Genomic DNA, 72,089 nt, shown 5'->3' on the forward strand with positions numbered 1-72,089 from the left:
TTGGAATCTTGCATCTTGAATCTTTTTAGAATCTTTTCAATATATGCACTTTGGCTCAAGCCGATTAGCCTCTTTGATCTATCTCTATGAATTTTTATTCCTAGAATATAAGCAGCATCGCCAAGGTCTTTCATTTGAAAACACTTCCCAAGCCAAGACTTTACCTTTTGTAAAGTTGGGATGTCATTTCCAATAAGTAGTATATCATCTACATATAAGATTAAAAATACTACTATGCTCCCACTAGCCCTTTTGTAAACACATGGCTCATCTTCATTTTTGATAAAATCAAACTCTTTTATTTTCTCATCAAAATGAAGATTCCAGCTTCTAGATGCTTGCTTTAATCTGTAAATGGATCTTTTAAGCTTACACACTTTATTAGGATACTTAGGATTTACAAAACCTTCTGGTTGTTCCATATAGACATCTTTACTTAAGTGTCTATTAAGGAATGCAGTTTTAACATCCATTTGCCATATCTCATAGTCATAATATGCGGCTATGGCAATGAGTATTCTAATTGATTTTAGCATGGCTACTGGAGAGAAAGTTTCATCATAGTCAATACCATGAGTTTGAGTGAAACCTTTCGCCACTAATCTTGCCTTAAATGTATGTACATTTCCATCCATATCAGTTTTCTTCTTGAAAACCCATTTGTTCCCTACGGCCTTGCTGTCAGGAGGTAAATCAACTAAGTCCCATACTTGGTTGTCATCCATGGACTGCATATCTTCATTCATGGCTTCATGCCATTTTTTTAGATTCAGGATCTAATGTAGCATCTGTAACATCCCGCATTTTCCGTTAAATTTATTTTTTAACACTGTCTTTTTTTTAATAATATCTTTCGTTATTTTTTAACACATTTGGCTTCTGACCTACTTTGTCAAATTTCAAAAAATATTTGCTATGCTACGCACCTCCGATTCACATGTAACTTGTTCTAACATGCTTATATATGATTAAAAACCTCAGAAAAATAGTTCGGGACCCGACCCAAATGTGTTGACTTTTTCGTTGACTTTGACTTGACCGAGTTTGACTTTTAGTCAAACTTAACCAAACACTTATGCAATCGTTCAAATCTTATTTTATACTTGATTCTTGCATGAAACTTGACAATGTGATTCACATGCTATATTTAATCGAGTCGTAACGAGCCATAGGACTAATTGAGCACATTTCGCCCGACCTTGTGTCGTAACCGGTTAATTGATACAACTTACTTGTTTAGGTCAAGGCTAAGTAACTTTCATGCACACGTTTACTTTGTGAAGTACATTTATACTCGTGCACTCGAGGTGAGATCATAGTCCCACTTTTTCAACAACTTTTTATACTTTAAATTGTGGGCTGAGAAACATATACTTTGTTACATTTTATACTACTTACTTTTATACTTTGAACACAAGTACAAGGAAACAAACATTCCACATCGAGTTAGAACAAAAATCCTCAATTCGATTATCATTAGTTACACTTGCAGGGTGTAAGCGAGAACTTATATTGTGTGGCCATGCGGGTTTGACAAACCCTCATTTCGGACGGTTCGCTACCGTCTACGGATAAAATATATTTTCGAGAAACAGTGTATGTTCTAACACTATTGTGATGGAGTTCTATGGAAGGAAACGTTAAGTCTTGATAATTGGGTGCTCGCGAACAATACTTTTGGAATGCAAATGATTTGGATAATCAACTATACAAAATCATGTGGTTCAAAAACAACGTTTACAAACACCTATGATTTCACCAACGTTTTTCGTTGACAGTTTTCTATATGTTTTCTTAGGTTCATACTTGGATATTTGATACACGCTTCCGCGTTCACTTATACTTGCTTGGATTCAAGCATACATGCATACACTCTGATTTCTTGCTTGGGGTCAAGCATACATACATACATACGCTAGGGATAGCATCTTTGGATTCAAATTTAAAGTATACATACTTACACTATTTATAGCAACTGTGATTTTCAACTAATTATGTCGCAAGTTATTTCATTTATACATTACTACTTTTGTAAACTTAAAATTGTTGTCGATCCATTTGGTAAACTAAATTTTGCAAGTCTTGTACTTTACAAATGAATGCGACATAATTTTGGTCAAACGCGTCTCATATGGGGACTATGACCATGTAACAGGACCTAAGTTAGCGGCGCCGTCAATGACAATTTTGGTCGGGTCGCTACAGATGGTATCAGAGCATTAGTTGTAGGGAACTAGGATATGCATTAGTGTGTCTGACAGAGTCGTTAGGACGCATTAGTGAATCCAGACTACAACCGGATAGTTAGCCATTGCATTCTGACATACATTTGCTATAGATAGCACTTACTTGACTACTTGTGAATTATACTTGAATCATTCTTAGGCAAACTTTTTAATGGTACCAAGTTTTCATCATACGAATCTGTAATCTACCACTTTCAGGTAACACTCGTAAACTTAAGATTCATACACGTAAGGACGACGACGACTTCATTAGTCATACTTGTTCGGGAACTATGTTTCCCAGATTGTTATTCGCCACCATTTCAACTTACTATCGGTGTCACACCGGTATTCCTTACTATCTACCACTTCTTGTTACTACCATCACTACTCTAGGTGAGTATCGTCATCGCTAATTATCACTACTGTTACGTACTATTCGTTATCATGATTCGTTACACTTCTCGTACCGGAATACATTATTGTTTGACTTGAACTGCATTGACGTGAACAATCATTTATACACTTCCCTCGGGGAACGCTTCTTTAGAGTTGCACTAATTCTTTCGATTCAATACGAGTCACGTTAGAGACGTCGTTACACTTTGTTCATTTTAAAACTTCACGATTACACGAACTTGAATCTATGGAGTGATGTGGGAATGGAGGTATGAGTTAGCGTAATATAACGACACTCGATCAACGTGATTATATTACGGTAAGTCATACCAAAGTTCTAATGACTCATGATGGTGATTGGACTCGATCAACCTAATCACCACCATGTGCCATGTACATGACTTCATTTTTCTTGTTTGAATATCCGAAAACTCCGAGAATATTGATAACAACCATACCTGGGACACATCGTCGATTATTGTCGAACCATATTTATACTTCCAAATAAATGACAAATTCTTTCAACTTCAACCATGTGTTATACGCGTATACTATCTCGTTTTCGCACAGTTTTATCGACGAACTACAATATGCTTGTTATGCTCACATCGAGGCGGAAACTTCTCTCGCATCACACTCGTACTTCCGTTTAAGGAAATCTTTATTCTAAATTCTCAATGGAGAGAGAGACTCTTCACATTATACTAGTATTCGCCACGAGGGTGAATAGTCCTAACGAACATTTTCGGAACCCGATAAGAAACTTGCTCTAACGAACATTTTCGGAAACCGATAAATCTTCCGCGGCGCGAAATTCTTGAGAAACAAAAACTTGTTCAAAATATATCTTAAGGAGACATACTTCGTTTCGGATCGAGATCCTCGTTTCACTTCTAAATTTCGGGGTGCCTTACAAAAAGCCTCAGGACCGCATTTAAACATGAGTACAACACATCAACCACAACCCGATCGACCGAGCAAACATACGATTCAAACCTTGGAAACCGTAATACGAATTCGTGTTATCGACTTCAAAATTTCTTGAGAAAAGTCTTTGCCTTTAACCAAATTCTCTTACAACGATGGTTATCACTCAAGTCTTAACGTCACACCTTTTGAAATCTTATATGACCGAAAACGTCATTCTCCTTTTGTAGAACCAAGTAAATGATAATCAAATCACCGGACCCGCACTCATTCATGAAATAACCGTTAAGATTATTCAAATCTAAGAAAGGCTCAAGACGGCCGTAGTTGCCAAAGGAGCTATACCGATGTTAGACGTAAACCTCTCGAATTCCTAGTGGGTAACCGCGTAACGTTAAAAGTCGCACCTTGAAAAGGTGTAGTCCATTTCGGGAAATGTAGAAAGCTAAATCCGCAATATTTTGATCCTTTTAAAAATCTTGGGGCGTTTTGGACCCGTTGCTAGCCATTTAGATTTTCCGATTCATCTGAGCTCCGTTCATCCTACATTCTATGTATCAAACTTAAAGAAGTGTCTTGCCGAACAAGAACTTGTTATTCCTTTTGATGAACATGCTATCGATGACAAACTTCACTTCTTAGGAGAACCGGTTGAAATTGTGAATCGTGAAAATCAAACCTTAAAACAACGTAAAATCCCGACCACCAAAGTTCGTTGAAATGCCCAAGGAAGTACCTTCACCTATTCGAGGAATTGGCAACGCAAGATTTCGAGGGAGAAACAACAACTACTACTTCCAACTAAATTTCGGGACGAAATTTCTTTTAAGGTGTGGGTAATGTAACATCCCGCATTTTTCCGTTAAATTTATTTTTTAACACTGTCTTTTTTTTAATAATATCTTTCGTTATTTAAATTCGTAGTTTCCGTTGACTAACGTTCATAATATTCCTGTTAATTAATCATAACATCACTCGTTTACTCTAGCGCTTTTGAAAATATTCGTTCGGTTAATTCACGCACCCGCTTTGAAACTTGAGGGACCGAAGTTGTCAAGTGGGCAAACTAGTTGACTAGGTCAACTAGTCAACCCACCTTTCTCATCCATTCATTTCATTCATCTCCCACCTCCTCTTTCTCTCTTCTCTACTTCCATTTTTGAAACTTAAACACCCAACTCACAAAATCATCATCTAAATCCGGATCAAGAGGCAAACATCAAAACAAATTATATTTTCGTGATCCTCTCTTCATCCTCTACATTTTGGTACCAATTTCATCAAGTTTGGGTAACTTTCTAAAAACACTAAATTTCTCTAAATTCGTTTTATATACTTGAAATGATGTTAGTTAGTGTCTATGGCTCGTGTATAACATGAATATATGTTTTGTTTGCTCGATTTGTTGTTTTGGAGTAACTAGCATGAACTTGAAAATGGGTGTGCTTAATCTTTGATTTTGGATGAGTTAATGTTGTTAAATTGTTAAAGTTCATGTTTTAATTGTGTTACTAGTATCACTAGCTTCGTTTTGATGCGTTGGTTGATTAAGAAAACTTCAAACACATGATTATTGATTTTTTTTGTGAATTTTGGTTAGGGTTTGATAGACCTAAAACGAACTTTCGATGTTTTGAATGCCATGAAATGTTATTAGTAAGTGTTTAGTTGTAATGTATGTTTCATTACCTTCAAAACAGCATATCAAGTGTGTGAATTGGTTTCCCGAATCTTAAAATGCATTTTGTGAACTTGAAACTTTAAAAATAAACCTTTAATGATCACTTGACGAGATTTCGGTTATTGTAATTGATGTTTTTGCTTGATGAAAAGTGGTTAGTTGTATTCCTTGTCAAAAGAGCTTTCCAACGATATAATATATGTATTCTAAGTGTTTACGGTTTGCGTTTTCTGCTAAATTGAATTTTGGATCAAGACTTGAACTTTTGAAACAGACCAGGCACCAGGCCACGCCTATTGGCGCGGCGCGGCACCAGGGGCAACGACGCGGCATTTGCCGTGTTTGGCTTCTGACCTACTTTGTCAAATTTCGAAAAATGTTTGCTATGCTACGCACCTCCGATTCACATGTAACTTGTTCTAACATGCCTATATATGATTAAAAACCTCAGAAAAATAGTTCGGGACCCGACCCGAATGTGTTGACTTTTTCGTTGACTTTGACTTGACCGAGTTTGACTTTTAGTCAAACTTAACCAAACACTTATGCAATCGTTCAAATCTTATTTTATACTTGATTCTTGCATGAAACTTGACAATGTGATTCACATGCTATATTTAATCGAGTCGTAACGAGCCATAGGACTAATTGAGCACATTTCGCCCGACCTTGTGTCGTAACCGGTTAATTGATACAACTTACTTGTTTAGGTCAAGGCTAAGCAACTTTCATGCATACGTTTACTTTGTGAAGTACATTTATACTCGTGCACTCGAGGTGAGATCATAGTCCCACCTTTTCAACAACTTTTTATACTTTAAATTGTGGGCTGAGAAACATATACTTTGTTACATTTTATACTACTTACTTTTATACTTTAAACACAAGTACAAGGAAACAAACATTCCACAGCGAGTTAGAACAAAAATCCTCAATTCGATTATCATTAGTTACACTTGCAGGGTGTAAGCGAGAACTTATATTGTGTGGCCATGCGGGTTTGACAAACCCTTATTTCGGACGGTTCGCTACCGTCTACGGATGAAATATATTTTTGAGAAACTGTGTATGTTCTAACACTATTGTGATGGGGTTCTATGGAAGGAAACGTTAAGTCTTGATAATTGGGTGCTCGCGAACAATACTTTTGGAATGCAAACGATTTGGATAATCAACTATACAAAATCTTGTGGTTCAAAAACAATGTTTACAAACACCTATGATTTCACCAACATTTTTCGTTGACAGTTTTCTATATGTTTTCTCAGGTTCATACTTGGCTATTTGATACATGCTTCCGCGTTCACTTATACTTGCTTGGAGTCAAGCATACATGCATACACTCTGATTTCTTGCTTGGGGTCAAGCATACATACATACGCAAGGGATAGCATCTTTGGATTCAAATTTAAAGCATACGTACTTACGCTATTTATAGCAACTGTGATTTTCAACTAATTATGTCGCAAGTTATTTCATTTATACATTACTACTTTTGTAAACTTAAACTTGTTGTCGATCCGTTTGTTAAACTAAATTTTGCAAGTCTTGTACTTTACAAATGAATGCGACATAATTTTCGTCAAACGCGTCTCATATGGGGACTATGACCAAGTAACGGGACCTAAGTTAGCGGCGCAGTCAATGACGATTTTGGTTGGGTCGCTACAGATGGTATCAGAGCGTTGGTTGTAGGGAACTAGGATATGCATTAGTGTGTCTGATAGAGTCATTAGGACGCATTAGTGAATCCAGACTACAACCGGATAGTTAGCCATTGCATTCTAACATACGTTACGTGTTATAATAATTTCTATTATTTAAACGATTTTAAAATAAACTTTAAAATATAATTGATTTTGAAAAAAAAAACTAAATATTAAATAAATATTTCAAATATATATTTCAAAATGAATATATATATATATATATATATATATATATATATATATATATATATATATATATATATATATATATATCAATGTAATGAATTAGTAAAAAGAAAATAATACTTATCATGTAGTAAATGTAATAATAATAATAATAATAATAATAATAATAATAATAATAATAATGAGACTAAAAAGAATTCTAAACAAATACATCCTTATGTTGACTAAAAATAAATAAAAATTAAAAAGAAAAAGAAAATATAAACTAGTACATCCTTATGTTGATTAAAAATAAAATTATAAACTAGTATACATATAGTCAATTTTGGTACATAAAGTATGTATTTTTATATTGAAATTTTAGGCTATAAATACTCATGAATGCAAACATTAAACTTGTACCATTTCTCACAATTACAAAGTGTTTCTTTCTTTCTCTCCATTATCATATTTGTTCTTACACTTCATTATTAGTATTCTTAATCAAGAATCAAACCACTAAAGGTAGTTATAAGCCTACTGAATTATAACATAATCAAAACACTAAAGGTAGTTATAAGCCTACTGAATTATAACATAATCAAACCACTAAAGGTAGTTATAAGCCTACTGAATTATAACATATTATTATTTATACATAAAATACTACTACGAAGTCATGAGCGGGTCATTTCAAAACGGGTTTTATGAGCGGGATAGAGCTAAGGAAAGTATGGGTTATAGCTATGGAGGTTATGGGTATTGTTCGTGAGGTCAACCTAGCATTTGTAATGTCCGTTACATCTGCATACTTTTTCCTGCAATATTGAGTCACAATATTGATACGTGAGTGATGTTTCCATTTTCAATTATTATTATTATTACTATCGTTATTATCACCAAGGTTATAATCAAGATAACGTGCACTATATATGAACCTCAACGCTACTTAAGGCCTAGGGTGATCGTTGGTACCACTATGGGACGCTTGTGGATTTCAAATGCCAAACTTAGATTTTGGTCGAGAAATCCTAGGCTAACCGGTAAAAATAGATCATTCAAGTGACTCGGCGGTGGCATAGATGTTTGGGTATGGTGCACAATATCAAACCCGACTATAGTAATCATACACTCACTAAGTAAACAACACTTAGTCACTTACACACTTAATAAGTAGTGGACTTATTAAGAACAACTCACTAGTATTCAACACTAACTTACTAAACATGGAAACTTACTAAAAGTGGAAACTTTCCATAGATAGTAACCTTTCCGAAAATGGAATTTCTTTCAGAAAACCATTATCATTGGTATAGTTACCATACTTATGTCTATTAGACAACATCTGATCATACATTCTATCTCTAGGTTGAGATCCCGGTCACTTATTTCCATTCATTTCATTCCTTTCAAGGAATACTTCAACTGCTATTTAACGTGAGTTTTCATAGTTCCCTTTTTATCTATATTTTGGGCTGAGAATCATGCGCTAATTTTATAACTGTTTTTATGAAATGAATACAAATACTAAAACTGCTTTTTCCTGAGTTTATTTGATTCCCTTTTACTCTTTACATTTTTGAGCTGAGAATACATGCACAACTTTTATAACTGTTTTACACGCTAGACACAAGTACCAACTTTAAACTATGCTATACCCGGCTATGTCCGACTAAATCCCTAACCGACAAGTATAAACACAACTTGTCTTTGGGGCAAACTTTGAACAACTTTTGGATCTGCGTGATCTACTAATTGGTCCCTGTGAGACCAAGCTTATGAACAACTTTTGGATCTACGTGATCTACTAATTGGTCCCTGCGAGACCAAGCTTATGAATAACTTTTGGATCTGCGTGATCTACTAATTGGTCCATGTGAGACCAAGCTTATGAATAACTTTTAGATCTGCGTGATCTACTAATTGGTCCATGTGATACCAAGCTTATGAATAACTTTTGGATCTGCGTGATCTACTTTTTGGTCCCTGCGAGACCAACTTTATGAACATCTTTTGGATCTGCGAGATCTACTAATTGGTCCCTGCGAGACCAACTTTATGAACAACTTTTGGATATACGAGATCTACTAATTGGTCCCTGCGAGGCCAAGCTTATGAACAAAAATCTTGTGGTCTAACACTATTACTGAAATCATTATTTATGACAAACATATGAACTCACTCAACCTCGTGTTGACACTTTAAAGCATGTTTATTCTCAGGTACTTAAGTATGGCTTCTGCTGTATATCTGCTGCTTTTATGATGATTGCTTGCTATGCTTGGAGTCTTCATTACATATCATATCAATTAAAGACATTTAATGTTCTAAATAAAATGTAATATATTTATCTTCTGCTGCAAAACTCAATATAACGTCTCATATAGAGTCGTTCTCGTTTATACAACTGTGATTTGATATATTTAGTGACGTTATTCTTCCAGGCCCTAATTGAGGGACGTCACAGATTGGTATCAGAGCAGTTTGTTGCAGAGAACCAGGATTGTATTTTATGTGTGCCTTATACAATTAGGTACCTTAGCAATGTAGGACTACAATTTTCCTTGACCATAGTGCCTTTACTTGTTGCCTTTAACTGATAAATGCTACACTATACTTTAGAAACTTTACTTATCTTAGAATGTCGAGCCAATCTAAGAACTTTCCTAAGTATTATCCAATTCCGCCACCGCATTTAAATACGATACCAAGATTTCAGAAATTCTTGACATTCCTATGTCATTTATCATGGTTTTGTGTATTACATATGTATTACATGAAATATTATCCATGATTTTTGAAACTCCTATAATTGTTACTATTCATACTCAAACGTATATAACTCCTTATTATATCACGTACCTATATGCCTTATGCCCTTATGCATCGGTTTGCGAACCAGAAAATGTCATTGGGTTATCACAGTATACGAATTGAAAGTCTTTAATCGAAAGATTATTAGATTACATACTTATCATTTTATGATCTCGACACGTCATGCTGCCATTATTGGAGTATAGACAAATCATATCTTATCATATCTATCTCAATAGACTCTGTCTAACACTTTTCCTAAATATCCTCCGTAAATTACGGAAATATTTTTGCTATATATACTATTCAAGGAGACGAATATATCATTCAATATTCAACACTGATTTCATATCAAACCCTAATTCTAAACACATAATATGGATTCTTCGAACTCCTCGAGCTCCAATGGCAGCGTAACCGGAACAAACGAACCAATCAACCATCATCTATTCTGGATGAATTGGGGATGGGTTCGTAGTCGACTTAATCAATGGAGAAGTGAAGAAGGAGATCCTTTTCACCCACTACATTGCCCTATTGGCGAAGAACCAGAAGCACTTACCGGCGAACCAATTCGGAACACTATTTTCACCCTCATTTCCAGGATATCCCGTCATGAGTATATAATATCTAGAATTCTAGATCTTATTCATCCCCTTGTCTGAACCGCCAATCATCCCGGAATAATAGAAGAAGTCAACGAGCTTCGCGCTCGAGTAGTGGCTCTGGAGAATATGGTGTGAAATCTAAGAGCATCAGCAGCACCAGCAGCATAACCAGCACTAACAGTACCATCATCATCACCACCAACATCACCAGCTTCATCAACAACAACATCCGCATCCCACGCCTCAACATCACATTCGGTACCTCAGATATCAACATCATACGCCCCATAGATACCAATGAATATTAGTAATAATGAGTTAAGATGTATTGACTCATTCTTACTGAAAAATTATATATGTATACTTTATATATATATATGGTTTGGAACAATAATAAATCTTTTCGTACTAAGCTATTACGTGTGAATCTTAACTAGTATGTACTACTTGGTTAATTCATATCACTAATATGCTATAATGTACATCCTTCGTTAATGACTTAACAATCGTTAATCACTGCTTCAGCAAAATAAACTCCATTTCATAATAAACCAAGTGTATTATTCAAATACATGTTTGATCTTACACTCCTATTTTCGATGTACTCGAAACTTTCTAGAAAACATTATTCGTGCCTTGTGAATTTCACAAGAATTTCATGAGCACCAACATCATATACCGAGGTATATCAATAACAATGAACGATGAATACATATGAGTCTAATATTATATTAACTCATTAAATCCAATATTATATCTGAAGAATACATATATGAATGTATATCTTCATAAAGATTGTAATTAAAAATTCTTTTGTACAAACTATTAATTGTGAAAATATTTTAATGGGTAGGTAAAACCCGAGAAATATTTATATCTCACATTAATATCTTACATTGTACATTCTTCAAATTCTGATTCAAATAAGCAGTAGCTATCCTACTTATATCCACATGATATATGTATACACTCACTAAGGAACAACCATTTACATACAAATTCAATTACATATTCTAATTTTGACATATCAGAATTCAAGTAAAGCTTTAGCAAGTGTTATCATCCTAAAGATCACTACATTCATGAATTATATTCATTCGTATTCTATGATGAATTATCACATCAAACCACCGAAATTATCATTCATTACTTTTGAAATCAACAACGCTTATTCGTCAACCATTAGATCCGTTGACGATTACAATCAGCGTTTAATCATCTAAAAATAAAATTTCTTGAAACCACCTCGGATTAATAATCAATGATTCAGATTCGTTAACCTTGAGAATGTTGACGAAGCAGCAAAAGCTATAGATGGTCTTAATGGCCAGAAGTTTGATGATAAAGAATGACGTATTGGAAAAGCTCAGATTTGGAACTGAAAAATGGAAAAAGCTAATTTATAGCGAAATTTCAGACACAGCAATCGAGACAATTTACCGCATTTAATCAAAGAAAATCTCAATTTCCTTAATTACCGGAAAATCAAATCTTATAAAGATTTTGAAGATTTCTTTAAATCTCTTAAATTCCAGAAATCAACTTTAGCTATGTCAAAAGTTAAGGCGAACATTTAATTTTCTCATTCACTCTTTTACGATAGCTTCGTTTATACTCTTCCAATAATCGAATCGTTTTATCCTTATTATTCGAAGGTGATAAAACTCTATTTTTCAACTCATATTCATCATTAAAATATTCTTGTTGTAAACAATGACAATCTCATGACTGTGATTTTCACGTACATCTCTTTGTTTTGTCTGCCTTAATATTGTGGCATAAACACTCAAGGTTTTAAATGAGCTCAATTCTATTCATAACACATTTCATGTATCTAATTTACTGAAATGACTTGTATAACATCATCATTTTGAATGATCTCCGCATTAATAATAAAATGCACTTCGTAGAAGAACCTGTAGAAATTATGGTTCGTATGATTTAAACTCTTGAAACAAAACAATATTCTATCGGTTGGAATTCACGCAAGGCCCCGAACATACCTGGGAACGTGAAGTCCAAATAAAACGTAAATATCCTCGTCTATGTACGAACAACGCCGATTGATGGCAATAACTAAATTTCGGGACGAAATTTCTTTTAACGGGTAGGTACTATGACAACCCGGAAATTTCTGACTAAATTTAAACCTAACTTTTATATGATTCCGATGATTCACGAACAATTTTATGTAATATATATATATATATATATATATATATATATATATATATATATATATATATATATATTAATTAAAAACGTTACGTGTTATAATAATTTCTATTATTTAAACAATTTTAAAATAAACTTTAAAATATAACTGATTTTGAAAAAAACTAAATATTAAATAAATATTTCAAATATATATTTCGAAATGAATATATATATATATATATATATATATATATATATATATATATATATATATATATATATATTTCAATGTAATGAATTAGTAAAAAGAAAATAATACTTATCATGTAGTAAATGTAATAATAATAATAATAATGAGACTAAAAAGAATCCTAAACAAATACATCATTATGTTGACTAAAAATAAATAAAAATTAAAAAGAAAAAGAAAATATAAACTAGTTCATCCTTATGTTGACTAAAAATAAAATTATAAACTAGTATACATATAGTCAATTTTGGTACATAAAGTATGTATTTTTATATTAAAATTTTAGGCTATAAATACTCATGAATGCAAGCATTAAACTTGCACCATTTCTCACACTTACAAAGTGTTTCTTTCTTTCTCTCCATTATCATTTTTGTTCTTACACTTCATTATTAGTATTCTTAATCAAGAATCAAACCACTAAAGGTAGTTATAAGCCTACCGAATTATAACATAATTAAACCACTAAAGGTAGTTATAAGCCTACTGAATTATAACATAATCAAACCACTAAAGGTAGTTTTAAGCCTACTGAATTATAACATATTATTATTTATACATAAAATACTACGACGAAGTCATGAGCGGGTCATTTCAAAACGGGTTTTATGAGCAGGATAGAGCTAAGGAAAGTATGGGTTATAGCTATGGAGGTTATGGGTATTGTTCATGAGGTCAACCTAGCATTTGTAATGTCTGGTACATCTGCGTACTTTTTCCTGCAATATTGAGTCACAATATTGATACGTGAGTGATGTTTCCATTTTCAATTATTATTATTATTACTATCGTTATTATCACTAAGGTTATAATCAAGATAACGTGCACTATATATGAACCTCAACGCTACTTAAGGCCTAGGGTGATCGTTGATACCACTATGGGACGCTTATGGATTCCGAATGCCAAACTTAGATTTTTGTCGAGAAATCCTGGGCCAACCGGTAAAAATAGATCATTCAAGTGACTCGGCGGTGGCATAGATGTTTGGGTATGGTGCACAATATCAAACCCGACTATAGTAATCATACACTCACTAAGTGAACAACACTTAGTCACTTACACACTTAATAAGTAGTGGACTTATTAAGAACAACTCACTAGTATTCAACACTAACTTACTAAACATGGAAACTTACTAAAAGTGAAAACTTTCCATAGATTGTAACCTTTCTGAAAATGGAATTTCTTTCAGAAAACCATTATCATTGGTATAGTTACCATACTTATGTCTATTAGACAACATCTGATCGTACATTCTATCTCTAGGTTGAGATCCCGGTTACTTATTTCCATTCATTTCATTCCTTTCAAGGAATACTTCAACTGCTATTTAACGTGAGTTTTCATAGTTCCCTTTTTATCTATATTTTGGGTTGAGAATACATGCGCTACTTTTATAACTGTTTTTATGAAATGAATACAAATACTAAAACTGATTTTTCGTGAGTTTATTTGATTTCCTTTTACTCTTTACATTTTTGGGCTGAGAATACATTCACAACTTTTATAACTGTTTTACACGCTAGACACAAGTACCAACTTTAAACTATGCTATACCCGGCTATGTCTGACTAAATCCCTAACCGACAAGTATAAACACAACTTGTCTTTAGGGCAAACTTTGAACAACTTTTGGATCTGCGTGATCTACTAATTGGTCCCTGTGGGACCAAGCTTATGAACAACTTTTGGATCTACGTGATCTACTAATTGGTCCCTGCGAGACCAAGCTTATGAATAACTTTTGGATCTGCGTGATCTACTAATTGGTCCATGTGAGATCAAGCTTATGAATAACTTTTGGATCTGCGTGATCTACTAATTGGTCCATGTGAGACCAAGCTTATGAATAACTTTTGGATCTGCGTGATCTACTTTTTGGTCCCTGCGAGACCAACTTTATGAACAACTTTTGGATCTGTGAGATCTACTAATTGGTCCCTGCGAGACCAACTTTATGAACAACTTTTGGATCTGCGAGATCTACTAATTGGTCCCTGCGAGGCCAAGCTTATGAACAAAAATCTTGTGGTCTAACACTATTACTGAAATCATTATTTATGACAAACCTATGAACTCACTCAACCTCGTGTTGACACTTTAAAGCATGTTTATTCTCAGGTACTTAAGTATTGCTTCCGCTGTATATCTGCTACTTTGATGATGATTGCTTTCTATGCTTGGAGTCTTCATTACATATCATATCAATTAAAGACATTTAATGTTCTAAATACAATATAATCTATTTATCTTCCGCTGCAAAACTCAATATAACGTCTCATATAGAGTCGTTCTCGTTTATACAACTGTGATTTGATATATTTAGTGACATTATTCTTCCAGGACCTAATTGGGGGACGTCACATGGTTCCTCGGGAACGAGTCCATCAAGTATATACGACTTCTTTTCGACTTTGAGAACAATTCTCAAATTACGATACCAGTCTAAGAAGTTCGTATCATTGAGTTTTTCCTTCTCTAAGACAGATCTTAGAGAAAGGTGGTGAACGGGTGTAGTTGCATTGGGTGACATCTACAAAATTAATAACGTTCTTTTAGTATTTTAATATTTGATCCTTTAATAATTAATTACCCTAACTTTCTTATGAAAAATTAATCTGTTAAAGGCTAGAATCCAAGTTACATTTAACCTTGAGTGGTTAGCTAATGCTCTCTCCACTAAGTTTAAATCAACAAGGTAGGTAGCGATTACCAATTGTAAATCCAATGCAATTTCTATATCTTAATGGGATCCTTAACAACAATTGTCAATTGGTATGTTTAATCCCATCTATGCCTTGGCCCTCTTGTGTTTGGCTGATGCTCTCTCCAAAAGAAGCACCAATTAAGTTGTCCTATTTAAAAACTATGATGTTCGTTCCAAGACTGTCATGGAAATCGCGAAACACCATCTCGGTAGTCACAAGACGACCGTGGTGGTTGGATGATGCTCTCTCCACAACGACGTACAAATGACAAGCGAGTGTTTTAAAAAAGGATGGCATAAACTTACATTTTAAAAGGGATTTTGTGTTTTGTATTATTTCAATTTGTCAAAACAATTCGTATAATAATTGTTGCATGCATTCAACAATATATTATACATATACTTTAGATAAAATCATATTTTATATGCAGGTCTTGAGTTTATAGAATCTCTATTTTAATCACTCACGGCGTGTCCAATTTTAAACTAATATCCTATATTAATATGTATATATTGAGCGCGCTAACTTAAGACCAAATTTAGTTTCTAACTAGTCCGGACCGGCCCGCGCGTTACGACGGGGGCTTTCGGGCTGCGTATTCATATTTAACGTAGTGTTGTGTATTTACAGAGTGGAATACGACCCATGTGTTAAGCGCCGTTTTAGGTGTCGTTGTGTTAAGCGTTTTTTTAAAAAGTATCCGTTTCAAACGTAGTTAGTTTTGTTTTGTTCAATAAATTTTTTCGAGTGTAACGGTGCTGTCGAAAAAATGTAACTCGCGGCGAGCAGAAAGATACGGGTTGTCGTTGTGGTTAGCGTTTTTTAAAAAGTATCCGTTTCGAACGTGGTTAGTTTCGTTTTGTTCATAAAATTATTTCGAGTCTGACGCTGCCGTCGAAAAAATTTAACTCGTGGCGAACGGGAAGATACGGGTTGTCGTTGTGTTTAACGTTTTTTTTAAAATTGTCCGTTTCGCGTATAGTTAGTCCCGTTGGCTTCATGAGATTTTTCCGAATTGAACGGTTGCCTCGGAAAAATTTAACTCGCACCGAGCGAGAAGATAGGGCCCGTTATAAATTCGGGTGAAATTAATTTCTTTTATTTTAATGAAATTCTATATTTACACTTTTAACCTCTGAAAAATGGAAACTTGAGGGGCTTTTATGTAAATGTAGTCAAAGTTGAAGGACCGATTGTAATGTGAGCACAAACTCAAAACGACAATCGAATTTAACTAAAACTACACTAAATGCCACCATATTTAGTATATAAGGATACACTAAATGCCACCATATTTAGTATATAAGGATTAATAATAATAAAACTCATTTTATTTAAAACTTTATACAAGAGTTTGGTTTAAATTTATTAAATTCATAATTTATTAATATTCATAATTTTAATGTCAATTTTGAGCTTTATATAAAAACTTCTTTTTATTAAAACTCACTTTATACTTTTATGAAAAACCATTTTCAAAATTATATATAAATTTACCAAACTCTTATTTGTGTTTAATTTGTTAAAAAAATATTTTCTAGCATGCAAATATCCTATATTCAAACATGCAACATACAAACATAAACACAACAATTAATAGGTGCATAGCCAAGCATTTTCCTAATCGATTTTCGTGAGCCAAGCGAAGGGACAGGGTCAATCTAAGGACATAACAAATATCCATGCTCCATTGTGATGTCTTGAAGCTCCCACTTACCTAGTCAACATTTGGTGTTGCAAATGGCTCCAAAATTGCTTAGAAACTCTATCTTGAATTTTCTTCATGTCTTGTTACATTTTTATAGATAAAATATACAAGTCTACACTAATACTTTTACATCTCAAAAATAAACAAAACATGAAAAATAAAATTATTACAAACCATTATAAATGAAAGAATAATTACAACCCAATCGATTTTCAACACAATCAAACATCACAAAATGGTCTAAATGCTTTCTATGCACAATGCAACTTAATATATCAACTAGTATATATAGCAACCTCTACAACTATAAATGCATGTAAAAAAATGGTTGTAGCAAATAAAATAACTAAGTTGCATTTTAGAAATCTACAACTTTTTCTTTTTAGAAGAGAAGTTGTTCACTTCTAATAATAAGAATAAGTTCTTATTGTATATAACATGAGTTTCTTAACACATGCAAAAGCGGCTCTTGATACCACTGAAGGGGTTTGTATATGAAATTTCATAAAACTATTTAGCAGCGAAAGCGCGTACAACAATTTTTAAACCTTTCAAAAACTCCCCACCAAGGATCCAATTGCATGGTGTTAAGAAAACTAAATAATAAAGAGGGGGTTTAAAGACTACAACCCTTGAAGACTTTGAACTTGAGAAGAAATAGATGCTTCGAATATAGGAGCCAAAATAGCCTCCCTCTATCGGTAATCCACACGAAAGCAAACTCCAATATCAACCGGATGCTAGTCCTTTATACCCTTGAAAACAAGTATAAGAAACAATCTTTCTTATTTCTTATTTTCTAAAACTATCTTGTTTTAGTAACTCTTTCAACTTGAAAGAAAACTTAGAATCTTTTGTAAGTAACTAAAAGAACATGCTTGATAATACTTGCAAAATATGTTCTCACACGAATTGAACAAGTATACGTATGTTTTTCTTTCATTTTAAAGAAAACCATAACTAAGTCATTATGATTCATCATTTCACTTTTTCTTTTCTTCCACCAATTAGTGTAAGGTCATAATGACTTCCATTATAAATCTATAATGCACATTTATTTATTAAACAAATTGAATAAAACAATGTGTATGGATAGCTTTTAATAATATCTCTTTGATAATGTATACTTAGTACATTTTATTTAAATTACAAGATAGAAACAAGTAACAAAGTTTACTTGCTATCCTACACATAGACATCTCTATACATATGTATGGATATTATTTATATACACTTGTGATATTATTTATCCAATCAAATAACAATGTCACAATATGTATAATAGGGATGAAAATATTCAAATCATATTCAAATATGTAATTGATATTTATTTGCTAATTGTGTGTGACCCTATAGGTTCAAATATTATTAGTAGTGTAGACATAAGTTGTACCTTGGACATTAATAACCAACAAGAATATATAATGCGTTTGTTATTATTATGTTAAATGACGAAAAGGACATCACGTAATTAGCACGTGATGTAACTTAGCGGGACAAACTAACGACAATTATATTCAGGGATGATCTTTGATGAGTTTGCAAACTATAGTCAAAGACGACCAATGATGGAAGAAAAAAAAAAAAAAAAGGAACTAACAGTGGTGTTTGTGACAAATCATATAGACCATCTTTAATGTTATGTCTTAAAGTATTATGGGACAAAAATGAAGAAAATAACCAAAATATATATCATATGAAGAATTAGATTTTAGATATACATATCACAATGATCATCTTATAATTTGAGTGAAGACTTGATCATGGATTCATGGTCAATGTTTAAAAGCTTAAAAACAATTGGTGGAGTTGCCCTCTAAACATTTTGTTTGAAAGGAAATCAAAACCACCTAAAATGGCATGGCTTCTTCATCTTAAGCACGTGTTACTCGACTACTCATGATGCATTCGAAACATACAATTAAGTTCGAGCTCGAGCTACTTGAGACGATCTTTAAGTATCAAAAATTTTGTTCATAAAGCTTGTGCATTTTATTGAATTTGTATTATTTGATAATTTTGCTTTTCTCTATACATATATATATATATATTTTTTTTTTTTTAATAAAATTGTGATAAACGAGTGCCTAAGTGTTGATAAAAATAATTTCCATTCTAATTAATATTTTAAATGTTTGAAAAATAAGTCGAGTCGAGTCAAGTCAAGTTGAAAGACATTTATATATTTTTATACATTACGGAGTATGTATTAAGTTTGAAATGTAAGGATTGTTAAAGCTTGAAAATAAACTTATGGTTCTAAACTTCTAACTCTAAAAATATTTTGAGTTTTTATATAATCATTCAAACAAAACAATCCAAATTACATTGAAAAGCATATCACCCATAACAAAAATGAATTCTACAAAGATCACACACATTCATCAATAATACTCATTTTGAAAACGAATTACCAGAGATAAAAAAGTATACATGGCGTATACAAAAAAAGATCATACTTGCTCTAGCTTTTATTATTCTCTATATATCGGTTAATAGCTTCAATTGTTTTCATATAGAGGTTTAGGTTCAGATGACTACCATATACACTTGCAACTTCTTCACTAGCCTCATACTCTAATGTAAGTCTAGCGATACATGATTCCACCTTCGATTTTTCTATCAACTCTAGTGTAATACGACAAGATGTCAATCCGAAATCAAGATACCCTCCTTCGACAATTTCAATTTCTCTCGTCTTTTTCTCATGATCAGTCTTCGTAAACCTTTCTTTGTATGGTGTTCGCATTGATACACCTAAACATCAAAAAGTATGTTATGAATCACAATTATCTAACACTTGTTGAAACGAAACAAGGGTTACCTGGACAAGGTGCAACTTTTACAATGGTGCCTACGCCCCTATCTCCTTCCATAACTTCGACACTAAAAAGATGAGCGAGTTCTGTTTGTATTATCGTCCCAACCTTTGGTGAACAGTAAACCTCCCATGCGTCACCGATTGACGCCTTCACCTCGCGTTCCTCCGATACCTTTCCTAACATGTTTTTAGCTAAATGTACTGTTATGGTATTCTATTAATTAGCTAGAATTATAGTTTAGATGTAATTGTAGTTAGGTTAGATAGATGAGTAGAATGCTTCTCTGGCTTTCTATTGTAACTAAAGATGCCATCCTTTTTGTTTTGTTCTCTTTGCAAAAGATGCCCAACTTTGTTTTTGTTCTCTTCTGCAAATACTTGAAAAACTTATGAAATTGACCCATAAACAACAGAACTGACCATTTCACCACTGCAGAAATTGAAACATAACAAAATGGCTCTCTCTATCTCCTGGACAAAGCCGTATACATATATTTTTAAAAAAGGATAATAATAATAATAAAATAAGTTATTGAAAACATTAGTGCAGAGACGATACTGCAACGTCGTTGGGCAGTCATTACTGCAGCGTTCTTAGGCAGAAAACGTCAGACATTAAGCAGACTCCATGCGGTCTTAAAATGTTTTTAAGGGTAATGCAGCCGTTGCTACAACTGAATTAACCTATTTGTGATTTCTTAAACAATGTATAAGCATTGTTACCAAATCTTATAAGCTTTGTTCGAGAAGGTAATAACAATGATGTTTGAGCCTAAGCATCACCAATGCATCATTTAAATTAGATATTTCATCCACTCTAAATTGTTTGTAAATTATACTCCTATATATTTACAATATAAAAGTACAGAAGTTATATGTAACTAAGTACTTATCACGTACAATTTACCTTCACATAACTCAAACCCTAAGAGAACTGCGAATGCATCAACATAACATCAACGCTAATACGAATCAGTGACCGTGCATGGTGCGTGGTCAAAAGACATTTGAGCAACTTTGAAATTGCAAAGGCATATCGGTAAACACTTCCGAAATTGGGGGCATTTCAACTAATTTCCCAAACTAAACCCATTGGTCCCTTACCCTTGAACAACGCATTCAGTTTGCATAAAGCAAGAATATATTATATATGCTAAAACTTACAAATTTAATTATAGTCAGAAAGCGACTTTTTTTCTGCTATAATAAGCTTTTTAAATTTAAATTCTCGCAGATGTAAAGGGTACAAAGAAATACTATTACGACATGCTACATTAACGACGACCCAGCAACCTATTATTTATACTCTGTATTACCTTAATTTCCTTCATGTGGCAATCAATGAATATTCTCGCTTCAATGGTAAATCAAAAACCTGCCTCCAGTATTAGTTTGGTGCAATTTCTTAACTTGTTTTGGAATAAACCCAAAACCGATGGTTGCTAATGAGAAGTGAATAAAAATCATCAATTCAAAAAACTAAATATCAATAAACCTATGTAAGATAAAAATGCAAAACCAAAATAAGTACTTACGCTCATATGTCTTATCAAATTCGTAAGCGTCATAAATGTGTCAAGATAGACATGAGTTTTTGAGGTCTATTAACAAGAAATATCAACTCGATTAACCACATCTATCACAACAGTTTTAGATCCATCACTTATTTGGAAAACAAATTGACCAACATAGAAGCAAGAAATCAACATCTCCAACTACAAAATCCGTGAGACAACAATCATTCTGTCAGAACATCATATTTATTAGGATTATGTATCCAATTACTAAATCTCATACTCTGCATATTAGTTTACCTCGTCTTCTGCACCCAAAGGTTCAATAATTCTTTCAGCTCCCGACTCAACAATATAATCAGCATTTTGAGGGTCTGTTTTGATGGTAATCTGAGCTGAACAATTTGTGCACTTGAAATAAAATCTGTATATTTGAATTCCAAGATACGTGTTCACGTCTTCTTTACATGACTTCAAACTGGTACCCTTGTAAATATGATTTCCGCAACTGTTACACCGAATGTTCATCGGAAGTATCATAATCGGTTGCTTTTTGGGCTTACGCCTACGTTGAATTTTAGCCGGATCGTATTCGTGTGGATAGTATTTTTTCAAAACATTCTTTTCTGCCATCTCTTCTTTCTTTCTTACTGATCACACTGTAATTACAAGGGTGAAAATTATAAGTCAAATCTTAGGTCAAACAGAGGCAAATTCACAGTTTCAATCAATCTAGGGTTTCAAATATGAAGGGAAGGGATCCTTGTTTCAGCTATAACAAAATATGATTCAATAGAAACTGATGAAATAGAAACCCTAGCACACATCAATCAATCAATCAATCAATCAATCTGTAATTTGTAATTCGATAAACAGATACTAACACACAATTTCAATCTAGGGTTAGCAATATGAAGAGATCCTTGTTTCAGCTATAGAAAAATACGATTCAATTAAAACTGATGAAATAGAAACCCTAGCACACATTAATCATCAATCAATCAATCTGTAATTCGATAAACAGATACAAACACACAGTTTCAATGTCTAAAAAACTTAAATTATGGGCCGCACGATGATTCTAAAAAACTTAAATTATGGGAATCAATGTCTAAACTAGTGGTAGATGATGATGAGCCGTGGGTGTTGTGTGGAGATTTTAATGAGGTTAGGAATGAGTCGGAGCGTTTTAATAGTATGTTTGTTGAAAGTAGGGCTAGGAGGTTTAACGAGTTCATATTATTCAATAACCTTCTGGATATCCCGATTGGTGGAAGAATCTTTACGCGAGTGAGTGATGATGGTACTAAATTTAGTAAGTTGGATAGGTTCCTCGTATCCGAAAAGTTTTATCAAATATGGGAAAATATCTCAGCGGCCACTTTAGATCGTACAAAATCGGATCATTGTCCAATTGTTTTGAAAGATGAGGAAAAAGATTTCGGGCCAAAACCATTCAAAATATTCGACGTTTGGTTAGAAGATGATGATATTGATAAGATTGTTACAGAAGCCTGGAACGAGCCAAGTTGTAATACGGGTAGAGTAGACTGTGTGTTCATGAATAAGTTAAAGGGTGTAAAATCAGCTCTTAAAATATGGAGCAAGGATAAATATGGACAACTAGAGAAAGAGATTGAGAAACATAAAAGTGAAGCGTTAAGACTGGAGCTCAAAGCTGAAACTGTTAATTTAGATGACATGGAATTGGATGCATGGAAATTAGAAAGGAAACATTGGATGGAAAAAGAAAGAGTTAAAGCGAATATGATGAAACAAAAAGCTCGCGTTCGTTGGGCCCTTGAAGGTGACGAAAATACAAAATTCTTCCATTCAATTATCAGATACCGTTACAATAAGTGCAACATTCGAGGATTAAATATAAACGGGAGTTGGAACGAGAACCCAAATGACATAAAAGAAGCAACCTTCGAACATTACAAAAGCTTGTTTAAAGAGCCTGATGAATCCAGGCCTTCCATGGAAGATCTCACATATCCTTCAATCACTATAGATGAATCAGATGCATTAGAAAAACCATTCTTAGAAGATGAAATACTTGAAGCGATCAACGATTGTGGGAGTACGAAGGCACCCGGACCTGATGGTTTTAATTTGCATTTCTTCAAAAAAATTTGGAATGTTATTAAAGGGGAATTGGTTAAGGCAATTGCATGGTTTTGGGATAAAGGGGAAATATCGAGAGGATGCAATGCCTCATTCGTAACATTAGTTCCAAAACAGTCGGACCCGATTGGTTTGGGTGATTTTAGACCGATAAGTTTAATTGGAAGTTATTATAAGATTGTGTCAAAAATACTTTCGAATCGCCTCCGTAAGATCTTACCCTCTCTTGTGGGCCCGGAACAAAGCGCTTTTCTAAAAGGGGGATATATCCTCGACGGTGCGCTTATAGTAAACGAAATTATCGACTTTCTCAAAGCAAAAAAGAAAAAAGGGATAATATTTAAAGTAGACTTTGAAAAAGCTTTCGATAGTCTCAATTGGCAGTTTTTATTCGAGGTCATGAAACGTATGGGGTTCGGCGCTAAATGGATTAAGTGGATTGAGTCGTGTCTTAAATCAGCCTCTATTTCCATTTTGGTGAATGGCTCACCTACTAAAGAGTTCACTCTTGGTAGAGGAGTCCGACAAGGAGACCCATTATCTCCTTTCCTTTTTTTAATAGCGGCGGAAGGACTTAATATCCTTACAAAAGCGGCAACCGAAAAGGAACTTTTTAAGGGAGTAGAAGTTGGTAACGACAATGTGTTGGTTTCGCATCTTCAATACGCGGACGATACAATTTTTTTCGGGGAATGGGGGAGATCGAATGCACTTGATCTACGAAACCTTCTAAAGTGCTTTGAATTATCTTCGGGATTGAAAGTAAGCTTCAATAAAAGTTGTCTATACGGAATTGGGGTTGAATTCTCGGAAGTGAATCGTATCGCTAGTTATATTGGATGCCAAGTTGCTAAATTGCCTTTTATCTACCTTGGACTTCCCGTAGGTGCTAAAATGAATAAACTTAGCAATTGGAATCTGGTAATTGATAAATTCAAGTCCCGTCTTTCGAGTTGGAAAATGCGTTCGTTGTCATTTGGAGGGAGATTAGTCCTAATCAAATCGGTCCTCAATAGTCTTCCGTTGTATTATTTCTCGCTCTTTCGTGCTCCGCCTAGTGTGATCAAATTACTTGAGAGTGTGAGAAGAGCCTTTTTTTGGGGAGGGTCGGGCTCGGGTCAAAAAATTGCTTAGGTAAAATGGGAAAATGTTATAAATAATTATGGGAACGGGGGTTGAATATCGGGTCTCTTAAAAGCAAAAATCTAGCATTGTTGGGTAAATGGTGGTGGAGGTTTAAAACTGAAACCGAGTCTTTTTGGGTCAAAATTATTCGTAGTATATATGGTTCGTGTGGTGGCTTAATGCGAGAGGGTGTATTTATTCACTCCTCTTCATCAAGCTTGTGGCAAAATATCTTTTTAGCAGGTTCATCCATTGAAGATTTGCAAGTGGGTTTCAAACACTCGTTCGTCAAGTCAATAGGAGATGGCGGATCGACTTCCTTTTGGCACGAACATTGGATCGGGGGTGATAAAATATGCAATCTTTTTCCACGGTTGTATAGATTAGAAACCTTCAAAGATGCTAGTGTCAAGGATCGAATTCAAAAAACAGCTGAAGACGTCGTTTTTAACTGGGCATGGCATCGTGATCCTTCTGGCAGAACCTTGGGCGAATTTGAATCTTTATGCAACTTGATTTCTACAGCTTCTGTCTCAAACTGCAATCGGGATAGTTGGAGATGGGAACTAGCGTCCAATGGACGGTTTACAGTCAAGAAACTAGCATCCATTATCGACGAAAAGATTCTTATGTCAAACAGCCCGAAACCTTCTACATTGCGTAATTGTCTTGTTCCGAAAAAGATTGAAATATTTATTTGGAGAGCTCATAGGAAAAGGTTACCGGTGAAGTTAGAACTCGATAAAAGAGGCATCGACTTGCATAGTGTACGATGTCCTCTATGCGACGACGACCTCGAATCGGTGGATCACGCTCTAACTCTTTGCAATAAAGTCTTGGAAATTTGGATTCGGGTTTACAAATGGTGGGATTTGAGATTTCAATCAACAATGAACCTCATGGATATTATTAATGACACAAGTTCGAATAGCGTTAAAAATGTTTGGCAAGCAACAAAATGGATTAGTTTGTACCTTATCTGAAAAAATCGGAACAAAAAGATATTTCAAGGTAATTCTTGGAATATCCCGATGGTCCTAAATGAGATACAAATAAAATCCTTCGAGTGGATTGCAACAAGGGACAAAAGAAAAAAATTCGATTGGTTATCATGGATAACAAATCCTTCATACTACCTTAATGTTTCGTGAGTCACTGTAGTGTTATTTTCGTGTTTATTTGGTTAATCTCATTTGTTTAGCTAGGTTGCTCTCTTTGCAACAACCATGTAATTTTATTTGTTTAGTAGGTCTCGTGTCTTTGTGGTTTCGAGTTGTACTTCCAGTGTGTTCGCTTCGTGCTTTTATAAAATTTGTTGCCTTTCAAAAAAAAAAAAAAACAAACACACAGTTTCAATCTAGGGTTAGAAAATACGATTCAATAAATGTGTTAGAAACTGATGAAATAGAAACCCTAGCACAAATTAATCGTCAATTAATTCGATAAAACCCTAGGAGTGATAATAAAAATCGAAGTAGATAACATATAAAGAGCGTACCTATCAATTGATTGATTGCAATTGCAGGGATAGAAATCGATAGGAAAATTTAACACTACTAATTTGGGCGGGTGATTTCACTGGTAATCGCAAATTGGAATCGACACAAAATAATCACTCAAGTTTTGGGGTTCTAGACTCCCAATTTATGGATATGAATATTACGTGGTAATCAAGTACTCCGTATAATATTGTGTCTTACATAATTACGAGTATTAATAATATTATTAATAATAATTAAGTAATTTAATATTAACTAGTTGGGCGACCTGACTCTGCGCCGGTTTTTCACCCTTGATTAACATTAATTACATAGCTAATTATTGAGAAAGTAATTATTTATCATTTTTTTCGTTTTGTCGAGGAATGACCAAAAATACTTATGTGATTGATTTGTATTAAGCGTGAAAGTAATTATTCATCATTTTTTGTTTTACTTTTCGTCTTGTCGAGAGAAAAGATCCAAATGCTCAATCAATAAAGTGGGACGTACATCAACGATCGGTATAAACTATTTATGTAATATACATGTGTATATATATAATTACAATAAGACAGTTATTAAAAAATGAGTTGCGTAGTTAATTTATAATAAGAAAAAAAAGTTAAACAATAATAAAGTGAAAATTTATGTGATTGATTTAATAATAATAATAAATAATAATAATAATAATAATAATAATAATAATAATAATAATAATAATAATAATAATAATAACAATAATGAATAGTTATTAGATAGTAAAAATTGTGTGGGCGATTTATAATGAATGAGAAGTTTTATGGTTAAATTATGAAATGTGAAAAGTTTGTGGTAAGTTTATAAAAATTACGAAATTAACTTGTATGAAGAATGTGGTTGAAATATAAAGAATAAAAAGTTTGAGGTAAGTTTGTGAAGTTTATAAACTTCCCTATTCACTTTCACTCTCTCTTTTAGATATATAGATATAATAGTTAATGGGGCCCGCTTCGCTGGGCCGATTTGTTGCGGCCAGTTATCATTGTATAAACTGAATGTTTCTCGTTAAAAATGTGTATTCATATTGTGCTTAACAAAACGTAACAAAATAAGAAGTAAAATCTACTGCTTCTCCGCGGTTAATCGTATAATACACATGAACCTAATATGCACAATATATATTAACATATAGATGCAATTCCTATAATATATAATATATACACATTATCATCCAACTACACACAAATCATATACATGTGACTTCATCTTGAATATTTCATTTTAATCATCGGCGTTGCTGACCCGTTTCTTCCAAATCGAACCTGCTGCAAACCCATCACTTCATGTATGTCAATGAGATCAAACCATTGTAACCATGTTCATCAACATTATCAGCTCACAAGATATTCTTTTGCTCTTAACCATAACCTTGAAGTCTTGTTCATTGTCTTTTAAAATAAATAAAAACCTAATAAGCAATTCAAAATTTAGTAAGCAATATGTAATCTTCATTTTCAGCCACATAAACTACCTTTAACAACAATGTTGGATTCAAACATTTAGAGTAATAACAAACACCAAAACAGTAAACACAAACCTGTTAAAGAACTCTGTAAGACTCAAATATTTATGGTACATTGGGTTAAAATGGTGTATGTATAGTGAGTGAAGCAGGGTATTAAAATGTATAGTGGGTGAAGCAGGGTATTAAATTAAAAGCTGGCAAACTGTTTTGTGCATCATGCGCACCGCGCACTCTTGTGGGAGCGCGTCGTGCACACACCTGACGACAGAATTCTGCTTTTTCTTATTTGAGTTAAATGAGGGGCTTTTTAGTCTTTTCACTTGAGGCCGGATTTGAGGCCTTATCAGCTGGATTGGATCCAACTTTGGATCATATTTCACATCCACAAACACTCTCAACTATCTAGAGAGAGAGAGGGAGAGTTCTAGAGAGAGAATTGGGGTTTTGGAGAAGAAGGAGCTTGAATTGATCAAAAGCTCGAGTGTTAAAGTTGTTCATCTCGTTCCTAGCTACGTTTTAGTTGTTGTGGTAAGTTCTAACTCCGAATTTCATTGTTTGATTTGATGTTCAAAGTTAGGGTTTGAACTTAAATTGTTGAGAAACCCATTTAAACTCATGAAGTGAGTTTAGTGTTGCTAGTAATCGGGTTTATTGTTGTTGTTGGTGGGTTTTGGGTTGGAAACCGACTTGGCCATGATTTAGGACTTGGAATTGGGTTAATCACTAGGTTTGGTGATTATGGAAGTGTTGGAACCCATTTTAGTGTATTTGAAAGACTAATTTTGAATTGAGTCAAAATTAGGGTTTATGGGTGATTTTTGAGAATGATAAGTATTTAACACTTGTGTTTGGGTTTAATTGGCGTATTAGGACCATTTTCAGTGTTAGTGATTATTGGTTAGTTTGGGCGCGTTTTGTGCTTGGAAGTGCAATTGGTCGAAATTGCACTAAGTGTCGTTTTAAGTTGGTTTGTAAATCCACTCTAAGTGTGTTACTTGTATTGTGATATTGGAATAGGTACATTCTGATATTGCTCAAAATGAACATATATTTAGTCGCAATATCGGTCCAAAATAATAAGTTTGTATTTGTATTTGTATCACTTTTCGGTTGTAATTGTACAAATAAATAAAAGTGAATGACGAAGAGCGAAGAATGAAGAATATGTCAAAACACGAGAATGTACAAGCAACAGAACATGAGGTACAAGCCCACGAAGCATAGGTATTTTGTCGACCTACCAAAGATGAATTGCATATGACTCAAACCCATGATGAATAAAAAATAATAATACATTAGGTTTGTGTTGTTGCTTTATGTATTAAATTAAATCTAAGAGAATAAGAGAATTATGAAAGATAGCTTTACATCAAAAAGGAGGAGCAGTTGAGTTCTTTGTTTAATCATCCATCTATCTATAATGCGGAGTACTTGAACAAAAGAAAACGGGACGGTGGCTTTTTGGTTTAATAATGTTACTTTGCAGACCTTTTACAGCAAAAAGAGAAGGGAATATACAGCTCCCAAGTTCCACCTACCACTTGAATATGAGGAGATTAAATACGGAGTACTGTGACAATTGGAAGAGCACACACTAGACTACATGCTAGAGAATATTACACAGAGATATAAACTAAAATTAGTAGTCAACATTCTTCTTCAGTTTGTATTACATATCACTCCGTATTATTTTAGTTTATTTTTGCTTTGTCTCGAATTATTATTTTCAAGATTTAAGAGTTTTCAATATTAAGGGTGTTATTGTTCGTGATTACTGGTATTATTGTTCGAGTACAAGAGTGTTGTTATTGTAATTTTCTACCACTAGAAGTTAATGAAAGTGAAGATTTTCGTAAGTTTGTTCTACTAAAATTATTGTTATCATTTTCTTATCATTATCATTATTGTTATTATTATGTTTGTATATGTATATTTATATTTTTATGTTCGTCCTATTATAATGAGTAGCTAATTTTCCTAGTGTTTGCTTAGATGTAGAGCCCCTAGTGAAATGGATTGTTATCATTTGCAAAATAAAAATGTAACTTAAGTGTTTTTAATATTGAGCCTAATTAAATGAACCATTATTATGTAATTGGATATTTAACCCCTGTCACTTAATTTATGAGATAAAAATAACGAAAGTTATTTTTATTTATATAAATTAAGCTTCAACATTAAAAGTGATTTAGACGAGCTTATGAATAATTTACTAACACTAAATTAAAAATAAAGTTCGGTGGTTTGGGTAATATCACTAGTCATATAATAGTGAAATTGTAAAAAGGGAAACCGTTATGATTTGGGTTTTGGCGAAGGTCAAAACTGGGTTGGGTCTCAATTTAAATACTTAGGGACTAGTAACTAACTAAATAAAATCCGGTGAAAATTAGATTTAATTTAGTTTGTCAAAACTTTATATTTATTCGAAAGAAAAATATAAGTTTATTACTAAACATTTTTATACGAGCTTAACTTAAAACAATCCATGGACCTAGGGGTGACACATTTAAGTAAACACTCTTTTTTTATATATATTGTAAAATCATTATTATCATTATTATTTACGTATTATTATTATTCACTAAAAAAAAAATATCACTCCGTATAATTAAACATATCACTCCGAATAATTAATATAGTTTAGGTTAAAATTTAGGGTTTCATACTTTTTAGGTTAAAATTTAGGGTTTCATACTTTTTAGGTTAAAATTTAGGGTTTCATATAATTTAGGTCAAAATTAGGGTTTTGAATAGAATATTATTATAATTAGGTTATTAATTTATATTAGGTTATAATTAGGTTATAATTAGGTTAGAATGTTTTAATCAACTAATTAGTATTAATATAATTTAAAATTAGTAACTAGTTTATAATTAGTAAATTAATTAAATTCCTATTAATTTATATTAGTTTTATTAAAAATTTCATTTAGTTAATTTAAATAAATTTATATTATAATTGCTCAAAACAAAATTCTAAATATATAGTTTTATTAAAAGTTATTGTTTTAACTAATTATCATCTAGTAATAAAATTGTCGCATCATAATTAGTATAATTTCATTTAGTATCTTTTTAAGTTAATTCTTGTAATATTGTAATTTTATTTTATTTAGTAAATTAGTTTAAGTTATTTTCTTTTACTGTTACTATAAATTCCTAATCCAAAACCCCCCTTTAATTAAGTTTGACATCAAAGACTATTAAAAACCATTAAACACTCCATCTCCCTGTGGAACGAATCGGATTTACCAATAAACTAAACTACACGGATAGGACCAGTTGCCTATATATGTGTGAAATCAACCCGAATTCATTAAAACACCATATATACAAGAAATCAATTCGTGTAACAAAATAACTCAAATCCGTTCAAAATAAAGGTTACGTTTCAACGCATCAACTTTTTGGCGCCGCTGCCGGGGAGTTGGCAGTTAAATAAATAGATAATTTTTCTGATTCGTAGTAGTAGTTGGATTTGTACGTGGACCGGGTTGTTGGATCACCAATTTTATTGGTCTTTGAAGGATCCTGCCCCTCTGCTGCATCTTTTGGCTATTCGAAACGTGGGCAAAATCAGAAGGAAAATCTGTTTGTTTAAGGGTTTTTATCATTGTTTTTATGTTATTCGATCCTCTCGAGGAAATTCATTTCCAAGAAAGTTCAAAGTTTTTGAATAAATCCTTTAGTTCTTTGTACAATTTCCCAAAGAAACAAGTAGGTAACCTTAGGTAAACCTTTAGTGTTGTGATTTCATAAAATAAATTAATGTATGAACTTACGTTCCTCCAACGCTGAATTAACACCTTCACATCCTGAACCCGAAAGAAAACTTCACGAACGCTTAAGAGCTCAAGACGTAGAAACTCTTGCTAAGAATTTAGAATCACTTTCCTTAGAATCCGATTCTAAACCAATAATTCAACCAATCATAGAGCCAATTATTAAAGAAGAAGAAGAAATGGCTGACACAAATTTAACGATGGAAGCATTAATGAAGGCCACAAGAAAAGGTCAAGGCCACGCAATCATCCAACCCGAGATGACTGATGGCTTTGAAATAAAAGGTCAATTTTTACACATGGTAACTAACACATGCCAATTCGGTGGAGCTCCAAACGAGGATGCTAACGAGCATCTTCGTAAGTTTGTAAGCATTTGCAAACTATTCAAAATTAAGGATGTCACCGATGATGTCGCATGTTTAAAAATCTTTCCATGGTCATTAAAGGATGAAGCTAGAGATTGGCTAGACTCATTACCTGAAGGCTATATTGAAGACTGGAATGATATGATGGACAAATTTTTGTCAGAATTCTTTCCTGCTTCAAAAGCAGCAAAATTGCAAAGTGATATAAATCATTTTAAACAAAAACCTAATGAAACTCTTTATGAAGCTTGGACTAGATTCAACAAAATGCTTCGAATATGTCCTCAACACGGGTTGAGTACATTTCAAAAAGTTTGTATATTTTATAAAGGAGTCAATGTAGCAACTAGAAAAGATATAGATGTTGCAGCCGGAGGATCGGTTATGAAGAAAACACCTGAAGACGCTCATACAATCATTGCTGATTTAGCGTCCCATTCTCATAATTGGCATCAAGAGATAGAATTCTCTAGATCATCAACCGTTGCTAATATCGAAAGCAATGATGAAATTGCTTCTTTAAAAGTTCAAATGGCAAATCAAGCCAGACAAATTGAGAAAGTAACCAAGGAAATGCATGCTATCAGAGTAGGATGTGAACTATGCCAAGGTCCCCATCTTACTAAAGATTGTAATCAAGCAACGATGGAAGAGCAAGCAAATTTCTTAGGTTACTTGCGAAAAGGTGAAATGAATTTTAGCGATTTTCCAGCAATAGAAGCAAATAACCGAAGATATCCTCCTATCAACAGCTATCAAATAGGAGGACCTTCAGGTTCAAATAATAATAACTATCAAGGAGGAAATCCAGGTTACCAAAATAACCGAAATTACCCAAATCAAAATCAAAATCAAATTCAAAGAAATCCACCACCAGGTTATAATAACCTAAACAACCGTAATCAACCTCAACGAATTTATCAAAATAATTTCCAACACAATCAACCACAACCACAACAATTAGCACTTACACAACCACAACCCGAGAAGAAATCCGGTTTAGAAGATCTCTTGAGAGATTTTATGGTTAGGAACGAGCAAACCGCGGAACTTCAAAATCAGCAAATTCGAAATCAACAAGCTACGATTCAGAATTTAGAAAGAGATGTTGGAAGGATTTCACAGTTACTAGCAGAGAGACCGCCTGGTACTCTCCCCTCAAATACTCAAGTGAATCCCAACAACAGTCAAACAAGGAATGAGCAAGTAAATTCCATAACTACGAAAAGTGGGTTAACCATTAACCCCGATATTCCAAAACCTCCTGCTCGTGTTTCTATTCCTAACGAAAAAGAGTCTTCCGTGGAAGAGGATAAAGTGCCAACCACAAGTGCACCTAAAACTCAACCGCCATTAAAAGAATACAAACATCCAATTCCATACCCACAACGTTTGAAGAAAGATAAATTACAAGCACAGTACAACAAGTTTTCCGAAATGATTAAGCAAATTTGTATCAATGTACCACTTGTAGATGTTCTTGCGGGTATGCCAAATTATGGAAGGTTTATCAAGGATCTCATAGCCGATAAAGGTAAATATGAAGAAGTTTCAACCACATTCCTCAATGAGGAATGCTCAGCAATTTTGCAAAAGCAAAAGATGCCACCGAAACTTGGAGATCCTGGTAGTTTCATTATTCCGTGTCTGATGGGAGATTCAGTAATGTACGATGCATTAGCTGACTTAGGGGCAAGTATTAATCTTATGCCACACTCCCTATACTTAAAACTAAACCTAGGTGATCTAAAACCAACTAGGATGTGTATACGCCTAGCCGATAGAACTTTTAACTATCCTATTGGTATTGCCGAAAACCTACCGGTTAAAGTTAATCATTTAATTTTTCCTGCCGATTTCGTTGTCCTTGAAATGGAAGAAGATAGCAAGGTTCCCTTAATTCTAGGGCGACCTTTTCTAAATACCGCTGACGCGATTGTGCGTGTTAAAGATAAAAAACTTAGTCTAGGTGTAGGGGAAGATAGAGTTACCTTAAACATTGATAAAGCTATGAAACAACCTATCTCCTCCGATGACGAAGTTTATAAGGTAGACATTGTGGATTGTTGTGTTGAAAAAGAATTGCAAGAATTACTAAATGTAGACACCTCGGATTTAACCTCGACGGGTGAAAGTGAAGAATTTGATGTCGAGGTAGAACTTGAAGAATTGTTGAAGGTAGTCATCGATGAAGATGACATTGAGGAAGAAATTCTCAAGGAAGATGAACCCTTTGAAGAAATTACCGATGGTAATAGGTTCCGAATAAAATCTTCCTTGGAAGAACCACCAACCTTAGAACTTAAAGAATTACCGGAACATTTGGAGTATGCTTATCTCCAAGGTACGTCACAATTACCCGTTATAATTTCATCAAAACTCTCCGATGACGAAAAGGGTAGGTTAATGTCCGTTCTAAAAGCTCACAAAAGGGCAATTGCTTGGAAAACAACCGATATTCCTGGGATTAACCCAGCTTATTGTACTCATAAGATTCTAATGGAAGAAGATTTTAAACCCGTGGTACAAAGGCAACGAAGGTTAAACCCTAACATGAAAGAAGTTGTCAAGAAGGAGGTTATCAAGTTACTTGATGCCGGGTTAATATACCCTATATCCGATAGTCCGTGGATTAGTCCTGTTCAAGTAGTACCCAAGAAAGGGGGTACAACTGTCGTCCTTAATGATAAAGATGAACTCGTTCCTACGAGGAAAGTCACTGGTTGGAGAGTCTGTATAGACTACCGTCGTTTAAATGACGCCACAAGGAAAGATCATTTCCCACTTCCTTATATTGACCAAATGCTAGAACGTTTAGCGGGAAAAGAGTACTATTGTTTCCTTGATGGATTCTCCGGTTATTTTCAAATTCCCATTGATCCGAAAGACCAAGACAAGACAACTTTTACTTGTCCATTTGGTACCTTCGCATACCGACGAATGCCGTTTGGATTATGCAATGCGCCAGGCACCTTTCAAAGGTGTATGATGGCAATCTTTCATGACATGATAGAAGGAAGTATGGAAGTCTTTATGGATGATTTCTCTGTTTTTGGAGACTCCTTCGATTCATGCCTTTCAAACCTCGAGCGAATGTTAATTCGTTGCGAGGAATCAAATCTTGTTTTAAATTGGGAAAAATGCCACTTCATGGTGAAGGAAGGCATTGTTTTAGGACACAAGATTTCTCGAGATGGAATGGAAGTAGACAAAGCTAAGATTGATGTAATCTCAAAGCTTCCTCCTCCAACTAACGTTAAAGGAATTCGTAGTTTCTTAGGTCATGCGGGATTCTATCGACGATTCATAAAGGACTTTTCCAAAATCGCTCGACCCATGACTAAACTTCTTGAGAAAGATAGTACATTCGATTTCAATGACGAATGCTTACAAGCTTTCTCCATTCTAAAAGATAAACTTACGAATGCACCTATCATAGTATCTCCCGATTGGTCCAAACCATTCGAACTAATGTGTGATGCTAGTGATTTCGCACTAGGAGCCGTTTTAGGACAACGCCAAGATAAGAAATTTCAACCAATATATTATGCAAGTAAAACACTAACAAGAGCACAAATTAACTATACAACTACTGAAAAAGAACTCCTTGCAATTGTATTTTCATTCGATAAATTTAGATCGTATCTTGTGTTATCCAAAACCATTATTTTTACCGATCATTCAGCCCTAAAGTACTTGTTCAAGAAACAAGATGCAAAGCCTAGATTAATACGTTGGATTCTTCTCTTACAAGAATTTGATATAGAAATCAAGGATAAAAAGGGTGCTGAAAATCTCGCTGCTGATCACTTGTCTCGTCTTGAGAATCCCGACCTAGAAAAATTAGACGAGTCAGTTATTCATGACACTTTTCCCGATGAGTTTCTAATGAGAATAGAAACCGAATTTGAAGTTCCATGGTTTGCTGATTTTGCAAACTATCTTGCTGCAGGAGTATTAATTAAAAACCAAACGTACCAGCAAAAGAAGAAATTCTTTGCTGACTTAAAGTTTTACTTCTGGGAAAACCCTAATCTTTTTCGAATAGGAGCGGATCAAGTTATCCGCCGATGCATATATGGTAAAGAAGCTCAACAAATATTGGAGCACTGTCATCAAGGCCCAGCTGGTGGTCATTTCGGACCTAGCTATACAGCTAAAAAGGTCTTTGACTCAGGCTTTTATTGGCCAACTATTTTCAAAGATGCACACCACATGGTTAAAACATGTGATTCTTGTCAAAGATCTGGAAATATCTCCAAGAGAGACGAAATGCCACAACAAAGCATCCTAGTATGCGAAGTATTTGACATTTGGGGTATTGACTTCATGGGTCCATTCCCCGCTTCTAACAAATGTAAATACATTCTCGTAGCAGTCGATTACGTTTCTAAATGGGCTGAAGCAAAAGCCCTACCCACTAACGATGCTCGAGTTGTTGTCAGCTTTCTTAAAAACCTTTTCTCACGTTTTGGGATTCCAAAGGCATTAATCAGTGATCGTGGAACTCATTTTACAAATCAATTACTCGAGAAAGTGCTTAAAAAGTACGGAGTTAATCATCGTTTCTCAACTTCTTACCACCCTCAAACGAGTGGCCAAGTTGAAAACACGAATCGAGGTCTTAAACGAATTTTAGAAAGAACGGTAAAAAACAATCCAAAAATCTGGCATCGAAAGCTAGATGATGCGCTGTGGGCATTTAGAACCGCATTTAAAACGCCCATTGGTACTACACCTTTCCGATTAATTTATGGAAAGACGTGTCATCTACCTGTCGAAGTCGAACACAAGGCATATTGGGCTTTAAGAGAATGTAACACCGACCTTGTGCAAGCCGGAGAAAACCGATTCTTACAACTGAATGAATTAGATGAATTAAGACTACAAGCTTATGAAAACTCTAAAACATATAAAGAGAAAACTAAAAGATGGCACGATGCACGATTAAAAGAAAAGAAAGAATTTGAACAGGGAGATAAAGTATTAGTCTTCCAATCACGTTTTAAGTTTTCACCCGGGAAACTAAGATCCCGATGGACTGGGCCATATATAATAAAACAGGTTTTTCCATCTGGATATGCAGAATTATACGGTAAAGACGGTGGAACTTTCAAGGTGAACGGTCATCGACTAAAACTATACTTTGACGGAATCAACACTACGGAAAGAGACGAAGTCACATTCTACCCTAAGGACAAATAAATTCAGGGTAACTCTAAGGTTTTAAACTCCATTCTCGATTTTTATTCTTATCTTTAAGAGTGGGGTTAGATTGGTCTTTCCCTAGCAGACCCTAAAGAACTAGTCTTCTCCCTCCATTCTACCTTTTTAATTTCTTTTGGTTTGTATTTATTTTTTTTATTTTCAAGATGCGGAGTCAATATATCTACAACCATTTCATTTTAATGTGCGATAAGATTTTACCAAGGGATGTGGTGTTAGATATTAAGAAAAGATGCGATGCGACGAGAAAAGAAGAGAGACAAGATTATAATGAGAAAAATTATGGAAAAGGCAAATCAAAATGCGCTAAGAGACGTCGAGCACGTCAATTGGGTAAATGTGAAAAATGTGGAAAACCGGCTCACTCCGGAGATTGCCCAAAGAACCAAACGGACTCTAATTTCGAGTACGTAACTTTATGCCGAGAAGGGCCTTTCAAATGTTTAGAAGAAAACCTCTTAAACCCACGAGGTTACGCCTACGAGGCAATGGGAAGCGAAATTTCACGACTCGACTACGAGGCGAGTCAACGTGGGTTCACTATCTAATTCTTTTTCTCGTCGATTGTATGTATGTGCATATTTTATTTTTATTTTTTATTTTGTGTATTTTGGTTTATATTTGTTTGCAGTGAGTTTTATAAAAAGATCTACTATTTAAAATTGATTAAACTTGAATTTAACCTGTTTTCATTGAAAACGATAATGTTAAAGTGTTAAAACTGAATTATTGTTGTTCAAATTGCACGAAATTAATTGTTAAATTTTTAAGATATCATTTAAATAGTAAATCACGAAAACAAAATAAAAATTAAAAAAAAAAAAAAATTCTTTCTACTAAATTGAGGTGAAACGCCTTGAGTTTAACTTGTTTCTTTGAAAATGAAAATGTTAGGTTTCACAACTGAATTTTCATTCTTCAAAATTGTACAGAGTATTTGTTAAATTCTAAAAGTCTATAGTAGATTGAAAAAATATACTCTTTTATCAATAACCGTAAAAATATATAACTTGTAAATCTTTGTCGTGGATAATGATAGGTTTGACAACCGAAATTAATCTCTACCTAGACGATAGGAAACAAAGTTTTAAGTTTGAAAATTAGTTGATTTAAGGGTATATAACAAAAATAGAGTGAATTTTTATTTATTTTAATTTTTATTTTTCATGTACTTGTTTTTATTTTATTTATTTTCGATAAAACTATAAAAACTTTAAACTTTTAATTTATTGAATTTTATAAATTGACTTTAAAAATTTATAAACGGATTAAGATCAGGTGTAAAAACCGAATTTCCGTTACAAATATAAATTTTTAAAAGATATTTTAAGATTCAATTGATTTTAAGTTATAAAAAAATATAGAGTGTATTTTAATTTGTTTAAACTTTTATTTTTCATGTACTTGTTCTAAAATTAAAAATGTTAATATCTTTAACACAAAAATAGAGTGTTTTTATTTTATTTTTGAATTTGTCTTCAGAAAAAACATTAAAAACTTTAACTATTAATGAATTGAATTTTATAAATTTATTTTTAAGATTTATAAACGGATAAAGAACAGGTGTAAAAACCGAATTTCCGTTACAAATATAAATCTATAAAAGATATTTTAAATTTAATTGATTATAAGTTATAAAAAAAATATATATATATATATATATAAAAAGAAAGAAAAAAAAATTAGTTTGTAATAACAGAATTTTTTTGGTGTGTATTGAAACTTATAATGTTTTTATTTTTTTATATTAGCAAGAAAATATAGTGTGGGGTAAAAAAATGTGTTGTACGATTGAATTAAAACCCCATATTTTGTGTGTTTTTAACATGGTTTTGACAGGTACAGACGAAAATGCAATTAGACGAAACGAAACATCAAATTACATTGTGATACAAACATTGGATATGATCATAGGTAAAACAATTTGAAAATCCAAATCGGTTAACAAAGGAAGTTCCAAATACTCTACACTTTTTGTCCTCTCAAATTTATACATTATTATCTGATTTTATGTAATGAGGGCATTACATAATCTTAATTGTGGGGTGGGAATATATAAATTCTCGAGAACTAATAAGTTATTGGTTTTTATGAAAATTTGAAAATTTTTAAACAAATGTATCTAATCAATTTTTAAGGTAACTACGAGCAATTAAAGATCAGGTGTAAAAACCGAAATTGTTGTCTCCATACATTAAAAATACATAAGTTTATTTGTTTAAAACTTATAAAAGAAAACCATTTATAACAAGAATTTATAAATCCTTATATTGAGAACCATTTATCACATGTTTCTTTGAAGTTTATTGCAGATATCATTGCTACAGAATGTATAAACCTGAATATTCCATTATCACGAGTAATAGAGGATGAATAAAATCCATCCCGTAAGGAAGTAAAGTCTTCCGAATTGACACACTTGCTAACTTATGTTAGAAGATGTAGTCCAGAACAGCTGTAGGTTGACGAAAAATCTTGAAAAGTCATCCCTAAAATCGGCTGGAAATCCACCTAACCTCAGCATCAAACAGGGTTTTTGGTGGTCAGACTTATCCTAACCATGAGATGGATCTGTCTCGTACAATGGGGGGGCACAATGCAAATTAGCTTTTAAGACTAATGAATCTAATCCCCAGATGGATGATCTCCGTAAAGATCAACCGCATCTATGTTTGACCACGGTCAACATACATATGCCATAACAAATTGAGGTGTGCAAACTCATGGTTCACCGATGATATTTGGACACGATATAATTTTGTTCTAAAACTTATGCTATTTTATGAATTATATTGTGTAAAACTATTTTTGGACATTCGGCTTCAAGTTCCATGATACTACAATCATGGGGGCGAATAGCTTGCTTATCGCCGACTGAGACTTCGGTTTTCAGTTACCCTCAACCGGAATTTGAGGTTAAAACCGGAAAACGTGTCTAGTGTAAAAACTAGCATGACATTTTATAAAATCATAAAACGTTTTCACAAGGTCCAATTTTCCCTAAGGATCCAAATTTTTAAACCCTAATCACGAGTTTCAACTTTGTTTCTGTTGCCAGGATTTTCATTTCGTGTGGTGTGTGTGTGTGATCCAATAAAATTGTGGCGTTTCCAATTCATTTCATAAAGCGTGTGTTTTCATTTCGTGTGGTGTGCGTGTGATTCAATAAAAATTGTGTAGTGTTTCCAACTTATTCCATATAGCGTGTGTTTCATTTCGTGTAGCGTGTGTTGTGTGATTTAATGTTCGATAAGGAAAAATATGTAATGTTCCAATTCTGTTTAAAAGATGTAATTGCTTGAGGACAAGCAATGTTTAAGTGTAGGGTATTTTGATATTGCTCAAAATGAACATATATTTAGTCGCAATATCGGTCCAAAATAATAAGTTTGTATTTGTATTTGTATCACTTTTCGGTTGTAATTGTACAAATAAATAAAAGTGAATGACGAAGAGCGAAGAATGAAGAATATGTCAAAACACGAGAATGTACAAGCAACAGAACATGAGGTACAAGCCCACGAAGCATAGGTATTTTGTCGACCTACCAAAGATGAATTGCATATGACTCAAACCCATGATGAATAAAAAATAATAATACATTAGGTTTGTGTTGTTGCTTTATGTATTAAATTAAATCTAAGAGAATAAGAGAATTATGAAAGATAGCTTTACATCAAAAAGGAGGAGCAGTTGAGTTCTTTGTTTAATCATCCATCTATCTATAATGCGGAGTACTTGAACAAAAGAAAACGGGACGGTGGCTTTTTGGTTTAATAATGTTACTTTGCAGACCTTTTACAGCAAAAAGAGAAGGGAATATACAGCTCCCAAGTTCCACCTACCACTTGAATATGAGGAGATTAAATACGGAGTACTGTGACAATTGGAAGAGCACACACTAGACTACATGCTAGAGAATATTACACAGAGATATAAACTAAAATTAGTAGTCAACATTCTTCTTCAGTTTGTATTACATATCACTCCGTATTATTTTAGTTTATTTTTGCTTTGTCTCGAATTATTATTTTCAAGATTTAAGAGTTTTCAATATTAAGGGTGTTATTGTTCGTGATTACTGGTATTATTGTTCGAGTACAAGAGTGTTGTTATTGTAATTTTCTACCACTAGAAGTTAATGAAAGTGAAGATTTTCGTAAGTTTGTTCTACTAAAATTATTGTTATCATTTTCTTATCATTATCATTATTGTTATTATTATGTTTGTATATGTATATTTATATTTTTATGTTCGTCCTATTATAATGAGTAGCTAATTTTCCTAGTGTTTGCTTAGATGTAGAGCCCCTAGTGAAATGGATTGTTATCATTTGCAAAATAAAAATGTAACTTAAGTGTTTTTAATATTGAGCCTAATTAAATGAACCATTATTATGTAATTGGATATTTAACCCCTGTCACTTAATTTATGAGATAAAAATAACGAAAGTTATTTTTATTTATATAAATTAAGCTTCAACATTAAAAGTGATTTAGACGAGCTTATGAATAATTTACTAACACTAAATTAAAAATAAAGTTCGGTGGTTTGGGTAATATCACTAGTCATATAATAGTGAAATTGTAAAAAGGGAAACCGTTATGATTTGGGTTTTGGCGAAGGTCAAAACTGGGTTGGGTCTCAATTTAAATACTTAGGGACTAGTAACTAACTAAATAAAATCCGGTGAAAATTAGATTTAATTTAGTTTGTCAAAACTTTATATTTATTCGAAAGAAAAATATAAGTTTATTACTAAACATTTTTATACGAGCTTAACTTAAAACAATCCATGGACCTAGGGGTGACACATTTAAGTAAACACTCTTTTTTTATATATATTGTAAAATCATTATTATCATTATTATTTACGTATTATTATTATTCACTAAAAAAAAAATATCACTCCGTATAATTAAACATATCACTCCGAATAATTAATATAGTTTAGGTTAAAATTTAGGGTTTCATACTTTTTAGGTTAAAATTTAGGGTTTCATACTTTTTAGGTTAAAATTTAGGGTTTCATATAATTTAGGTCAAAATTAGGGTTTTGAATAGAATATTATTATAATTAGGTTATTAATTTATATTAGGTTATAATTAGGTTATAATTAGGTTAGAATGTTTTAATCAACTAATTAGTATTAATATAATTTAAAATTAGTAACTAGTTTATAATTAGTAAATTAATTAAATTCCTATTAATTTATATTAGTTTTATTAAAAATTTCATTTAGTTAATTTAAATAAATTTATATTATAATTGCTCAAAACAAAATTCTAAATATATAGTTTTATTAAAAGTTATTGTTTTAACTAATTATCATCTAGTAATAAAATTGTCGCATCATAATTAGTATAATTTCATTTAGTATCTTTTTAAGTTAATTCTTGTAATATTGTAATTTTATTTTATTTAGTAAATTAGTTTAAGTTATTTTCTTTTACTGTTACTATAAATTCCTAATCCAAAACCCCCCTTTAATTAAGTTTGACATCAAAGACTATTAAAAACCATTAAACACTCCATCTCCCTGTGGAACGAATCGGATTTACCAATAAACTAAACTACACGGATAGGACCAGTTGCCTATATATGTGTGAAATCAACCCGAATTCATTAAAACACCATATATACAAGAAATCAATTCGTGTAACAAAATAACTCAAATCCGTTCAAAATAAAGGTTACGTTTCAACGCATCACATTCCATCGGCGAGTTACGGATTATTCGGTAGCATTCATCAAGACGACAAGGTGAGTGTTAATATCCTATGTGCATATGTATGTGTAGGATGGGTGCGGGTCGGGTGAAGTGGTTCTCAGTTATAGAGCTCACTTCACATATAGGTGGATTGGTGGACTTGTGTATAGGTCCAATTGGCACGGTTGTGCGTTTTGGTTGACCACCTTTGGCGAGGTGCACACTATGTGTGTATGTTATCATCATGTGCTTGTGATGTGGATTATACAACCCCAATGGCGAAGGGTTGATATTGAGTTGTGATTGGAGAAGTGGATCACGTGTGGATGCGGATTCACGATGACGCTTGTAGTTTCGGTCATCTTAATGAGGTAGTGATCTCGTGTGGTTGCGGATTCACTAAGGCTCGTGTAGTTCGGCCAACCTCGATGTTGTTGTGGTAATGAAGATAGTAGTCTCGTGTGGATGCTGATTTACTATGGCTCGTGTAGTTCGGCCAATCTTCATTGTGGTAATTGACTTTTAGTATTGGGTTAAGGGGTTAACCTTCGGCGTTGTACGCTTTATTGTTATATATATCGTTGTATCGTTGTGATGTAGCTAGCCCTCCGGGTGTAGCTTGTTGGAATAGTTCATATTGTCATTGGTGAACTTACTTGTTGATCATTAGCTTGTTATATAGCGGTTGAACGGTATGCTTAGTTTGCCTTATACGTGGATGCTCCGGTATGTGTTATTTGATTATTTGTGTGGCGTGTCCATTTTATGCATATATATGTATGTAGTATATTCTCACTCACTAAGCGTTAGCTTACCCTCTCGTTGTTTACCATTTTTATAGATTTGCATGGATGCGGTGGCTCGGGTAAGCGTGGGAACTAGTGGACTCGCGTAGTTGCTTTAGAAGATCTTGCTTTTGGATTGAATAGGATTGGGTAGCGTATCCCCAATCGCCATGCTCGGTCTTTATTTTGTGTTAAAAATCATGTGGTCGGAGACTTGTATTTTGTACGAAAGTCATAAAACTGCTGATGTGGGCCCGGTGTCGTAAAACTTGTTTTATTATGAAAACGTGTGAGTTTTACTATTTATATTATGTTGTGAAAACTGTTTCGTCTAAAAGTGTCGGGAAGTGATAGATCTTTAACGCAAAAACGTAAAATCCGGACAGAAGCTGAATGGCCTTGTGCGCACCGCGCACAAGGAGGGTTGCGCGCCACGCACCCTATATGTATATAAAAAAAAAATTATTCCGCGTTTTTGGTTGGACAACGGGTTGGGTTGTTACAAACTCACCCTGGACATCAGATGATTCATCCGCAACAGGCATAGAAGATGCAAGACCCAAAAGACTTTAATATTGTAATGCAGTCTTTTACCAAGTTGCTTAGTGGAAAGACCAGCACTGGTAGACATAGATGACTGAGATAACTCGCTTCTCCAATACATCTTTTGTCTTACGATTTACGTCTTATGGAAGGTTGCTCAAAAGAAGGAAAAAATTTGTTGTAACATTCTGATTGTTAGTTAATAAGATACCATTAAGGGAAACAAATTCATAGTCATAAAACATCATCAATAATTATCGAAAAAGGGGGTCAAAGAGAGAAAAAGATAAAACATAAAGGACTAAACAAATAGAAAATCCTATCTTTTAATGTAAAAACCAAACCACTGAAATTGATCTTCTGGATAACATAAATTATATATTAACATTACCATATAATCAACCTGCATGACGGACGGAATCCATTAGATGAAACATATTTATATGCATATAGAATAACTTACACAAAGGACACAATAATGTAAAACATATAATGATGAACACTCTAGAACAACGACGAATCCTAAATAAAAATTCAATGGGGTCCCAATTTTTTATTTCAAGTCTAACTTTATTTGAAAGGTACTTTAGTGGTCGTTTAACTCTAAAAAATCAACAACTTTAAAAATATACCGGGTCCTATAGTTAAATTTAGTGGTGTTCTATACAATTTGAAGATTACATTGTATAAAAATTTCGATAGTCCCCACCCCTATACCTTTAGACTCGGCACTGCTCTAGAAGTTAGATCATCACATAACAAACCATAAATGATACAAACATTGGGAAAAATAAGAAACAACAAAACAACAGACCTGCAAGTGGCAAATGGGTAGAGGAGTAAATTACTACCATCGAAAGAAATTCAATTCAACACAAAACACTTCTTGACCAACCTATAAAATAAGTTTGTGAAGACTTAGTGTGTCAATATGTTGCTCTAATCAAAGAAAAAGAGCGTAAATGAAATGCATCCCATGTGAATAAATGAATTAGTCAGCACAATTAAACAAAGAAGTTATTGTATTATATAAAAAACTCATATCTTAAAACTTGACTAAAATGTAGCTATATTTTGATTTAGATTGCACAGAGTTACACAGTACCAAAGTAACATGAGCACCTTAAACAAACTTTTGGTGAGCAAACAAACCTAAAGCCTTTTGAAATCTCTTATGTTCGACTTTTCTTCTATATATTCAGTTGTGATGTTCAGTTGTGCTGTATGTACTTGCCATTTGAAGATCCAAACCTGACACAACCAAAGCATTAGGCCCCTTTTTATAGTTGTCATTCCATAAATACATACATACATCTATAAATAAACATTCAGTCTGATAAATTATCGGTTTCTAAACACGTAATTAAAAATCAATGATCAAAATCACATTAAAAACATGGGAAATGCTAATGACAACCCTAAGGGTTGTCATTAAGAGATTTGTACATGCATCTTTTGATTGTATATTCTAAATAACCACCTAGTTCCATGAAAAAAACTACCTCTAACTTACAAATATACCACTATTTTTGCATTAAAAAACTTCTTAATGACAACCCGAAGGGTTGTCATTAGCATTTCCCTAAAAACATTGATTTAAATATTTTTTCAGTTCTGACATTTCATCAAACAGTTTGTAAGCACAAAAATAATACTAATCTTCTTTTCAATACAAAAACTTATATTATCAATCAGATGAGCACTACAAACAATTATGATGATAGTTACTTAAATGTCATGTAGTGACCCGAACTTTTCCATGTTTATATATATTAATTGAGATTGATATTTACATGACTAAATGTTTCCAACGTGTTAAGCAATCAAACTTGTTAAGATTTGATTAAATGAAATAAGTTTCATATAGACAATTGATCACCCAAGTTGACCGGCGATTCACGAACGTTACAAAATTGTAAAAACTACATGTTGTGGTATATATAGACATATATATATATGGTTGACATAAGATTATGATGAGTAAGTATCTCACTAATTATATTATCAATGTGTGATATACATAAGAAATGAGATTACTAAGTTAAGAAACTCGAAATGATATATATAACGATTATCGTTATGATAACGTCTACTAAATACATATGTATCATATTAAGATATTAATACACTATATTTAACATGATAAAATGATATTTAAATATATCATTAAGTGTATTAACAATGAACTACATATGTAAAAACAAGACTACTAACTCAAGAATTACGAAACGAGACTTATATGTAACGATTATCGTTGTAACGATATTTTAATGTATATATCATATTAAGAGATATTCATACATAATAATATCATGATAATATAATAATTTAACATCTCATTTTATATAATAAACATTGGGTTAACAACATTAATTGAGATCGTTAACTTAAAGGTTTTAAAACAACACTTACATGTAACGACTAACGAAGACTTAACGACTCCATTAGAATGTATATACATGTTGTGTTTTGATATGTATTCTTACACTTTTGAAAGACTTCAAGACACATATCAAAGTACTTCTACTTAACAAAAATGCTTACAATTACATCCTCGTTCAGTTTCATCAACAATTCTACTCGTATGCACCTGTATTCGTACTCGTACAATACACAGCTTTTAGATGTATGTACTATTGGTATATACATTCCAATGATCAGTTCTTAGCAGCCCATGTGAGTCACCTAACACATGTGGGAACCATCATTTGGCAAATAACATGAAATATCTCATAAAATTACAAAAATATTAGTAATCATTCATGACTTATTTACATGAAAACAAAATTACATATCCTTTATATCTAATCCATATACCAATGACCAAAAACACATACAAACACTTTCATTCTTCAATTTTCTTCATCTAATTGATCTCTCTCAAGTTCCATCTTCAAGTTCTAAGTGTTCTTCATAAATTCCATAAGTATAGTTTCATAAAAATCAAGAATACTACCAAGTTTGCAAGTTTACTTCCAAGCTTTCTAATCCATTCCAAGTAATCATCTAAGATCAAGGAACCTTTGTTATTTATAGTAGGTTATCTTTATAATTCAAGGTAATATTCATATTCAAACTTTGATTCAATTTCTACAACTATAACAATCTTATTTCGAGTGAAAATCTTACTTGAACTGTTTTCGTGTCATGATTCTGCTTCAAGAACTTTCAAGCCATCCAAGGATCCTTTAAAGCTAGATCCATTTTTCTCATTTCCAGTAGTTTTATCCAGAAAACTTGAGGTAGTAATGATGTTCATAACATCATTCGATTCATACATATAAAGCTATCTTATTCGAAGGTTTAAACTTGTAATCACTAGAACATAGTTTAGTTAATTCTAAACTTGTTAGCAAACAAAAGTTAATCCTTCTAACTTGACTTTTAAAATCAACTAAACACGTGTTCTATATCTATATGATATGCTAACTTAATGATTTAAAACCTGGAAACACGATGAACACCATAAAATCGGATATACGCCGTCGTAGTGAAACCGGAGGCTGTTTTGGTTTGGATAATTAAAAACTATGATAAACTTTGATTTAAAAGTTGTTCTTCTGGGAAAATGATTTTTCATATGAACATGAAACTATATCCAAAAATCTTGGTTAAACTCAAAGTGAAAGTATATTTTTCAAAATGGTCATCAAGATGTCGTTCTTTCGACGGAAATGACTACCTCTTTAGTAATTGACAAGTAACTTAAATTTCCGACTATAAACCTATACTTTTTCTGTTTGGATTCTTAAATTAGAGTTCAATATGAAACCATAGCAATTTGATTCACTCAAAATGGATTTAAAATGAAGAAGTTATGGGTAAAACAAGATTGGATATTTTTGATCTTTTTAGCTACGGGAAATGTTTAACAAATCTATACAAATCATATCCTAGCTAACTTATATTGTATTATACATGTATTCTAATATATTATGTAATCTTGGGATACCATAGACACGTATGCAAATGTTTTGACATATCATATCGACCCATGTATATATATTATTTGGAACAACCATAGACACTCTATATGCAGTAATGTTGGAGTTAGCTATACAGGATTGATGTTGATTCCAAAAATATATATACTTTGAGTTGTGATCTTGCCTGAGACGTGTATACACTGGGTCGTGGATTTATTCAAGATAATATATATCGATTTATTTCTGTACATCTAACTGTGGACAACTAGTTGTAGGTTACTAACGAGGACATCTGACTTAATACACTCAAATCTTTAAAACATAATAAAAATGTTTGTAATTATATTTTGATCATACTTTGATATATATGTACATATTTGTATAGGTTCGTGAATCGATCCGTGGCCAAGTCTTATTTCCGAGGAAGGAAATATCTGTGAAAGTGAGTTATAGTCCCACTTTTAAAATCTAATATTTTTGGGATGAGAATACATGCAGGTTTTATAAATGATTTACAAAATAGACACAAGTTCGTGAAGCTACATTCTATGGTTGAATTATCAAAATCGAATATGCCCCTTTTTATTAAGTCTGGTAATCTAAGAATTAGGGAACATACACCCTAATTGACGCGAATCCTAAAGATAGATCTATTGGGCATAACAAACCCCATCCAAAGTACCGGATGCTTTAGTACTTCGAAATTTATATCATATCCGAAGGGTGTCCCGGAATGATGGAGATATTCTTATATATGCATCTTGTTTATGTCGGTTACCAGGTGTTCACTATATGAATGATTTTTATTTCTATGTATGGGATGTGTATTGAAATATGAAATCTTGTGGTCTATTGTTACGATTTGATATATATAGGTTAAACCTATAACTCACCGACATTTTTGTTGACGTTTAAAGCACGTTTATTCTCAGGTGAATACTAAGAGCTTCCGCTGTTGCATACTAAAATAAGGACAAGATTTGGAGTCCATGTTTTTATGATATTGTGTAAAAACTGCATTCAAGAAACATATGTCGATGTAATATATTTCTATTGTAAACTATTATGTAATGGTCGTGTGTAAACAGTATATTCTAGATTATCATTATTTGATAATCTACGTTATGTTTTTAAAACCTTTATTGATAAAATAATGGTTATGGTTGTTTTAAAAATGAATGCAGTCTTTGAAAAATGTCTCATATAGAGGTCAAAACCTCGCAACGAAATCAATTAATATGGAACGTTTATAATCAATATGAACGGGACATTTCAGTTGGTATCCGAGCGTTGGTCTTAGAGAACCAGAAAATTTGCATTAGTGTGTCTTATCGAGTTTGTTATGATGCATTAGTGAGTCTGGACTTCGACCGTGTTTTCTTTAAAAATGATTGCTTAACATTTTTGTTGGAAACTATATATTATTAACATATAAATATTATGTGATATATTAATCTCTTAACATGTTTGATATTGTGTGATAGATGTCTACCTCTAGCACAAATCCCATTGACTCACCTAATAATAACGAAGAGTTTAATATATATTGGCAAGATTCACAAGTTCCCGAAGAACCGGAAGAAGAGGAAACGGAACCGGAAGAAGAGGAACTGGAAGAAGAGGAACTAGAAGAAGAGGAACCGGAAGAAGAAGAGGTTCCGGAGGGGGGAATCGTTGGAATCACAGAAAACTGGTCAAATAAAAGAAAATCCTCAACCAATGGACCAAAGTTAATAATGGTCAATGGTGTTTCCGCTAAGGAAGCAAAATATTGGGAAAATTACCAATTTTCCGATGAATCGGATCCTGATGAGGATTCCGATGATGTTATAGAAATTACCCCGACCCAATTTAATGAGGCAAAAGAAAATAATAAGGGAAAAGGCATCAAAATAGAGAAATCTGATTCCGACCCCGATGAACTTTATATGTACCGTCAACACCCGTATTTTCAATATCGTGACAATAACCCGGGAACCTCTAAATCACCAGATTTTTCTAAACCAATGTGGAAAACGACGACTCGTATTAGAGGAACATCATATATCCCTAGAAGATTAGGAAAAAGAACCAAGTCCGAAGAAGAAGAAACCAGTGATTCAGATTAGAGGGGTGTGAGCATGTTGTGTAATAAATGTATTGTAGTGTGCTTGTACTTTTATGTTCTATGTAAAAATTGCTTGTATTGTTTGTTATTACGAATCTAATCCTTGTCTATTTTACAGTATAAAAACAAAATGGACGTTAAGGGTAGACAACCGAATATTTTAGAAGACCTACCAGAGGATATGATTGAGGAAATCTTGTCTAGAGTCGGTCAGAATTCATCAGCACATTTAGTTATGGCGAAATTAACTTGTCAAATATTGGAAAGACTTTCCAGAAATGCCTTAGTTTATAAAAGGCTTTCCTTTGATAGGTGGGGTATATCACATTGGGGAGACTTTAAGTTATGCCGTGTTTTCTTTAAAGCGTTAAATGCGGGGAATCCAAATGCAATTTTACGCTACGGGTTAAGAACCTATTTTGACTCAACATATCCCAACATAGGATTTCGTGAATTAGAAAGAGCTTCTAACATGCAACATAAAGAAGCATGTTATGCTTACGGGTTAGTGATGTTCGCTTCTTACCAAAGTGAGAAAAAGAACATCGGATTGCAGCTTTTAAATAAAACTTTCCCACAAGTGACGGATTCAGTAGTTGGGGTGAGAAACAAGGTTTTTAGATTATTACGGGGCTGTTGGACATTACGAAACCCTTGTCCTTTTGACGACATTACAACATGCTGCCTAGCTAATGGTCATAACGGTTATTTTCCACAAGACCAAGGATGGGAAGTCATCTTAGTAAAACCAGAATGCATGACTTGTTTCTGGACTTATGAATTACGTGTCTTTATTTCCTTTGCTGAACAACTTGCGTATTAACTAGATTTATCTTCAAAACTATCCTGTATCATAGTGTACTATATTTCATGTTATATGTAATATAGCGAAGTTGTAAGTTTGAAGAATATTTGTATGTGATATATTATTATAATCAGATTTTCATATGGAATTGTAGTAGTTGAATTGTATATTAGCTACTAAGTATAAACTTAACCGGTAGGTAGTACCCGAATTTAAACTTATAAAACGCTAATATGAAGAAAAAGCTTTTATAAATGAGTTCATATTATGCTACGAGATACTATTGACTACTCTTAATATTCTGTATGATTAAATTGTTTCATTTGACTATTTTGAAGGAAATGGCACCGACTACTCGACACACCTTGAATATGAGCGAAGAGGAATTTCGTGCCTTTCTTGCTTCAAACATAGCCGCAGTACAGGTCGCACTACATACTAACAATAACTCTGAATCTATCAATACAGCTAACGGCGCAAGAAATCGTGTAGGATGCTCCTACAAGGAATTCACTGCCTGTAAACCTTCAGAATTTGATGGGACCGAAGGACCAATCGGATTGAAACGGTGGACCGAGAAAGTTGAATCGGTGTTTGCCATAAGTAAGTGTGCTGAAGGAGACAAAGTGAAGTACGCTACACATACCTTCACAGGTATTTCGTTAACATGGTGGAATACCTATCTAGAGCAAGTGGGACAAGGTGCTGCTTATGCGCTACCGTGGTCAGCATTCAAGCACTTGATGAACGAGAAGTACCGTCCCAGAACCGAGGTCAATAAGCTCAAGTCAGAACTTAGAGGGTTACGAACACAGGGATTCGATATTACTTCGTATGAAAGACGATTCACAGAATTGTGCCTATTGTGCCCGAGAGCGTTCGAAGATGAGGAAGAGAAGATCGACGCGTTTGTGAAAGGGTTACCAGAGAGAATCCAAGAAGATATAAGTTCACACGAGCCTGCCTCCATACAAAAGGCATGTAGAATGGCTCACAAACTAGTGAACCAGATTGAGGGAAGAATTAAAGAACAGGCGGCCGAAGAGGCCAACGTGAAGTTAGTCAAAAGAAAGTGGGAGGAAAACGGTGATAAGAGTCACCAAAATAACAACAACTATCCCAACAATCACAACATCAATCGCAACATCAATCGCAACTACAATAAACGGTACAACAACAACAACAACAACAACTACAACAATCATCCCAACAATAATAACAACCGCAACAACAACAATCAGAAGCAGCTATGCCAAAGGTGTGAAAAGTATCACTCGGGGTTCTGCACCAAATTTTGCAACAAGTGTAAAAGAAATGGTCATAGCGCGGCGAAGTGTGAGGTCTACGGACCAGGGGTTAACAGAACGAAAGGAACAAATGGTGTCGGAACGAGTAATGGTGGAGCAAGTAGTGTCGGAACAAGTTATGCCAATGTAGTTTGTTATAAATGTGGAAAACCGGGCCACATTATTAGAAATTGCCCGAACCAGGAGAACTCGAATGGACAAGGCCGTGGAAGAGTTTTCAATATTAATGCGGCAGAGGCACAGGAAGACCCGGAGCTTGTTACGGGTACGTTTCTTATTGACAATAAATCTGCTTACGTTTTATTTGATTCGGGTACGGATAGAAGCTATATGAGTAGAGAATTTTGTGCTAAATTAAGTTGTCCATTGACGCCGTTGGATAGTAAATTTGTACTCGAATTAGCAAACGGTAAATTAATTTCAGCAGATTATATATGCCGGAATCGAGAAATTAAACTGGGTAGCGAAATATTTAAGATTGATTTGATACCAGTAGAGTTAGGGAGTTTTGATGTAATAGTTGGCATGGACTGGCTGAAGGAGATGAAAGCAGAGATCGTATGTTACAAAAAATGCAATTCGCATTGTACGAGAAGAAGGAGTGTAGTGACCCAAACTTTTCCATATTTATATATATTAATTGAGATTGATATTTACATGATTAAATGTTTCCAACATGTTAAGCAATCAAACTTGTTAAGACTTGATTAATTGAAATATGTTTCATATAGACAATTGACCACCCAAGTTGACCGGTGATTCACGAACGTTAAAACTTGTAAAAACTATATGATGACATATATATGGTTATGTATATAGTTAACATTATATTATGATAATTAAACATATCATTAAGTATATTAACAATGAACTACATATGTAAAAACAAGACTACTAACTTAATGATTTTGAAACGAGACATATATGTAACGATTATCGTTGTAACGACATTTAATGTATATATATCATATTAAGAGATATTCATACATCATAATATCATGATAATATAATAATTTAAAATCTCTTTTGATATTATAAACATTGGGTTAACAACATTTAACAAGATCGTTAACCTAAAGGTTTCAAAACAACATTTACATGTAACGACTAACGATGACTTAACGACTCAGTTAAAATGTATATACATGTAGTGTTTTAATATGTATTTACACACTTTTTAAAGACTTCAATACACTTATCAAAATACTTCTACTTAACAAAAATGCTTACAATTACATCCACGTTCAGTTTCATCAACAATTCTACTCGTATGCACCCGTATTCGTACTCGTACAATACACAGCTTTTAGATGTATGTACTATTGGTATATACACTACAATGATCAGCTCTTAGCAGCCCATGTGAGTCACCTAACACATGTGGGAACCATCATTTGGCAACTAGCATGAAATATCTCATAAAATTACAAAAATATGAGTAATCATTCATGACTTATTTACATGAAAACAAAATTACATATCCTTTATATCTAATCCATACACCAACGACCAAAAACACCTACAAACACTTTCATTCTTCAATTTTCTTCATATAATTGATCTCTCTCAAGTTCTATCTTCAAGTTCTAAGTGTTCTTCATAAATTCCAAAAGTTCTAGTTTCATAAAATCAAGAATACTTTCAAGTTTGCTAGCTCACTTCCAATCTTGTAAGGTGATCATCCAACCTCAAGAAATCTTTGTTTCTTACAGTAGGTTATCATTCTAATACAAGGTAATAATCATATTCAAACTTTGGTTCAATTTCTATAACTATAACAATCTTATTTCAAGTGATGATCTTACTTGAACTTGTTTTCGTGTCATGATTCTGCTTCAAGAACTTCGAGCCATCCAAGGATCCATTGAAGCTAGATCCATTTTTCTCTTTTCCAGTAGGTTTATCCAAGGAACTTAAGGTAGTAATGATGTTCATAACATCATTCAATTCATACATATAAAGCTATCTTATTCGAAGGTTTAAACTTGTAATCACTAGAACATAGTTTAGTTAATTCTAAACTTGTTCGCAAACAAAAATTAATCCTTCTAACTTGACTTTTAAAATCAACTAAACACATGTTCTATATCTATATGATATGCTAACTTAATGATTTAAAACCTGGAAACACGAAAAACACCGTAAAACCGGATTTACGCCGTCGTAGTAACACCGCGGGCTGTTTTGGGTTAGTTAATTAAAAACTATGATAAACTTTGATTTAAAAGTTATTATTCTGAGAAAATGATTTTTATTATGAACATGAAACTATATCCAAAAATTATGGTTAAACTCAAAGTGGAAGTATGTTTTCTAAAATGGTCATCTAGACGTCGTTCTTTCGACTGAAATGACTACCTTTACAAAAACGACTTGTAACTTATTTTTCCGACTATAAACCTATACTTTTTCAGTTTAGATTCATAAAATAGAGTTCAATATGAAACCATAGCAATTTTATTCACTTAAAACGGATTTAAAATGAAGAAGTTATGGGTAAAACAAGATTGGATAATTTTTCTCATTTTAGCTACGTGAAAATTGGTAACAAATCTATTCCAACCATAACTTAATCAACTTGTATTGTATATTATGTAATCTTGAGATACCATAGACACGTATACAATGTTTCGACCTATCATGTCGACACATCTATATATATTTCGGAACAACCATAGACACTCTATATGTGAATGTTGGAGTTAGCTATACAGGGTTGAGGTTGATTCCAAAATATATATAGTTTGAGTTGTGATCAATACTGAGATACGTATACACTGGGTCGTGGATTGATTCAAGATAATATTTATCGATTTAGTTCTGTACATCTAACTGTGGACAACTAGTTGTAGGTTACTAACGAGGACAGCTGACTTAATAAACTTAAAACATCAAAATATATTAAAAGTGTTGTAAATATATTTTGAACATACTTTGATATATATGTATATATTGTTATAGGTTCGTGAATCAACCAGTGGCCAAGTCTTACTTCCCGACGAAGTAAAAATCTGTGAAAGTGAGTTATAGTCCCACTTTTAAAATCTAATATTTTTGGGATGAGAATACATGCAGGTTTTATAAATGATTTACAAAATAGACACAAGTACGTGAAACTACATTCTATGGTTGAATTATCGAAATCGAATATGCCCCTTTTTATTAAGTCTGGTAATCTAAGAATTAGGGAACAGACACCCTAATTGACGCGAATCCTAAAGATAGATCTATCGGGCCCAACAAGCCCCATCCAAAGTACCGGATGCTTTAGTACTTCGAAATTTATATCATATCCGAAGGGTGTCCCGGAATGATGGGGATATTCTTATATATGCATCTTGTTAATGTCGGTTACCAGGTGTTCACCATATGAATGATTTTTTATCTCTATGTATGGGATGTGTATTGAAATATGAAATCTTGTGGTCTATTGTTACGATTTGATATATATAGGTTAAACCTATAACTCACCAACATTTTTGTTGACGTTTAAAGCATGTTTATTCTCAGGTGAATATTAAGAGCTTCCGCTGTTGCATACTAAAATAAGGACAAGATTTGGAGTCCATGTTTGTATGATATTGTGTAAAAACTGCATTCAAGAAACTGATTTCGATGTAACATATTTGTATTGTAAACCATTATGTAATGGTCGTGTGTAAACAGGATATTTTAGATTATCATTATTTGATAATCTACGTAAAGCTTTTTAACCTTTATTTACGAAATAAAGGTTATGGTTTGTTTTAAAAATGAATGCAGTCTTTGAAAAACGTCTCATATAGAGGTCAAAACCTCGCAACGAAATCAATTAATATGGAACGTTTTTAATCAATAAGAACGGGACATTTCAGTTGGTATCAGAGCGTTGGTCTTAGAGAACCAGAAAATTTGCATTAGTGTGTCTTATCGAGTTTGTTAGGATGCATTAGTGAGTCTGGACTTCGACCGTGTTTTCTTTAAAAATGATTGCTTAACATTTTTGTTGGAAACTATATATTTTTAACATATGAATATTATGTGATATATTAATCTCTTAACGTGTTTGATATTATGTGATAGATGTCTACCTCTAGAACAAGTCCCATTGACTCACCTAATAATAATGAAGAGTCAAATGTAAATTGGAATGATTCGTGGACTGATTCACAAGTTCCCGAAGAGGAACCGGAAGAAGAGTCGGAACCGGAAGAAGAATCGGAACCGGAAGAAGAATCGGAACCGGATGAAGAAATAGAACCGGTGGGGGAAATAATAAAACGGTTAAGTAAAAGAAAATCCTCAACCAACCGACCAAGGTTAATTATGGTCAATGGTGTTTCCGCCAAGGAAGCAAAATATTGGGAGGATTACCAATTCTCCGATGAATCGGATTCCGACGAGAATTCCGATGATGTTATAGAAATTACCCCAACTGAATTTAAAAAGGAAAAAGAAAATAATAAGGGAAAGGGCATAAAAATAGAGAAATCTAATTCCAACCCCGATGAACTTTATATGTATCGTCAACCCCCGAAGTCCTTAAGTTGTAACAATGACCCGGGAACCTCTAAACCACCAGGTTTTTCTAAACCAATGTGGAAAATTACGGCTCGTATTAGGGGAACATCATATATCCCTAGAAACTTGGCAAAACGAACCAAAACCGAAGAAGAAGAAACAAGCGAGTCGGAATAAGATAGTTGTATTCGTGTGGTGTAATATATGTAATATAGTGTACTTATGCTTTATGATATATGTAAAAATTTCTTGTATTAATAAGTATTTTTTTTATGAATCTAACTCTTGTTCTATTTTACAGTATAAAAACACAAAATGGATAGACAACCCAATATTTTAAGAGACCTACCCGGAGACATGATTGATGAAATCTTGTCTAGAGTCGGTCAGAATTCTTCGGCACAACTATTTAAGGAGAGATCAGTTTGTAAGACATTCGAAGAACGTTCCAAGAATGTCTTGGTTTATAAGAGACTTTCGTTCGGAAGATGGGGGATATCACATTGGGAAATCCATAAGTTACGATGTGTTTACTTTGACGCATATATTGCGGGGAACCCAAATGCTATTTTACGCAATGGGTTAAGAAATTATTTTGACTCAATATATCCGAATATTGGACTTCGTGATTTAGAAAAAGCGGCTAACATGCAACATAAAGAAGCATGTTATGCTTACGGATTAGTAATGTTCGCTTCTCACCAAAGTGAGAACAAGAACATCGGGCTACAACTATTAAACAAAACGTTCCCACAAGTGACGGAGTCGGTAATTGGGGTAAGAAATGAGGTTTTTAGATTGTTACGGGACTGTTGGACATTACGTAACCCTCGTCCCTTTGACGACGTTACAACACGCTGTCTTATCAACGGCCATAACGGTTATGTTCCACAAGACCAAGGATGGGAAGTAGTCCTAGTAAAACCAGAATGCATGACTTGTTTCTGGACGTATGAATTACGTGTCTTTATTGCCTTTGCTGAACGACTTGTGTACTAGCTAGAATAATCTTCACAACCATCTTGTATCAAATTTATTGTGTGCTATATTTCATGCTATATGTAAAATAAGCGGTATTGTAAGTTTGTAAAATGTTGTGTAAAAGTTTGAACGCGAAATATTATTATAATCAGTTTTTCATATAGAATTGTAGTAGTTGAATTGTATATTAGCTACTAAGTATGAACTTAACGGGTAGGTACTACCCGAATTTAAACTTATAAAACGCTAATATGAAGAAAAAGCTTTTATAAATGAGTTCATATTATGCTACGAAATACTATTAACTACTCTTAATATTCTGTATGATTAACTTGTTCCATTTAACTATTTTGAAGGAAATGGCACCGACTACTCGACACACCGTGAATATGAATGAAGAGGAATTCCGTACTTTTGTAGCTTCAAACATAGCCGCAGTACAGGCTGCGCTACATACCAACAATAACCTTGGATCTAGCAGTACAGGAAATCGTGTAGGATGCACCTACAAAGAATTCACTGCCTGCAAACCTTTGGAATTTGATGGAACCGAAGGACCGATCGGATTGAAACGGTGGACCGAGAAGGTCGAATCGGTGTTTGCCATAAGTAAGTGTACTGAAGAGGACAAAGTGAAGTACGCTACGCATACCTTCACAGGTTCTGCGTTAACATGGTGGAATACCTATCTAGAGCAAGTGGGACAAGATGATGCGTACGCACTACCGTGGTCAGCATTCAAGCACTTGATGAACGAGAAGTACCGTCCCAGAACCGAGGTCAATAAGCTCAAGACAGAACTTAGAGGGTTACGAACCCAAGGATTTGATATTACCACGTACGAAAGACGATTCACAGAATTGTGCCTATTGTGTCCGGGAGCATTCGAAGATGAGGAAGAGAAGATCGACGCGTTTGTGAAAGGATTACCGGAAAGAATTCAAGAAGATATAAGTTCACACGAGCCCGCCTCCATACAACAGGCATGTAGAATGGCTCACAAACTAGTGAACCAGATTGAAGAAAGAATTAAAGAACAGACTGCTGAAGAGGCCAATGTGAAGCAAGTCAAAAGAAAGTGGGAGGAAAACGGTGATAAGAATCACCAATACAACAACAACATCAATTACAACAATAATCGCAACAATTATCCCAACAATCGCAACATCAATCGCAACTACAACAAACGGCCCAACAACAACAACAACAACAACAACAGCAACTACAACAATCATCCCAACAACAATAATAACCGCAACAACAACAACAATCAGAAGCAGCTATGCCAAAGGTGTGAAAAGAATCACTCGGGGTTCTGCACCAAATTTTGCAACAAGTGTAAAAGAAATGGTCATAGCGCGGCGAAGTGTGAGGTCTACGGACCAGGGGTTAATAGAACGAAAGGAACAAATGGTGTCGGAACGAGTAATGGCGGAGCAAGTAGTGTCGGAGCAAGTTATGCCAATGTAGTTTGTTATAAATGTGGAAAACCGGGCCACATTATTAGAAATTGCCCGAACCAGGAGAACACGAATGGACAAGGCCGTGGAAGAGTTTTCAATATTAATGCGGCAGAGGCACAGGAAGACCCGGAGCTTGTTACGGGTACGTTTCTTATTGACAATAAATCTGCTTACGTTTTATTTGATTCGGGTGCGGATAGAAGCTATATGAGTAGAGATTTTTGTGCTAAATTAAGTTGTCCATTGACGCCTTTGGATAGTAAATTTTTACTCGAATTAGCAAATGGTAAATTAATTTCAGCAGATAATATATGTCGGAATCGAGAAATTAAACTGGTTAGCGAAACATTTAAGATTGATTTGATACCAGTAGAGTTAGGGAGTTTTGATGTGATAATCGGTATGGACTGGTTGAAAGAAGTGAAAGCCGAGATCGTTTGTTACAAAAATGCAATTCGCATTATACGAGAAAAAGGAAAACCCTTAATGGTGTACGGAGAAAAGGGCAACACGAAGCTACATCTTATTAGTAATTTGAAGGCACAAAAACTAATAAGAAAAGGTTGCTATGCTGTTCTAGCACACGTCGAGAAAGTACAAACTGAAGAAAAGAGCATCAATGATGTTCCCGTCGCAAAAGAATTTCCTGATGTATTTCCGAAAGAATTACCGGGATTACCCCCACATCGATCCGTTGAATTTCAAATAGATCTTGTACCAGGAGCTGCACCAATAGCTCGTGCTCCTTACAGACTCGCACCCAGCGAGATGAAAGAACTACAAAGCCAATTACAAGAACTTTTAGAGCGTGGTTTCATTTGACCAAGCACATCACCGTGGGGAGCTCCTGTTTTGTTTGTCAAGAAGAAAGATGGTACATTCAGGTTGTGTATCGACTACCGAGAGTTGAACAAACTTACCATCAAGAACCGCTACCCACTACCGAGAATCGATGACTTATTTGATCAACTACAAGGCTCATCTGTTTATTCAAAGATTGACTTACGTTCCGGGTATCATCAAATGCGGGTGAAAGAAGATGATATTCCAAAGACTGCTTTCAGAACACGTTATGGTCATTACGAGTTTATGGTCATGCCGTTTGGTTTAACTAATGCACCAGCTGTGTTCATGGACCTTATGAACCGAGTGTGTGGACCATACCTTGACAAGTTTGTCATTGTTTTCATTGATGACATACTTATTTACTCAAAGAATGACCAAGAACACGGTGAACATTTGAGAAAGGTGTTAGAAGTATTGAGGAAGGAAGAATTGTACGCTAAGTTTTCAAAGTGTGCATTTTGGTTGGAAGAAGTTCAATTCCTCGGTCACATAGTGAACAAAGAAGGTATTAAGGTGGATCCGGCAAAGATAGAAACTGTTGAAAAGTGGGAAACCCCGAAAATTCCGAAACACATACGCCAGTTTTTAGGACTAGCTGGTTACTACAGAAGGTTCATCCAAGACTTTTCCAGAATAGCAAAACCCTTGACTGCATTAACGCATAAAGGGAAGAAATTTGAATGAAATGATGAACAAGAGAAAGCGTTTCAGTTATTGAAGAAAAAGCTAACTACGGCACCTATATTGTCATTGCCTGAAGGGAATGATGATTTTGTGATTTATTGTGATGCATCAAAGCAAGGTCTCGGTTGTGTATTAATGCAACGAACGAAGGTGATTGCTTATGCGTCTAGACAATTGAAGATTCACGAACAAAATTACACGATGCATGATTTGGAATTAGGCGCGGTTGTTTTTGCATTAAAGACTTGGAGGCACTACTTATATGGGGTCAAAAGTATTATATATACCGACCACAAAAGTCTTCAACACATATTTAATCAGAAACAACTGAATATGAGGCAGCGTAGGTGGATTGAATTATTGAATGATTACGACTTTGAGATTCGTTACCACCCGGGGAAGGCAAATGTGGTAGCCGATGCCTTGAGCAGGAAGGACAGAGAACCCATTCGAGTAAAATCTATGAATATAATGATTCATAATAACATTACTACTCAAATAAAGGAGGCACAACAAGGAGTTTTAAAAGAGGGAAATTTAAAGGATGAAATACCCAAAGGATCGGAGAAGCATCTTAATATTCGGGAAGACGGAACCCGGTATAGGGCTGAAAGGATTTGGGTACCAAAATTTGGAGATATGAGAGAAATGGTACTTAGAGAAGTTCATAAAACCAGATACTCAATACATCCTGGAACGGGGAAGATGTACAAGGATCTCAAGAAACATTTTTGGTGGCCGGGTATGAAAGCCGATGTTGCTAAATACGTAGGAGAATGTTTGACGTGTTCTAAGGTCAAAGCTGAGCATCAGAAACCATCAGGTCTACTTCAACAACCCGAAATCCCAGAATGGAAATGGGAAAACATTACCATGGATTTCATCACTAAATTGCCAAGGACTGCAAGTGGTTTTGATACTATTTGGGTAATAGTTGATCGTCTCACCAAATTAGCACACTTCCTGCCAATAAGAGAAGATGACAAGATGGAGAAGTTAGCACGACTGTATTTGAAGGAAGTCGTCTCCAGACATGGAATACCAATCTCTATTATCTCTGATAGGGATGGCAGATTTATTTCAAGATTCTGGCAGACATTACAGCAAGCATTAGGAACTCGTCTAGACATGAGTACTGCCTATCATCCACAAACTGATGGGCAGAGCGAAAGGACGATACAAACGCTTGAAGACATGCTACGAGCATGTGTTATTGATTTCAGAAACAGTTGGGATCGACATCTACCATTAGCAGAATTTTCCTACAACAACAGCTACCATTCAAGCATTGAGATGGCGCCGTTTGAAGCACTTTATGGTAGAAAGTGCAGGTCTCCGATTTGTTGGAGTGAAGTGGGGGATAGACAGATTACGGGTCCGGAGATTATACAAGAAACTACCGAGAAGATCATCCAAATTCAACAACGGTTGAAAACCGCCCAAAGTCGACAAAAGAGCTACGCTGACATTAAAAGAAAAGATATAGAATTTGAAATTGGAGAGATGGTCATGCTTAAAGTTGCACCTTGGAAAGGTGTTGTTCGATTTGGTAAACGTGGAAAATTAAATCCAAGGTATATTGGACCATTCAAGATTATTGATCGTGTCGGACCAGTAGCTTACCGACTTGAGTTACCTCAACAACTCGCAGCTGTACATAACACTTTCCACGTCTCGAATTTGAAGAAATGTTTTGCTAAAGAAGATCTCACTATTCCGTTAGATGAAATCCAAATCAACGAAAAACTTCAATTCATCGAAGAACCCGTTGAAATAATGGATCGTGAGGTTAAAAGACTTAAGCAAAACAAGATACCAATTGTTAAGGTTCGATGGAATGCTCGTAGAGGACCCGAGTTCACCTGGGAGCATGAAGATCAGATGAAGAAGAAATACCCGCATCTATTTCCAGAAGATTCGTCAACACCTTCAACAGCTTAAAATTTCGGGACGAAATTTATTTAACGGGTAGGTACTGTAGTGACCCAAACTTTTCCATATTTATATATATTAATTGAGATTGATATTTACATGATTAAATGTTTCCAACATGTTAAGCAATCAAACTTGTTAAGACTTGATTAATTGAAATATGTTTCATATAGACAATTGACCACCCAAGTTGACCGGTGATTCACGAACGTTAAAACTTGTAAAAACTATATGATGACATATATATGGTTATGTATATAGTTAACATTATATTATGATAATTAAACATATCATTAAGTATATTAACAATGAACTACATATGTAAAAACAAGACTACTAACTTAATGATTTTGAAACGAGACATATATGTAACGATTATCGTTGTAACGACATTTAATGTATATATATCATATTAAGAGATATTCATACATCATAATATCATGATAATATAATAATTTAAAATCTCTTTTGATATTATAAACATTGGGTTAACAACATTTAACAAGATCGTTAACCTAAAGGTTTCAAAACAACATTTACATGTAACGACTAACGATGACTTAACGACTCAGTTAAAATGTATATACATGTAGTGTTTTAATATGTATTTACACACTTTTGAAAGACTTCAATACACTTATCAAAATACTTCTACTTAACAAAAATGCTTACAATTACATCCACGTTCAGTTTCATCAACAATTCTACTCGTATGCACCCGTATTCGTACTCGTACAATACACAGCTTTTAGATGTATGTACTATTGGTATATACACTACAATGATCAGCTATTAGCAGCCCATGTGAGTCACCTAAAACATGTGGGAACCATCATTTGGCAACTAGGCTGAAATATCTCATAAAATTACAAAAATATGAGTAATCATTCATGACTTATTTACATGAAAACAAAATTACATATCCTTTATATCTAATCCATACACCAACGACCAAAAACACCTACAAACACTTTCATTCTTCAATTTTCTTCATATAATTGATCTCTCTCAAGTTCTATCTTCAAGTTCTAAGTGTTCTTCATAAATTCCAAAAGTTCTAGTTTCATAAAATCAAGAATACTTTCAAGTTTGCTAGCTCACTTCCAATCTTGTAAGGTGATCATCCAACCTCAAGAAATCTTTGTTTCTTACAGTAGGTTATCATTCTAATACAAGGTAATAATCATATTCAAACTTTGGTTCAATTTCTATAACTATAACAATCTTATTTCAAGTGATGATCTTACTTGAACTTGTTTTCGTGTCATGATTCTGCTTCAAGAACTTCGAGCCATCCAAGGATCCATTGAAGCTAGATCCATTTTTCTCTTTTCCAGTAGGTTTATCCAAGGAACTTAAGGTAGTAATGATGTTCATAACATCATTCAATTCATACATATAAAGCTATCTTATTCGAAGGTTTAAACTTGTAATCACTAGAACATAGTTTAGTTAATTCTAAACTTGTTCGCAAACAAAAATTAATCCTTCTAACTTGACTTTTAAAATCAACTAAACACATGTTCTATATCTATATGATATGCTAACTTAATGATTTAAAACCTGGAAACACGAAAAACACCGTAAAACCGGATTTACGCCGTCGTAGTAACACCGCGGGCTGTTTTGGGTTAGTTAATTAAAAACTATGATAAACTTTGATTTAAAAGTTATTATTCTGAGAAAATGATTTTTATTATGAACATGAAACTATATCCAAAAATTATGGTTAAACTCAAAGTGGAAGTATGTTTTCTAAAATGGTCATCTAGACGTCGTTCTTTCGACTGAAATGACTACCTTTACAAAAACGACTTGTAACTTATTTTTCCGACTATAAACCTATACTTTTTCAGTTTAGATTCATAAAATAGAGTTCAATATGAAACCATAGCAATTTGATTCACTTAAAACGGATTTAAAATGAAGAAGTTATGGGTAAAACAAGATTGGATAATTTTTCTCATTTTAGCTACGTGAAAATTGGTAACAAATCTATTCCAACCATAACTTAATCAACTTGTATTGTATATTATGTAATCTTGAGATACCATAGACACGTATACAATGTTTCGACCTATCATGTCGACACATCTATATATATTTCGGAACAACCATAGACACTCTATATGTGAATGTTGGAGTTAGCTATACAGGGTTGAGGTTGATTCCAAAATATATATAGTTTGAGTTGTGATCAATACTGAGATACGTATACACTGGGTCGTGGATTGATTCAAGATAATATTTATCGATTTAGTTCTGTACATCTAACTGTGGACAACTAGTTGTAGGTTACTAACGAGGACAGCTGACTTAATAAACTTAAAACATCAAAATATATTAAAAGTGTTGTAAATATATTTTGAACATACTTTGATATATATGTATATATTGTTATAGGTTCGTGAATCAACCAGTGGCCAAGTCTTACTTCCCGACGAAGTAAAAATCAGTGAAAGTGAGTTATAGTCCCACTTTTAAAATCTAATATTTTTGGGATGAGAATACATGCAGGTTTTATAAATGATTTACAAAATAGACACAAGTACGTGAAACTACATTCTATGGTTGAATTATCGAAATCGAATATGCCCCTTTTTATTAAGTCTGGTAATCTAAGAATTAGGGAACAGACACCCTAATTGACGCGAATCCTAAAGATAGATCTATCGGGCCCAACAAGCCCCATCCAAAGTACCGGATGCTTTAGTACTTCGAAATTTATATCATATCCGAAGGGTGTCCCGGAATGATGGGGATATTCTTATATATGCATCTTGTTAATGTCGGTTACCAGGTGTTCACCATATGAATGATTTTTTATCTCTATGTATGGGATGTGTATTGAAATATGAAATCTTGTGGTCTATTGTTACGATTTGATATATATAGGTTAAACCTATAACTCACCAACATTTTTGTTGACGTTTAAAGCATGTTTATTCTCAGGTGAATATTAAGAGCTTCCGCTGTTGCATACTAAAATAAGGACAAGATTTGGAGTCCATGTTTGTATGATATTGTGTAAAAACTGCATTCAAGAAACTGATTTCGATGTAACATATTTGTATTGTAAACCATTATGTAATGGTCGTGTGTAAACAGGATATTTTAGATTATCATTATTTGATAATCTACGTAAAGCTTTTTAACCTTTATTTACGAAATAAAGGTTATGGTTTGTTTTAAAAATGAATGCAGTCTTTGAAAAACGTCTCATATAGAGGTCAAAACCTCGCAACGAAATCAATTAATATGGAACGTTTTTAATCAATGAGAACGGGACATTTCAAGGAGAACCCTTAATGGTGTACGGAGAAAAGGGCAACACGAAGCTACATCTTATTAGTAATTTGAAGGCACAAAAACTAATAAGAAAAGGTTGCAATGCTGTTCTAGCACACGTCGAGAAAGTACAAACTGAAGAAAAGAGCATCAATGATGTTCCCGTCGCAAAAGAATTTCCCGATGTATTTCTGAAAGAATTACCGGGACTACCTCCACATCGATTCGTTGAATTTCAAATAGATCTTGTACTAGGAGCTGCACCAATAGCTCGTGCTCCTTACAGACTCGCACCCAGCGAGATGAAAGAACTGCAAAGCCAACTGCAAGAACTATTAGAACGTGGTTTCATTCGACCAAGCACATCACCATGGGGAGCTTCTGTTTTATTTGTCAAGAAGAAGGATGGTACATTTAGGTTGTGTATTGACTACAGAGAGTTGAATAAACTTACCATCAAAAACCGTTATCCCCTGCCGAGAATTGACGACTTATTTGATCAACTACAAGGCTCGTCGGTTTATTCGAAAATCGATTTACGTTCTGGATATCATCAAATGCGAGTAAAGGAGGATGATATTCCAAAAACTGCTTTTAGGACGCGTTATGGTCATTACGAGTTTATGGTTATGCCATTTGGATTGACTAACGCACCAGCTGTGTTCATGGACCTTATGAACTGAGTGTGTGGGCCATATCTTGACAAGTTTGTCATTGTTTTCATCGATGACATACTTATTTACTCAAAAAATGATCAAGAGCACGAAGAACATTTGAGAAAAGTGCTAGAAGTATTGAGGAAAGAAAAATTGTACGCTAAGTTTTCAAAGTGTGCATTTTGGTTGGAAGAAGTTCAATTCCTCGGTCACATAGTGAACAAAGAAGGTATCCAGGTAGACCCGGCAAAGATCGAAACCGTTGAAAAGTGGGAAACCCCAAAAACTCCGAAGTATATACGTCAATTTTTAGGATTGGCTGGTTACTACAGAAGATTCATCCAAGATTTCTTCAAAATAGCAAAACCCTTGACTGCATTAACGCATAAAGGGAAGAAATTTGAATGGAAGGATGAACAAGAGAAGGCATTTCAGTTAATGAAGAAAAAGCTAACTACGGCACATATATTGTCATTGCCTGAACGGAATGATGATTTTGTGATTTATTGTGACGCATCAAAGCAAGGTCTCGGTTGTGTATTAATGCAACGAACGAAGGTGATTGCTTATGCGTCTAGACAATTGAAAATTCACGAGCAAAATTATACAACTCACGATTTGGAATTGGGTGCTGTTGTTTTTGCATTAAAGACTTGGAGGCATTATTTATATGGGGTCAAAAGTATTATATATACCGACCACAAAAGTCTCCAACATATATTTAATCAGAAGCAACTGAATATGAGACAACGCAGGTGGATTGAACTGTTGAATGATTATGATTTTGATATTCGATACCACCCGGGGAAGGCGAATGTGGTAGCCGACGCTTTGAGTAGAAAGGACAGAGAACCTATACGGGTAAAAGCTATGAATATAATTATTCGTACTAACCTTACTACTCAAATAAAGAAGGCGTAACAGGGGGTTGTAAAAGAAGAAAAGTTGAAGAATGAGATACCCAAAGGATCAGAGAAACATCTTAATATTCGGGAAGACGGAACCCGATATAGGGTTTATAGAATTTGGGTACCAAGGTTTGGAGATGTGAGAGAAATGGTACTTAAAGAAGCACATAAAACCAGATATTCAATACATCCCGGAGCGGAGAAGATGTATAAAGATCTCAAGAAACACTTTTGGTGGCCAGGTATGAAAGCCGATATTACTAAATATGTAGGAGAATGTTTGACGTGTTCTAAGGTCAAAGCTGAACATCAGAAACCATCAGGTCTACTACAACAACCTGAAATCCCAAAATGGAAATGGGAAAACATTACCATGGATTTCATTACTAAATTGCCAAGGACTGCAAGTGGTTATGATACTATTTGGGTAATAGTTGATCGTCTCACCAAGTCAGCACACTTTCTGTCAATGAGAGAAGATGACAAAATGGAGAAGTTGGCGCGATTGTATTTGAAGGAGGTTGTCTCCAGACATGGAATACCCGTCTCTATTATCTCTGATAGGGATGGTAGATTTGTTTCAAGGTTCTGGCAGACGTTGCAACAAGCATTGGGGACTCGTCTAGACATGAGTACTGCCTATCATCCACAAACTGATGGGCAAGCGAAAGGACGATACAAACGCTTGAAGACATGCTACGAGCATGTGTTATTGATTTCGAAAACAGTTGGGATCGACACCTACCGTTAGCAGAATTTTCCTACAACAACAGTTATCATTCTAGTATTGAGATGGTGCCGTTTGAGGCACTTTATGGTAGAAAGTGCAGGTCTCCGATTTGTTGGAATGAAGTGGGGGATAGATAGATTACGGGTCCGGAGATAATACAAGAAACTACCGAGAAAATCATCCAAATTCAACAACGATTGAAAACTGCCCAGAGTCGACAAAAGAGCTACGCGGACAGTAAAGAAAAGATATAGAGTTTGAAATTGGAGAAATGGTCATGCTTAAGGTTTCACCTTGGAAAGGCATTGTTCGATTTGGTAAACGGGGGAAACTAAATCCAAGGAACATTGGACCATTCAAGATTATAGATCGTGTCGGACCAGTAGCTTACCAACTGGAGCTACCTCAATAACTCGCAACTGTACATAACACTTTCCACGTCTCGAATTTGAAGAAATGTTTTGCTAAAGAAGATCTCACTATTCCGTTGGACGAAATCCAAATCAATGAAAAACTTCAATTCATTGAAGAACCCGTCGAAATAATGGATCGTGAGGTTAAGAGACTTAAGCAAAATAAGATACCGATTGTTAAGGTTCTATGGAATGCTTGTAGAGGACCTGAGTTCACCTGGGAGTGTGAAGATCAGATGAAGAAGAAATACCCGCATCTATTTCCATAAGATTCGTCAACACCTTCAACAGCTTAAAATTTCGGGACGAAATTTATTTAACGGGTAGGTACTGTAGTGACCCGAACTTTTCCATGTTTATATATATTAATTGAGATTGATATTTACATGAATAAATGTTTCCAATGTGTTAAGCAATCAAACTTGTTAAGATTTGATTAAATGAAATAAGTTTCATATAGACAATTGATCACCCAAGTTGACCGGCGATTCACGAACGTTACAAAATTGTAAAAACTACATGTTGTGGTATATATAGACATATATATATGGTTGACATAAGATTATGATGAGTAAGTATCTCACTAATTATATTAACAATGTGTGATATACATAAGAAATGAGATTACTAAGTTACGAAACTCGAAATGATATATATAACGATTATCGTTATGATAACGTCTACTAAATACGTATGTATCATATTAAGATATTGATACACTATATTTAACATGATAAAATGATATTTAAATATATCATTAAGTGTGTTAACAATGAACTACATATGTAAAAATAAGACTACTAACTCAAGAATTACGAAACGAGACTTATATGTAACGATTATCGTTGTAACGATATTTTAATGTATATATCATATTAAGAGATATTCATACATCATAATATCATGATAATATAATAATTTAACATCTCATTTGATATAATAAACATTGGGTTAACAACATTAATTGAGATCGTTAACTTAAAGGTTTCAAAACAACACTTACATGTAACGACTAACGAAAACTTAACGACTCCATTAGAATGTATATACATGTTGTGTTTTGATATGTATTCTTACACTTTTGAAAGACTTCAAGACACATATCAAAGTACTTCTACTTAACAAAAATGCTTACAATTACATCCTCGTTCAGTTTCATCAACAATTCTACTCGTATGCACCCGTATTCGTACTCGTACAATACACAGCTTTTAGATGTATGTACTATTGGTATATACACTCCAATGATCAGCTCTTAGCAGACCATGTGAGTCACCTAACACATGTGGGAACCATAATTTGGCAACTAGCATGAAATATCTCATAAAATTACAAAAATATTAGTAATCATTCATGACTTATTTACATGAAAACAAAATTACATATCCTTTATATCTAATCCATATACCAACGACTAAAAACACCTACGAAAACTTTCATTCTTCAATTTTCTTCATCTAATTGATCTCTCTCAAGTTCCATCTTCAAGTTCTAAGTGTTCTTCATAAATTCCATAAGTATAGTTTCATAAAAATCAAGAATACTACCAAGTTTGCAAGTTTACTTCCAAGCTTTCTAATCCATTCCAATTAATCATCTAAGATCAAGGAACCTTTATTATTTATAGTAGGTTATCTTTCTAATTCAAGGTAATATTCATATTCAAACTTTGATTCAATTTCTACAACTATAACAATCTTATTTCGAGTGAAAATCTTACTTGAACTGTTTTCGTGTCATGATTCTGCTTCAAGAACTTTCAAGCCATCCAAGGATCCTTTGAAGCTAGATCAATTTTTCTCATTTCCAGTAGTTTTATCCAGAAAACTTGAGGTAGTAATGATGTTCATAACATCATTCGATTCATACATATAAAGCTATCTTATTCGAAGGTTTAAACTTGTAATCACTAGAACATAGTTTAGTTAATTCTAAACTTGTTAGCAAACAAAAGTTAATCCTTCTAACTTGATTTTTAAAATCAACTAAACACATGTTCTATATCTATATGATATGCTAACTTAATGATTTAAAACCTGGAAACACGATGAACACCATAAAATCGGATATACGCAGTCGTAGTAAAACCGGGGGCTGTTTTGGTTTGGATAATTAAAAACTATGATAAACTTTGATTTAAAAGTTGTTCTTCTGGGAAAATGATTTTTCATATGAACATTAAACTATATCCAAAAATCTTGGTTAAACTCAAAGTGAAAGTATGTTTTTCAAAATGGTCATCAAGATGTCGTTCTTTCGACGGAAATGACTACCTCTTTAGTAATTGACATGTAACTTAAATTTCGGACTATAAACCTATACTTTTTCTGTTTGGATTCTTAAATTAGAGTTCAATATGAAACCATAGCAATTTGATTCACTCAAAACGGATTTAAAATGAAGAAGTTATGGGTAAAACAAGATTGGATATTTTTGATCTTTTTAGCTACGGGAAATGTTTAACAAATCTATACAAATCATATCCTAGCTAACTTATATTGTATTATACATGTATTCTAATATATTATGTAATCTTGGGATACCATAGACACGTATGCAAATGTTTTGATATATCATATCGACCCATGTATATATATTATTTGGAACAACCATAGACACTCTATATGCAGTAATGTTGGAGTTAGCTATACAGGGTTGAGGTTGATTCCAAAAATATATATACTTTGAGTTGTGATCTAGCCTGAGACGTGTATACACTGGGTCGTGGATTGTTTCAAGATAATATATATCGATTTATTTCTGTACATCTAACTGTGGACAACTAGTTGTAGGTTACTAACGAGGACATCTGACTTAATACACTCAAATCTTTAAAACATAATAAAAATGGTTATAATTATATTTTGATCATACTTTGATATATATGTACATATTTGTATAGGTTCGTGAATTGATCCGTGGCCAAGTCTTATTTCTGAGGAAGGAAATATCTGTGAAAGTGAGTTATAGTCCCACTTTTAAAATCTAATATTTTTGGGATGAGAATACATGCAGGTTTTATAAATGATTTACAAAATAGACACAAGTACGTGAAACTACATTCTATGGTTGAATTATCGAAATCGAATATGCCCCTTTTTATTAAGTCTGATAATCTAAGAATTATGGAACAGACACCCTAATTGACGCGAATCTTAAAGATAGATCTATTGGGCCTAACAAACCCCATCCAAAGTAT

The 72,089-nt window shown here is 33.7% G+C and overlaps 1 protein-coding gene and 1 long non-coding RNA gene across 2 annotated transcripts; both read right to left on the reverse strand.

Moving 5' to 3' along the window:
• Window positions 1-18,332: 18,332 nt before the first annotated feature.
• On the reverse strand, window positions 18,333-20,359 carry LOC139874874 (norbelladine synthase-like). Its single transcript, XM_071862267.1, has 3 exons — window positions 20,179-20,359; window positions 19,903-20,111; window positions 18,333-18,395 (listed from the first exon to the last, which is right to left on the reverse strand). Exons 1-3 carry the CDS (start codon window positions 20,357-20,359, stop codon window positions 18,333-18,335), a joined length of 453 nt encoding a protein of 150 aa, XP_071718368.1.
• Window positions 20,360-21,699: 1,340 nt separating this feature from the next.
• LOC139877902 (uncharacterized) lies at window positions 21,700-26,592 on the reverse strand. The gene is made up of 2 exons (XR_011768826.1): window positions 26,440-26,592; window positions 21,700-22,348 (listed from the first exon to the last, which is right to left on the reverse strand). It is a non-coding gene; the product is annotated as an uncharacterized lncRNA (long non-coding RNA).
• Between the last annotated feature and the right edge of the window lie 45,497 nt (window positions 26,593-72,089).

This window comes from Rutidosis leptorrhynchoides, chromosome 11 (assembly GCF_046630445.1).
Source record: "Rutidosis leptorrhynchoides isolate AG116_Rl617_1_P2 chromosome 11, CSIRO_AGI_Rlap_v1, whole genome shotgun sequence".
In the NCBI taxonomy this organism is placed as follows: Eukaryota; Viridiplantae; Streptophyta; class Magnoliopsida; order Asterales; family Asteraceae; genus Rutidosis; species Rutidosis leptorrhynchoides.

What these genes read in the sequence shown, in the direction of transcription:
- LOC139874874 (XM_071862267.1), bottom strand. Translation starts at nt 20,359, where the DNA reads ATGTTAGGAAAGGTATCGGAGGAACGCGAGGTGAAGGCGTCAATCGGT. An exon ending in AAAAGTTGCACCTTGTCCAG is followed by an intron (nt 20,112 to 20,178) that starts GTAACCCTTGTT and finishes TTTGATGTTTAG; the next exon opens with GTGTATCAATGCGAACACCA. An exon ending in CTAGTGAAGAAGTTGCAAGT is followed by an intron (nt 18,396 to 19,902) that starts GTATATGGTAGT and finishes TGTGCATTATAG; the next exon opens with ATTTATAATGGAAGTCATTA.